This window comes from Anopheles ziemanni, chromosome 3 (genome assembly GCF_943734765.1).
Source record: "Anopheles ziemanni chromosome 3, idAnoZiCoDA_A2_x.2, whole genome shotgun sequence".
NCBI lineage: Eukaryota > Metazoa > Arthropoda > Insecta > Diptera > Culicidae > Anopheles > Anopheles ziemanni.
Window position 1 is genome coordinate 8713374 of NC_080706.1, and position 59971 is coordinate 8773344.

The 59971-nt window shown below is 46.5% G+C and overlaps 4 protein-coding genes across 4 annotated transcripts; 2 read left to right on the forward strand and 2 right to left on the reverse strand.

Annotated features, from left to right (window-relative positions):
- Positions 1-9663: 9663 nt before the first annotated feature.
- LOC131289580 (chorion peroxidase) lies at positions 9664-12237 on the reverse strand. The gene is made up of 2 exons (XM_058318868.1): positions 10583-12237; positions 9664-10510 (listed from the first exon to the last, which is right to left on the reverse strand). The coding sequence occupies exons 1-2, from the start codon at positions 12190-12192 to the stop codon at positions 9820-9822; spliced, it is 2301 nt and encodes a 766-aa protein (XP_058174851.1). The 5' UTR covers positions 12193-12237; the 3' UTR covers positions 9664-9819.
- Positions 12238-13841: 1604 nt separating this feature from the next.
- Positions 13842-16900, forward strand: LOC131286159 (chorion peroxidase-like). The gene is made up of 3 exons (XM_058315051.1): positions 13842-14290; positions 14356-15441; positions 16094-16900. Exons 1-3 carry the CDS (start codon positions 13869-13871, stop codon positions 16776-16778), a joined length of 2193 nt encoding a protein of 730 aa, XP_058171034.1. The 5' UTR covers positions 13842-13868; the 3' UTR covers positions 16779-16900.
- An 8029-nt stretch (positions 16901-24929) lies between these two features.
- LOC131289710 (follicle-stimulating hormone receptor) lies at positions 24930-30557 on the forward strand. The gene is made up of 9 exons (XM_058319011.1): positions 24930-25579; positions 26316-26390; positions 26959-27024; positions 27103-27171; positions 27252-27326; positions 27454-27571; positions 28108-28685; positions 29174-30094; positions 30224-30557. The coding sequence occupies exons 1-9, from the start codon at positions 24930-24932 to the stop codon at positions 30555-30557; spliced, it is 2886 nt and encodes a 961-aa protein (XP_058174994.1).
- A 5010-nt stretch (positions 30558-35567) lies between these two features.
- LOC131289645 (probable G-protein coupled receptor No18) lies at positions 35568-46115 on the reverse strand. The gene is made up of 5 exons (XM_058318942.1): positions 45830-46115; positions 42982-43084; positions 38566-38691; positions 38320-38500; positions 35568-36984 (listed from the first exon to the last, which is right to left on the reverse strand). The coding sequence occupies exons 1-5, from the start codon at positions 46053-46055 to the stop codon at positions 35890-35892; spliced, it is 1731 nt and encodes a 576-aa protein (XP_058174925.1). The 5' UTR covers positions 46056-46115; the 3' UTR covers positions 35568-35889.
- Between the last annotated feature and the right edge of the window lie 13856 nt (positions 46116-59971).

The window sequence follows — 59971 nt, forward strand, 5'->3', positions numbered from 1 at the left end:
TGTGTCTTGTGACCGGAATACGTTATGGTTCCACCACCAACACCGAGACCGAGAGAACAATGCGGTGAGTGCAATAAAATGCATCTTGCGATACAGAATTTATTATGCTTCCATATCGCGTCGATGAGTTTCGCGCGCGTTGGTATTCTCCGTCCGTTTGGGGGACGTATTTACAAATAAAATGAACTGGAGATTGCCAGCTCTCCCTCTCCGCGAAAACGGCCAGCAATTACTGTGTTCGAATTGTTTGTAAATAATATTTTCACCCAAACCGGTCACTTAGTAAGGAACACTGTTGAAGCAAAAAACGGCCGTTGGAAAAGTGTTGAAAAATACTCGCAACCATCACCAACCCACAGGCCCAACCCAGAGAGAAGCCATAGAACCGGCAAACTGGTGAGGAGCATCGGCCATAATGTCGCTTACGTGCATAGGCCGTGCCTTAAAAGAAATCGTTTTCAATTCTTTAAGCAAATTTAACATCTGCGTTCGGAGAGCGTTCGGGCGGCGGCAAACAAGACCATCCTAAAATACGTCGTTTTCTTTACCCCGAGACGCGTTACTTTTTTATCGTTCCAGCAACACGTGAGTATTTGTGTGGTTTTTTTTTTCAAGTCGATGTAAACCCACCACCGTGCGGAGTATCGTGAATGGAGAAGCCGCGGCAGGAAAAAAAAAGTAAATTTCAGTTTTATCAGCCAGGGACCGAAAGGGGGGAAGGAAAGGGGCAGTGGCCACACCCGCATCCGAGGCGGAACTGTGTAAACAAACATTGAGCATTGCAAGAGGAGCATGAAAATGTAAAGCGTTAAACGTGTGCTTGTCCAAATGGATGAAGACAAGAACATGGCGTCGGAAATGTTCAAACTGTTGATACGTTGTCGACGAGACGAGAGATTAAAATATTCGACCAACAAAGCGTCAACGAAAAACAAATTAAAAGACAAAATATTGATATAAGGTTCAACTTCATCCAGTGGAAAACGAAAGCTGATACGGTGGGGAATGCAACGACGGCGCAAAGTTCCACCTCCAAACACGAAAGCGAACAGGAAGTGTACCAAATTATATCTTCGAAAGGAATGCTCATTCGCAAAACAAAAACGGCTTTCGACGGCGAACTGTGAGTGTACCGCCGTTTTACGATGACATCCTTCCGGCCTTTGAATAATGTCATACGAAACAGCGGTTTTCGAGTTCGTGTAATCGATTTCCCAGCCGAAAGTGTCGGTCAGTAGAAGAAACGTTTGCGAACGGGGGGAACAGAAAAAGGGAAAGTGAAACCGAAGATGAATATTACGACACTCTCCAATTTCGTTCGGGGACCACGGATCGGTTTCATAGAAGAAAAAAATCATACCGGGCACAGGCAAAATATGATACGCCACAGCATTGATCGGCGAAAGATGCCGGGGAGACAAAAGTATTTCCTCATTTGGATGCCAGCGCCAAAAATCAATCAGCTCGTGCCTTCGGCTGAACCTTTCGGGGCACGGGAAATCAATTTCTGCCCAGCGCCGTCACATTTCCCTCGGAATGATTGCACACCGGGTAGCCTTTAAGGGAAAGAAATATGTCAACCTCAGGCGAGGAGAAATGAAAATTGAGATGGAAAATCGATATGTCAGACAAACGTGCCTGGGTTGTTTTTGCATCCATCATCTAAAATCTCATGACGAAGCGTCTTTCTAAACCACCTTTTCGAAGTATTTTTATTTTCGAACAAAAAAAAAAGGTTAACTTATCGAGAAAAAGCTCCACTCCGCGGGTGAAGACGCACGGAAAAATACACATCTCCACAATCAACAATTACCGTTCGAGACATTCCGAAACGCGCACACGAAAAAGGGTAAACCGGCTACCGGAATCGGCGGCATCGGATCGCCTTTCCTCGTCCCGTTCCCGGGAGGAGTCCAGTGGTTTTTTTTTTTTATTTTATTTTCCCACTTGAAGACGATGTTGGAACCGTTTGTAGAAAGCTGACATGGCTTTCCGGAGGCAATGGTGCGTAGAAAATTAAACGACAAAAATGGTAGCTTCCATCGAAATGTGTGACTGTGGCGTGCAAAGCCATCTGGGGTGGGCAAGCCGGCGGGGAAAGACATTTCGATATAATGTATTACTAAACGCAGACGATCCATAATTATCGTTGATGAGCCGTTAGTTTGGGAAGTGCAGGAGGAGTCCGTCCGTCCCGCTCGAACAACACAAATACGTCACACGAGAAGACTTCTTCAGTATTTCGTAATACAAGCAACAGCAACAGCAACTAGAGACCGAGGCCAACAAAGCACATGCATATCGCGTGTGGATATCGTTATTTGAACAAACATTACCAAACCTTCCAAACCTATTCTCGCAATGACCGTCTCGGAGAAATTTAAACCTAACGGACTTCCGAACTTTCACTTCCCTTCCCATGCATGGTGTAATGAAAACGGCACCTGCCCTTGCGAGCACTTGTCACAGGGAAGACAACCTCATCACTCATTACGCTCGATGGCAGGCCCTTCGCGGAAAACTTGCCTCATCCAATTCATGGCCCGTTTCATCAACCATCGAATGCATGCTCCATATTATGCTCTTTACCATTTCCCGTCAAGGTTACGCGCCAAAAAGGAAATAAAATAAACGACGATATTCAAACAAACAAAAAATACAGAAACGGTGCTTCGACATACATCTTCTCACGAGATCGGCTCACACCAGCATAAAAAAGATGACGCGAAGAAGAGGATCGTAACGTAAATGAAAGCGATCGCTGCTCGACCGTTACATAAGCGAGCCTCATCAGGTCGCAGAGATCAGAAGACGCACGCATTAATTTTTGTTGGGTTAATGTTGAAACTCGTTGGGGAGCCCGGTTTCTGACTACAGTGTCGTACACATTTTCTTGCTAACATTAACTCATGTGTTCGACTTTTCTTTGACCAAACGTTTGCGGAAGCCCTTTCAAATTTCTTTCCCCTCTTAAATCAAACATTTATTGCTGTAAACGAGACCTGCCAACTATTTCTCAACCAGTTTATGATAAAAACAAAACTTTATTTTGACAGTGACTGTGAGTGATAGCCAACGGCAAGATTCGATTGAGCAAGATGTCAGTGTCAGATACGAAATAGCGATTATCACCTCCAGCTCGAGGCGTCGAAGCGTTGCGCGTTTGTATATTTTTGGTGTCGAAGTTTGTTAATGGCTTTCCATGTTCCTCCCCCTCTTGACGCTGCATTTTTTAGTGATGCATAGTTGAGATAGCAATTTAAAGCGCTTCAAGGGGAACGAGAAGAAAAAGTTGCCTTCAGCAGCAATCAATCTTTATCGCATGACTTCGCATTATGAGGTGCATTCGAGACCGAAGTGAGGAGAAGCGTTCGTACCGGAAATTGTCACAACGGTTTTGTGTTTCTGGTGCAACGAGAAGAGGGGGGGGGGGGGGGGGAGAAAAATGGCAATACTTCGTCTTCACCGATATTTGCCGCCATCGGGACAACGCACGGGTGCACTTTCATCTGTACCTGTTTTCCCCGGCGAAGCCGAACGGAAGTCCTCTCCCCTCGATTCTCTTTACGTGGCGCCAGACCTGCTCCATGCACCATGCTTTGGGTAAGGTGCGTTTGCAACGTTCCCTCCATTGCGATTGCCCCTTTGTGACCGCCAACTGCGGGACGTTGCCGGTAACGGAAATAACTTCCGGTGAGCGACATACCGCGCGTGCAATCCGGTTTGGATTACCGGTGGTTGGTGCTGCATCAGCCCTCAGGGCCATAATTTTCAGGTAGGCGTGAAGATAAAACAGAGCTCGCTGCACATTAGTTATCTATGTAGGGTACACCGTTTTTTTTTACTTATGCGATAAGGCTCTGTTTACTCACAACGAGTAAATATTAAAAAAAAAAGGATCCATCGAGAAATATGTTTTATGCCATTTTATGGTACGCTGAGGAATAATGAACCCTAATAATTAAGCTTGATGCTAACTTAAAAGTGGTGCATCCCCTCCACATATTTCCTCGAGCAAGTCATTTAATCAATTTGAATTAAATCCACTTCAAACAAATTAAAACATAATTTTGATTGATTTTAGGAACAAAAATTAACGAAAAGAGTGCAAACAAAATTATCTCACGATATTTTGAAACTCACTCAATGAGCATGTTTTATGAGGAAGCAAATAGTTGATGGCCAATACATAAACTTTGGCATTCTTGATATTTCTTCAAAAAATGTCTTAAAACTAAATGTTTGTCTATTCCAAGCGCATGATCAAAGGCCACATATTGACTCCAAACAGCTTTCCGATGCGTTGTAACTTACGAAAACAAATATTCAAATTCAGTTCGCCTTGAGGACGAACCGGACTGTCCAATGCCATGGGCTGCCCCACGGAGCCTTGTTTTATATGCGAGACCAACCCTACCATGGCGGTTCAGATGGCTCCAAGCCGCTGGACACCTCATACGTTATCCAACCCCCATAATCCAATTAATGCATTCGCACATGCGCTCGACCAAGGTTCGTGGTGTGTGGTGTGTTGCCTGACAGCTTGTTGCTTGCCTGCTTGCTTGCTGGGGTGTCTGGTCACATTTTTCCCGTATTTGACCACGGACTGCGTGTGTCATTGGGTACTTAAATTAGCCGCCCTCCCCCCAAGCATGAATACACGGCGAACACACGGACACAAAACGCCCCTTAGGGATCGAGAACGAACTGAGAATGACTGTCAACACCGTCGTGATGAAGCAAATTGGACACTCGTCATCTTTTAACTCGATCGGAATCTGCGTGACTCATCTCCGCGTGCGTCTCGTGGCCGATGTTTCTCCTCCAATGGGGAGTATTCTGCAATGCAATGTGGATTCCAACGTGGAGCCCCATGGGGTTTGGCTGAACGGTGAACAGCAGTTCCCCACACACATGTTTCGAAATGATGCCATGGCTGCCATGTTGGGTTGGATTTGGAAGCCCTAAAAACACGGATAAAACCGGCGCGTGGTTTCGTTTGATGATGATTTATCCGGGATGAAGTACGCCGCCCAACTGTCAGTTTCGTTCATGGCCTGCTGCAAATGTAATTACCAAAACGTGTCGTCGTCGTAGTTGAGATTCGCTATCGCGATTCCACAGTTTTGCGCTTTTTTTATATGCGCTCTTTCCTTTTCTCCTCTCGACTACAATAGCCGCTACGTCACACAGCACGCGGTCATCAGCATCCGAAAACTGTTCGTGGGGACCGGTTTATGGCTCCGAGTGTATCGCGGCGCGGGGACCTTCTTTCTCACCGTGCGCTTACTCACTGCTTTTATTTCTTCTTCCCATTCGTTACACGATGCGATTCGTTTCTTTTGCACATAGTTTTCACAATGATTTTCCTTTCATCATCAGCACACACTTTATAGCGGTGTTTACGGCCTCTTCTTTTCACTCGCGCATTTCATTTCGACCATTTTCGCGAGGGCCGGGGCACACACCAAACCGATTCGCACACAAAACGGACCCCGCGGGGACCAAAAAGACCACCACTTGGTTGGGTGTGTGTGTGTGTGTTTCTTTTTTCGCCAGTTTTTGGCAAATCTCTCCGGACCGTCTCCAAGGATAATATATCCAACCCAACGCACCAGGGGCTGATCAATTTCAAGAAATAAGCACTAAAAACATCCAAGAACAAGACGGAGAAGATCACCTCACACGGAGAGCGAAAGACACACACCTTTGCAAAACGCGGATGATCTCCACACGTTCGTACGCGCGTCGGATCGCGAATACTTGGATGGCACCTTTTTCTTTGCAAGAGGCGATTTTTTTGTTGCTTCTTCCTTTTACGATCCCGATCCAGGGTCTCGACTATTTTACCACCATCTGGGAACCGCGGTGCAGCAATATATAGACGTAATAAATAAACCTTCCATTCTTTTCGGAGACCTTCCAAAAAGTTTCCTCGACCCTTCTCGATTCGGCAAGACGAACAATAACAATAAAAAAATCGGTACCGTCTTACAAGAGATGCACGGAACCTTACGCACGCAAGAAACACACACCGTTCCCCTTCTCTGCTGTACTGGCAGAAGGACCCTTCTTACAAAAGGGCCACAGGACAGGTACGCGCGAATCAAACGGTAATACCCTCTCCTCTGCTCTTCAAGCAGATCGCCCTTGTGTGTACCTCGTCCGATCCTTCGTCAGCAAGAATGGTTGCTGCTGCTGCGTCTGCTGCTGCTTCTGCTGGATGACCTCGCTTCTCGGCAGAATGCGCCGTTTATCTCACTCTTTCTCTCCGGTTCCCCCGACGGGTGTGGGTCTTTGTTCCCTTTTGGATGTGTATTTTTTCTTTTTGCAAACCTCACGCACTCCTCTCCCTTCACTCCAGCCACATGACGCCACATACGCACGACGAGGTTCACTGCCGGAAGGCGCTGAACGCGACACACAGCGGCACGCTAGACGGTCGAAAAAATACTGACACTCGCTCGCGTCTCGAACCGCGACTGCAGCAGCGGCGCAGCGCACACGCGGGCATGGACGCCACCATGGTGGTGGTGTGCGTGTGTTAGCCTCGGGAACCACGGCAACTCCGTGACAACCAAACAAGTGGCGGTCGCGTCCATCGAAGCAGCAGCAGCAGCCTGGGGAAACAGCATAGAAAACCTGCGAGAGGATCGCGTCTCGGCCTTCCACGAACACACTGTCGCGGACGGGCACACACGGAGGTTGCTTGGCGACGAACCCACACATTCCACACGGTATTAAATCCACCGCGCGGTCAGCAGAACCCCTCCCGTCACCGCATACCGTTTCCGCGAGCCAACCCCCTTCCACGGGAGGGATCGTTGCAAAAAACAAGACGGAGCGCGAGAGCAATTCCAAGAGCGACTCTCCAGGGTGGAGCCCGTTTTTAAAAAGCCATCCAACACGAACCACCCCTTGGGGAACCGCGAGCGAATTGCGCAGCGCCGTTGGCCGTCTCACCTGCGCCAACCCCTCATTCCACTTTTCACCTGAACGATCTTGATCTCGCGAACATGTGTTGGCAAAGTGGTAGAACCAAAGAGGGTGGATGGAGCAGAGAAACGAATAAAAAAACCGCAATATTTTCTTTACCCTCTTCTTGAAAAGGGACGCCACAAGCGCGACTGCGTTCCTTCCCTTCCACCGAGGGGGGAGCTTTTCCTGTTGCGGCTTTTTTTCCACCCCTGGGGTTCCGTTCCGGTCGACTGCTGCAAGTGTGCGATCATTCCGCGCGACGTCAGCGGACCAGTCAGTCGGCCGTAGTCAGTTAACGAGAAACGGCGAAAAGGTTGTTGTACTCACTACTTCTTCTGCCAACATCTTCTCCGCGAAACGCCTAACTACGCCTTCCGCGATGGGCATACAGCGAAGTTCTGCGTTGGGTTACCTGAAGTGTTTCTCGCGGATTGTGGAGGCGGAATAGATGGGGTGAATGAAAACCACAGAACCGTCCGACCGCCGCACACAGGTCGCTCGGTGCAGCAACCACTAGACCTAGACGGGCTGTGCCTTTAAGGAACCAGCAAGGTGATAATCAGACAGCTAACAAGCTTAATGCCCAGCATTAGGAGCGTTACTATAATCAATTTAGATACGAAGTAGCATCGTTCAAGGTTGCGACTCCCAGTGCCCCCGGAACGCATACATTAACGACCATTTAAATCACGAGAAACACGGCGATGAATGCTTTTTTACTCGTGGAAAAGGGGTTTCGGCGCAAACGGGAAAAAATATCATTGATAAAATCATTCACGCCGAAGCCCTTTTACCCGCCACGGAAACAAATGGCATCTCGTTTATTCCATCTGAAAAGTCTATCCTTGCCCTTGAAAGGAGCACAACAACAAAAACGTAAAAGAAACCTTTCATGCCGGAATCGTGCCGATGCGTGCGCTTTGCCAACGTTGTGCCCAAAACAAAAAACCTGTTTGTTTAAGCTACACGAAAATTAAACCTTCACCGTAGCGAAATAGCAGACGAAAACACCGAACCTACTCTTTGATTATCATTCGAATTCCTTTCGCGCGACCCAAAACAGGTCCAGGCATTGGCCCAAAAACACGAGAAGGCACGTCATCAGGGTTCTATTTAAAAAGGCTCTCGAAAACGAAGGTTAAAGTCGGTCACTTACGAGTAAAAACGGTACAGAATTCACTGATGCGTAGGACGATCGATTGATGAGTTCCGAGGAAACCATCAATTTCCTTTTGCCCCTTTAGACGGTCATCACATAAACTTAACTAAACTATAAAAAGGATTTTACAACAAATGCCATGAAATTCTTATCCTTGCTTTGGCAAAGTGAATCATTCTCTGTGATCCAATCCCGGATTGAGTCCCGGGCTCATTACGCACAACTCTAGTCGAAGACGTTACGGATTCTTACCTGTTTGATATTATAGATGCTGGTATTTGTGGCGATGATGTTTAGAGGGAATTCGTGATGGAATGCCAATAACAATGGAAGAAGCAAATCAAGGATCCTTCTGTCTGATAAAATCAGTATCCACAAACATAATCCGTCGAAATGATCAGGTTGCACCGATCTCGTAAGGCTAATCCTTGCGCAGGTGTGGATCGCATGCTGGTGTAGTTAAGTATGTTTAAAAACAGCCTCGAATCTTTTACTGCGCATCAACAAATACTTAGGATACACTTTATCATCTATTTTTTTTAACTTTTTTCACAACCGCAAATCCGCTTCTTCACTTATCTCTGTCGCAATGCAATAAAACTATGCCATGCAGGCACACACAGCCACAAACTCACACTCCTGCAAATATGCTGGGTGATGTGAAAACACAATTTCTTTCTTTTCTCGGTGCTACGCACAGGTCAGCAAATTGCATTTATTTTCAACTTGTTGTCACTTCCCCCATTGGATCTTCACACTTTCCAGTTGTTTTCTTCTTCAGCAACAGTCGAATACCCTATGCACTGCTTGTTACATTGTTATGGAACGAAAAAAACATTGCCGATCCACTCGTAAACAAAAATCTGCCTACCGTCGTGGCACACCTTTTATGCTGCACTGAATGTATGCTTTGGGAGAAACGCATAAACGGAATTTACCGCTGCACCAACACCACCGAAGTTATGCGAGACTTTCGCTCTCGCTCACTCACTTATGCTTCTGCCTTCGCATGATCGCGATCGTACCGGATCGGTTACCTCATGGAATGCCAACACTCACACATACTCGCAACGCAGTACGAAAGAAGCTACGCCGTTTTGGATGCTCTGGTTGCCACGGGTGATTCGATTTTCGCGAATGTTGTTTCCACTGTTTTTTCGATAATTTGAGCGAATTTCGATTTAGAAATGGTCACAAAGCAAGCCACAAGCATAATATTTATGTTAGAATCTATTTCACCGGAGGAAACAACCGTTTGCACTTATAAATTCTATCAAAAACACGGACCGTACACAAAACGACAACTCTCGTCGATGTCGCTTTTCTCTTTAGTGTTGGCAGTTGGTCTACGGACTCGATCCCTCTTCGGAGCAATTGGGATAGTTCCCAAATCAGGAACTGTTGAAAATTCAGACCCCATGTGAAACCAGTTTCGGATATTGAACTCGGATCGAAATTGAGTACAACGTGTTGATGATTATTTCAAGCGGACTTTCCAGCGAAATAAATAATTGAGACAGTTTCTATTTCTATTTGCTTTTATACGTTATAAAAATGTGTGAAGTTTCACACATATTTATTCAACACTACACGTAGTTTTGGCTACATTTTTACAAACATATTTAAAACAAAAACCAACAATAAATACAGCATTGTACTACATTTTAGTTGTAGTACGATGTTTAACGATCACTCCAGGCAGTTAAATCGAACGGTGGCAATGAGCTGCACGGTACCGGTGGGTTGTGTTCACTCGGCTGTTGAAATACATTTAGTGGAACCGAATATCCTTGCGGACGATCCAGATTGGCGCAGACGACGGAAGCAAAAGATAGATTGGCCAGCTCGGCTAGCTGTTCGCTCGAGAAAAATCCAGGATTGTGCTTCGGACCGTTGGTGTAATAGTAGCGATCGCCAAACTTGAGCCGAGCGAACTGCTCCCCTATGATAGAGGCGAATGTTTCTCCGAACAGGGCATCGGACGCTAGAGGTTCGAGGATTCCGCCGACCCAAAGATCCACGTCGTCCGGCGAATCGTAGACGCTGGCCAGCTTGGCTCCAAAAGGTCCAAACTGCTCGAAACTAGTTACCCGTGACAGGCCAGCCCATTCGCGGTAGTCGTTGTACGGGCGAAGGGCATGATCACGTCCTCGTTGGATGTTTAGAGCGGCTAGATCGGTTCCGAACGGAAGCCGACCGGCGAAGAGCATCCTAGTCAACTCGAACGTTATGGAATCGTCCACCTGCTGCTGTGGTTGGTCCACGATGGAGAAGAGCATATCATCGTAAAACGATGGCTCTAAAAGTCGAGACGGATCAAGGAATACATTATGCAAAGGAACTAGCTCCGAACGCCGATGACGATGTTGAATTCTGTATTGGAAATCGATAAGACAAGTGCGTTAGCTTTCTGTTTAGTCAATACGAATTTTGATAGATACTCACAAAAAGGTGCCATCCACCGTTGAATGTCCAAAGCGATACGCAGCACCCGTAAGCTCGTTGAAAACGATAGGTCTCACGTCGGGGCTATAGAAGTTGGTGTGACCCTGCAGGTCATCGAGGAGCCCATACTGGCGCGCCTTCGAGAGTCCCAGTACGGCTGGGAGGTACTCGTTGTAGAAGATCTTCTGCAGCTCCGCAACAACGATACGGCGCGTCTCCTGGTACAGCGTTTCGTCATCCCAGTGTCTATTCAGTGCTTCCAAACGGGCGGCTACGCGGTTGTGTTCCCGCAGGAACATCGTGTGTACCAAGGTCAGCGAAACAAGCTGGTTTGTGCGGTCATCGCCTGACTTGAAGCAAGCCTTTGCCCATGGCTCGCAAGCAGATCGATCTTCCAAGAACGGAAGAAGTTCCACGCCGGACGGGAAACTGTTCCTGAGTCGCCCCCCAGAAAAGGTACGGACCGAAGCGGCCGTTTCATCGTCCGAGCCGTACACTGTGGAACCGTCGATGAAGTGCGTGACACGGTTCACCTGCTTTCCATAGCCCAACTTGCACTTTCCGTCACGGGCGAGAGCCAAGCGGACAAAGTTAAGACAGCGGATGCCAAACTTAGAGAAGAACGGATCATTCGGGCTGACGTCGATCGGTAGGCAGGCAAAGTGTGCGCTCTCTCCGTGCAACGGACCGGAGTGGTCCGCATTACAGCACTGGATTTCGTCCTTGCCCATCCTTATACTCGCACTGCGGGTAAAATCGTGTGCCATGAACTGACCGAACTGCATCAGCAGTAGGTTAAACCGGTGATCCGGACGGTCGTTATCGGGCAAAACCGCCACCGAGACGGCCCTTGCACTTGCCAAAGGACGCCCGGAGACGGACGAGTGCAGTCTCGGTGCCCAAACGCCATCCTCGTACGCTGGTGGGAGCAACCTCTCAAACGGATAGCCGGCCTTACCCAAACTGCTACGCGATTCCAAGGGATTGTTGCACGAGCCATCTATCGTTCGGTACCGGGCGTGCGGATTGCACGGCTTTGGAGGGACACACCGTTTGACAAGTCGTTTCGGTGCCTCGAATCCAAACTCGACCCTTTCCGCATCCGTCAGATTAAGTGCATCGGCAAACGATCGTGCCACAAATACGTCTTCGTATGCGCCAGCCTCTTGCTCCGCAGTAACGGCCTTACCCACCGACGGGAACGAATGGAATCGGCGAAACAACGAGTCGGCACCGTCCGTACCTGCTACCATGTGCTCCCGGTTTCGGTCAATCTGCTCCAACTTACGGGAGTACACCCGGTGGCCTTCCTCGATGGCATTTTCGTACAGTTCTGTTGGAAATTCGTACGGCAACGAGCGCTTCTTTCGCTGAGACACTTGCAGGGAAGGATTACAGCAGAGACCCTCGAGCCCGTCCGCCGTGAGACACGGCACAAGATGCCGGCGGGCACGTGGTTCGGAGGTACATTGAACTCGCAGAAGGCACTGCTCTGCTGGCGAATCACAAAATGAGCTTAGCGAACTCTCTACCTTTGCCAATCCATGCACGGTTCTGCAAACATTTAATATCACTAAAACTAAACACAAAATCACACTTTTGACCTGCATTGTGCCGGGTCGGTGCGGGACGTGCGTGCGTGGAGATGATCGAGACCCCACAGACAGCTTGAAAAGAAATGATCCCCCGGAAGTAGGAACAAAGTGGTGCGTTTTTTATGGAATTGGCTGTCACTTTTGCAGGAAACGATGAAACGCAGCGTTTTTGGAAGCGCTCGAAACAGAAATAAACGTTTAACTCTTGAATGTCTAACAATTAATAGTACAACAGTATATCTGATTTGGAATAATAAGCGAATAAATCCGTGAACCAAGTACACGATGCAATCAAAATAATTCGCCAAAACCGTTCACTAAAAAGCATTTCTGTATGATCAACGTATACCAATTGATTATTTGTTGAACAATTTATTGTTCAAATGTTGAGCTCTAAGGGTTGAATAAAATTCAATCACCTTCCGTTATCCATTTCCAGGCTTCACTGTGTGGCCGTCAGTCTCTCGGCAACCTCTCATGTGGCCCTGGCAATCTGTTCCCAGATCAGTGACTTTATCGGCCGCCATCCCGTTCCCGTTGTTTCGTTGCCCATCGCCGTGAGCGTTGATGGTGAGCCCAAGGATACGTTTCCGAACGCGTGCCCTAATTGAATAATGTTTCGACTCTCGTCAAACGAGCAACGCACCGAAACACCATTTACACCAGCTTCCTATGGCCCTCCAGCCTTGTTGGTGGTTTTGAAACTGCTCAGCCTTTTGGTGCTGGTGCCAATAATCGATGGCTCGTTGCTGCCGACAGAACAATCGTCCCGTGAAGGAGCGAACGGTAAGTGGATGGCAGATGAAGATCTACAGACACGGTATTTTTGTACACGCTTGGCAGATTCACCAGCTGCTGCTGGAAATAGGGGGGTTCAGTTGGTTAAATCAATCCATAATAGTTCCAGCGTGAATATATCTGCCATATATTGAAACAGTTCTTTTCATTATCGCATGGTGTCAATCATTGGAACGGCACGTGGTTTTTAAGGCATTTGGCACAAGCTGAAGTGACACATCTGTATGAACAAGTTTTTGTGCTTGTGTTGTGTAGTAATCAAGATTTAATTCCATCTGCCGTTTTGGTACTCCAGCTACGTATTATGTATTATTTTTTACGTGGAATTTAACCCCCACACATTCTTGTCAAGTTGAGAAAATGGCTCAAAAATTTGTCACACTGGTTTTTTACATCATGCAAATGGATAGATATTTACTAATACATAAGAACGTGTTTTAGAAGCAGGTGCACTCGAAAAAAAACGCCGTGTAACGAAAATAGAAACAAAGCGTGCGAGAGACAACTTGTATGGGAGTACAAACTCCATCCGCTTGCCCGAGTCAGGGGTAAAAACGTTTTATTACTGGATACAAATGCTAAACAAATTAAATTAATGCAACTTTAAATGAATGTACATGTTGATGAAGCAAGGGAGGCGATGTTTGATCGATACGGTATACAAAATAATGCAATTTATTTTAATTGCCTTTGCAAACAAGAATAGCTTCATTAGTTGATGAAAATTAAAACAAAAAGTTTACATGTAGGAAGAGAAAAATAAACATATGCTTTACCATCGAATAGCGCTACAGGCTTAGTTCTGATGAAATGCACCATCACTGATTAAAATTAATGTAGGTAACTTATTCGCTTCCGCAGCATCCGCGGGCTGTGCAGCTGGGAGTAAGTGCATGCGTTTATTGCTGTGCCCGGAAGTGGACCGGATGGCGATCGTGAGGTATCTTTCACGCCCATCCTACCTTCGGCCGCCCCCGGAGCGTCGCTGGGAAAACTATTACTGGCGCCGATGCACGCTGGAAGAGGCAGACGGTCAGTTTGAAGGTATTTGTTGTCCACCGCGAAAACACACCGAACGAGAACCGTGGGACCCTTTTGCTGAGGCAGATGAAGAGCACTTTCAGAACGATGAAGTTTTACTGCAAGCTGAATTGTTTGGCCAATGGGAGACGGAGAAGTTTCGCGAAAAGGCAAATGGCGTCGATGATGAGGTGAGCTTTCACGGTGGATTCCACGGTCCGGGCGATGTACTTCCGGCAGAGTGGGTCTGGGCCGGGTTGAAAGATGTGCTCAAAAGGCAAGCCCTTCACAGGATGTAAGTTTAGGCACACTCGACGAATTTGAAAGGTCAATGATTAACAATAATTTGTTATATTCTAGAACAAATGGAACGGGAAAAGTTGGCTTCCGGCGACAAAAACGGTGCCTTCTCGGTAAGGCTCGCTGTGAAAAACCACATTCCCGGTATCGGCGATTCGATGGTCGCTGCAACAATATCGCTCCCGGGGGCAGCCTCTGGGGTTCGGCCGGTTATCCGATGGGGCGAGTGCTTCCACCAGCGTACGACGACGGTATTTGGTCTCCCCGGACCGTCTCTGTGACTGGCCGCTATCTTCCGACGGCCCGCAAACTCTCCTCAACGCTGTTTGCCGATCTGCATCAACCGCACGAGCACTACAATGTACTTCTGATGCAGTTCGGTCAGTTCCTGGCACACGATTTCTCGCGCAACTCCCTGATCGGTTCAAGCTCCAAGTGCTGCACGCCCGACGGGTCACGCCGGCATCCCGAAGCCTCACCCGGTTGTATGTCGATCCCGGTCTCGAGCGGGGATGACTTCTACGGGCAGCATGGGGTGCGCTGTATGCACTTTATGCGCTCGGCCGTGGCACCGATGGACGACTGCTCGGCGCCGCACGGAAGGCAACTTTCCGCAGTAAGTCACTTCATTGACGGATCGCCCATCTACGGTGTTACAAACGAGCAGGCCCACGGTTTGCGGGCACACGAGGGTGGCCGGCTAAAGTCGCTGAACCATCGCCGGTACCATAACGAGCTGCCACCGCTCGAAAAAGCCGAGGGCGCCTGTGAAAAGTGGGCCGAGCTGTGTTTCCGGACCGGAGATGGCCGCTCAAACCAACTGATTTCGCTCGTCGCCGTCCATACGCTGATGCTGCGGGAACATAACCGGGTTGCCAGGGGCTTACATCGACTCAACCCACACTGGAGCGATGGGACGCTCTTCCAGGAGGCACGCCGGATTGTCGTTGGTCAGCTGCAGCATATCGTTTACAACGAGTACCTGCCGAAGGTGGTTGGGCAAAGGTACGCCACCTTGTACGGGTTGCATCCGACGCGTGGCGAGTACAGTGACGCTTACAGTGACCGTGTGGACCCATCCGTCACGAGCGAGTTCACCGTCGCGGCGTTCCGGTTTGGCCACTCCACGGTTCCATCGAAGTTTGAGTAAGTATTGTTGATAGTGTTTTTGAGAAAATGGGATCGCAAAGCAAGTAGATTATTTAAATGCCTATTTGACTAATATTACTCGCAAATCATGTTGCTGCAATATAAGACTACTTGATATTATCCAAAAACCTACGTGATACATATGGAAAAACGTAAAAAAATTGTCGGTACTTATAAATTTTAGGAAATCGGGTGTCATATTGATACCATACGATTTATTTGTTTTTGCCAATTTTTATGCCTCTGATGCTAAGGTCCTCTTTAGGATCAAACCAATTTTGAGTTACTTAAAAGTTTTTACATCTTTTTCCAACTGTTTGATAAGTTGTTTGAGAATTTCATTCAAAAACAACGGTACTCTCACGCTCCAACAAACACTGAGCCAATTTGGTACTTTGAGCATCCTTTTTGTTTCCGTTTTGATGACCATTTTGTACTCCATTTTACTCTGACCTTCTTTGAAGTTTAGTTTTCTTTCAAAACAAATATTAAATCTGTTACTGCGCACGTCATTCTGAAGGACGTCAATCAAATTCTTGAACTTGCTCGAAATTTTCCAACATTTTCGCCTGTTTCTAAATGATGGGTTCGTTTCACTTGAACAGTAAATTAATTTCCACTCCCTCTCGTTTCGTTACATCCTTTACAGGCTAAAGGACGGTCCGGTTGACACGTGGCACACGTTCCTCGATCCGACACGTTTCCGCGAGCGAACGTTTTACGACGACCTTTTCCAAACTCTGCAGCGCCAGCCGATGCAGTCCGTCGACGAGCTGTTCTCGAGCAGCGTGACACGCTTCCTGGACGTGAAGGCGGGAAAACCATACGGCGTCGACCTGTCCGCCATCAACATCCAGCGAGGGCGCGATCATGCCATCCGGCCGTACAACGACTACCGCCGGTTGGTCGGAAAGGCGGGTGTGTCCAGTTTCGATGACTTTGGGGAGGAAGTGGGCCGCAAGTTGCGTTCCCTGTACGCACATCCGGACGATGTGGATCTGTACGTTGGCGGTGTGCTGGAGACGCCGATCGAGGGGGCCGTGGTGGGTGAAACGTTTGCCGAACTGATCAGTGAGCAGTTTTCCCGGTTCAGGAAGGGTGATCGGTACTTCTACAGCCACGGACCGGCATCCAACCCCGGCCATTTTACGCTGCCCCAGCTGAAGGCCATCCAGCAGACTACGATGGCCGCACTAATTTGTGCTAATGCGGGAGACGCCCATGAGATGTACGTCGTGCCGGATGCGTTCGCTCTACCGCACGAAGGAAACCGGCCAGTATCCTGTACGTCTCCGGACGTACCCCGGCTGGACCTCGAGTGGTGGAAAGATTAGTTTTACCGTTTTCTAGTTTATTTCGTTTTTATCCTTCACTTTCATGTGTCGTGTTCACTAGAATGCATTCGGAGTGCATTCGCTATATTGTCGAAAATATAGACAGCTTCGTTTCGTTACAAATCGCATCCAAAGGTCGTCTCGTGTAGCGGGCAGGTTATTTATAACTCAACACCCGGATGTTATTTATTAATTCGCCATCGAATCTACTAATCCTACGCCATTTTACAATATTAACAGAATCCACAAATCCAGACGCTCGACTGATCCAGTCCACGCCACCAAACAACAACATTCTTTCCTACTCGAACTTATTTGATCGGCGTATTGGATGTTCATAACCACGTGATCATTAATTTTATGCCAATCTGCTCGCGAGGTCGTAAAATTCCCATTCGTTGAATGCTACGAAGCAGAGATCGGTGGGTGGAAAATTTTATCCATTTTTCCGGCACAAGAGTCGGAATGGCGGCGGCGATGGAGGCGGTGGTGAGCGCATTTGGATGTTTGCTTGCGGTAAACCATTAGTAGCTGGTTTGTGGGAACGTGTGTGTGTGCGCTTTCGTGCGCGTTTATTTGGCCATCGTGGGTTTTGTTTGTGCCGGGAAACGCTGGTTGGAACGGTTGGGAAACGGTGGGACGGTTTTTGGCGGGACCGACCGAGCGTCGCGAAAGCAAACGCCTGGCCCGCTACTCGGGGAGGCCCGACATTCGGGAGACCCATTTTTGGCGCGCCCGCACCCGGGCACGTTTCTCTGGCGGTGCGGAAAATGATTTATTTCTCCTTGCCGCTTGATGCAGATGTTGTTTGCCTGGTGGTGGATTTTTCTTTCTTCGGTGTATTTGCACTCGCGCTGTTCGCTTGATGGGATTTAATTTGGTCGCTCAGATTTTGCCCGTTTAGAGTGGATTTGGGTAAACTTTGTCGCTAGTAGTGTGCGACAATTCCTCTTTGTACTGCTTTGACTGGAAAATTATCGTATTCCCCGAATTCCTGGTAGCAAACAAAAGATGATTGCTTTTAAAAATCCCTCCCCTCAAAAAGGAGACTGGCACCGCGTCATTCCATTGTGCCGAAAGGAGCCAGAAATAGATCCAGCTAGCCAGTACCCATTGCATCGGAGAATGGAATTGCATGCATGCGTTTTGCAACATTCTGGGAATGTCAGGGAGATGTTCCCTCTTCCCACACGGGTTTGGAAAACTTTGCAGATGGAAAATTACCGGCATGCCCAGAGCAACAAGTGGTCAGCTGCGGATGAACCCCAGACATCCGGGGGTTGTTGCGCCTCGTTGGCCATCGGTGTTCATCTTTACCATGTGCACATATCGCGGCACAGCTATGTGGTAATATGTTGTTTGTTTGTTTCGTTTGGATTTAGCTTTCCATTTGCAAATGCATCCTGCAGCTTAACTCAAATGAACTGGATCTTCCATCAACAATAGACATGTTTTCCATAAAATTTAGGCCATAGACATGTTTTCCATGAATCCTTGAATGATTGTTGGCCATTTGACGTATGTTCATTTCATTATTTTCTTACTTTTACCACCCGAAGCACGGAAGTTGATCCCGGAAATGGCGAGAAATGAGCGGAAGTAAGCTGAATTTTCATAGACAATTATTACAAAGCAAATATGGCTTCTCCTGCGCCTTTCTAAGACACAATGGAGTGCTTTAATAAAGCACCAGCATGAAACACCTGGCAAGTAAGGCATGAGTTAAGTAAGTATAAGCCTTCCACTTGGATGCCAGCTTTGCATCAAAATCTCAACTCAACTCGCATTTGCATTAGAAGACTCTATGCCTAGGGCGAAAGGAAGTTGAAGAGCAACAAAGCATGAGGCTTACTTTAGCAACTTTTTTTTTCTCTCCTCTCATTCAACATTTTGTGTGATAATTATTTGCCTCCAGATTTAGCCACGTTGCGTGTTTTTCGTACAGCCAGCCAGCTGGAATGGGTAAGTGATGAAATTCCGCTAATTGATACATCTGGAGGATTGGCAGTGTTTTCCAGTGCGAACCAGTTTCAGCCACTTTTGGAGCGTCTTTGTGGAGAAATAATATTTTTAGACTATCTAGGTGGAGAATCGGTTGTGCCTCCATTCATTTGACACCATGTGGACCGGATTTTTTTTTGTAGAGGATTTCTCGAACGTGCCCGACACAGGACTGAATAACATATTGTGAAACTGTTGTAATTCAATAAAACGGGGTTGGAGTAAACAACTTTCATTATGCTACACATTTTCCTGACCGAACGCATTGCTACATGGTTTTTGCTCCACATATCCTGTTGTATCAAGAAAGGTGAGACCATGGCTACAAATAAAAAGGTGTCTCGAGAGCAAACAACATCGTTAACTTTTGGAAAACTGTGGGAAAACCATTTCATGGTAAAAATATTTTTATTTTTCCAATGCTTGCGCACACCTCAACGATAGTTGCTAATAAGTTCTGCGAAACGGCTGCGACAGTGGGCAGTTTCCATGTGTTGGGAAGCGTTTCACCATTTTTCTCCCATCTCAAAGCTCCTCCTCCTATTTTTTGCACCTCATTTGAGCCTCCTTCTTGTAAACAGGATTGTGTGTACGGTACTTGCGGTCCCAAGGGCGGGAGCTGGCTGGACGCAAAAAGATCAAAGATCTGTTCTTTCAGTATGAACAGGTTTGGTGTTTGTGTAATAATTTTCCCGATAACATGGTAAGTCGCTGCTATTGAACATTTGTCCATTTGCGCCATTCAATTTTGTGGCCAGCTAATCGGATTTCGGACCTCGGTAGAACAATTTTGTAAGGAACAAAAAACACATTAAAATATGACTTACGGTTGTTTCTGTGGAAAGCCATGAATGGAACGGAATACATAAATTAATAAAGTGTACATCGCCATCCGGCTGCAAACCGGAAACAGCAGGCAAGAAGCCCTCGGGTTTGTCGGATGAACGTCCGAAGTGTGAACCACCCAAAGCGTTCGGTTCGCGCATCACCATGGCGTCGGCGGATGAACGCTCCGCCGATGAACACGAATGTCCGATCCGACGTGTTATCTTCCGGCCAAACATCGCATCCAGCAACGGCCGGAGCCAGTCAGTCAGTCAGTCAGTTGCGGACGGGCGTCGGGTTCGGAAGGTCGTTGTTCCGGTCGAACTTTTTTGGGGGTTCCATCCGTTTCGTGTGGTCGAGTGGTTTCCCTCGGTGTCGCCGGTTACTGCTGACCCGCATCGCGTCGGGTCGTGTTCGCGCGTTACTACCATGGTGCTAATTGCCACACTTGGAGCCATTGTCAATGGGTGCTGGTTGACTTAATTGATAGTGGTCGGCCCTCGCAAGGGTGCAAGACCCTTGGTGCCGGGAGGCTGTGCAGGCTTCAGCATCGCTTTCGCTTATTGAATTAGAACGAACGCATCCCTCAGCGGGGAGTCAGTGGCTCACTGGACTGGGCTGGGCTTTCGTTTGGTGGTTTAGTGGTTGTAGAAGGTTACCCGGTTAACCCAGTGTATTCCAGTAACTCCGTCAGTCCCTTGGAGCTTCCCCCAAAAGGTGCGCACGGGTCAGTCGGGCGACACGGTTGGTAACTGGCTGGCAGGGTGGTGGACCGTGTGCAAGAGTGCTTGAAATTACCATCGTGGTGTTAATTTACAGCGTCAATAACTTTTTTTTATGGAAAACATCCACCCATCGTCGTCGCTTCCGTCGACTGCTGGAGCTCCAGTTTTCACAAACCAGCACAGATTCTGTGTACATCTGCGGACGAGTGTATAGAGGTGTGTGAGGTGTGTATATGTGTGTATATCTGTAAGGCCGCTATGTTCCAGTGCGGCAAAACCTCGCCGCGATATGTCCGCGCCAGTGCTGTTCGGGTAGTTGTGGCCACGGTTCGAACTGCTGACCCCCGAACGGGCCGGCGGTGGGGTGTCGCGGGCGGTTGTGGAGGCGGCCAAGGGCAAGCATAGACTTTGTGTCCTCCCAAACGGCGAAAGTAAACACAACTCAGACGTTTGTCCGGTATTTGTTTGGTCCGGTACCGTGTGCGATCATGATCTAATTTAAGGCTACGGCTTTTTTTCCTTCGTTTGCGTCGGACGCGAAACGGTTCGCGAAAAAAAAACGCAAGGCAAACGAAACGGAAAATCTTGCTACGGAAATCCGGAACCGGGTGGAAGCGCCCGTCGAGACGCAGTTTGGATGTGAAGAGTAGCTACAAGTACGTACCGGTGGGGATAAATAAAGGATAAGATCAATTCGAACGAAATGAAGGATATTTTTGATTTAATCTGCTGAATTAATAATTTCACCATAAATCTCAAATGTGGAATGATAAATCATGACTGTACCAGGCTCTTGGCACAAAAAAACATGCTATGAAATGAGAGGAAATATTAAACTGTGCTGGAAGCAGAATAACAAATAAAATGCAAGCAAAGCCTCACCTTGATTATTTACAATATTTTCCAAGATACAACCCAAAACGAAAACGCAAAAGCTTATTTTTAAATTACTGCAATATACGCATTCTGTTATTTACAGACATGCTATGCATTATCAGTATACGTAACAGGGTTATTGGGATTTTATCGAATTTATAAATAAACCCATTTTGGAAGAGGAAATTAACTCTCCCTTATCATAGTGTACGAATATTAACGCTGGTAAACTAACAAATGAATGGCATCCATGATTGACAATGACCACTCATAAATGCAATCACATAGTAGCAAATTATGATTCTATACATATTTGATCTGGAATTCTGCCTGTAATCAAAGGAACCCTTGTGTTTGGTACGGATGCGGCAAGCAAATGTTGGATTTAGGATCCTTTAACATGTGATTGTATAGGACGTGCATCGTATCATGCTATAAGCTGCTAATGAATAGGCTCCACGTTGGAACGGTGGCTATTTATGTGTTTTGATAATATGCTTCTCGCAGCAGAGATCGTCTGTTGATCCCAGCTTTGGATTAGTTTCATGTTTCTCACCATCCATATAGCATACTCAACACGCTTTTACACGACATGCGTTTGCTATTCTTCAAATAAGGTAGAAAAATACATGATTTTACCATTCGTTTTACCAACCCGACACCTTTACCAGAGCAAGTGCATGGAAATGTGTCTCCAAAATCTCCTGCCAACCTGTATCGGTATCATTGATGTTTTGCAAATCATATTAGATATGTTGTTTCGAAAATAAAATCTGATGTAATGAAATGTCTAGTTAGGTTTCATTTTTTATTATGTTTTTATTCCCTTTTCAAGCATTTTTTTGATTGAAGTTTCATAAAACTTGATAGAAAATCTAATAACATTTATAGGTCGGCCGTTTAGCTCGGGAAAACTAACCTATTCATGAATATTCCTCGTTACAACGAAATCTAGCAACACCTGTCGAATCACATACAACCCATTAGCACGCTGATAGATTCGATACCCTATCAAACACCATTTCGTTCCACGAAAATCCCTTTTATCGGCCCCGGTGGCAAATACTGAATCCTGGTGTAGCTATTAGCGAGGCAGTTTAAACCGAAACAATAAAGGTTACAGTAATGACTTACATTCAAAACAGTATCCATTTTTTTCCAAGGTCAAGCATCTGTTTCGATGACTACGAATTCAGTGAGCTGTTGGTGACATTTCTCGTCAAATTTACCGTTAATAATGTCGGGATCAAAGAGAGTTCCAAACACAGTCGTTCCCAAAGTTTACTCATTCTTAGGCTCAACCTTAACACGCAATGTAATCGGTTACACTTTATACGGGTTTTACCTTGATGCTGCTGTTGTATGCTTTCTTGCAGCATGCAGCTCTCGCACGCGTCCTTTTGAAGGTAGGAAGTGGAATTTTCAATTACAAATTCACTCCCTGGTGGGCGAACAGTCAACCTAGGAAAACTTATTTGCGTCAAGTCAGTGAGCTGGAAACACGAGAAGTCAGCCGCATGCTTTTTGCTGGATGAATTCAAATGCTATCAGCTTTTGTGGCGTTTTTGGGCAGTGTTGAGGAAATTGCAATTTCCACCAAAAACAGAGTAAATGGAAAAAGGTCCGAGGCACGACGCAGATACGACGAATTGCTTTTCACTATTGTCTGACGTCTTAAATTTGGGGTCGGTCAAGGTATTTTCGCACATAAAAAAAAAACTCCAAACCGGACTCAGCAGACATTATAAATACCTTGTTTTAGACTGTAATAACAATTACGTGAAGACAGAATTGGAATTTAACCGCCAGACATTTCTTATTGCTATCGATAAGAAGTCTTCGCGGAAGAAAAAAATAAACAAACCGTTTCACTCCGATGACGCAGTGAAGGTGTTCGAAACGCTAGTACTTGCCGTCGTGTATCGATATTGGGTCAATAAAGTTTACGACCCATCACCCAGACAGAGACGTGCGCCAAACACGTGCCACGATAAAGCAGACTAAGCTTTGGTCCGAAAAGACATAATACAAGTCCAAAACAACAGGGGATGAGCAGAAAGGAGTTTTCGCCAACCAGCTTCACAAGGAGCTACTCTATTTTAAGCACACAATAGCGGCCCAACACATTTCTTATCGCTTTTCGGAAAGTGCGTGATGAAAACGGAAATAGAAAATGATCAATGGATCGTGGCACGGGATTGGTCTCGAAAAAAAAAGCAACACATCGGCGGATGGAACTTTTCCCCAAGTGCGTTTACTTCCTTTGTCTTTGTGCTCACTGTTGCCCGGTAGAAGGTACGGAGAAACGCGCCAACTGAAAGATTAATTTTTTTTCCATCCACCATTTGATCGTTTCTGTTCCGCCCGCTTCGGAGCTCAGCGAAAGTTAATGAGATTTATCTTTCATCCTGGCGCTTTGGCGCTGCAACTTGACACCAGTTAGCAGCATCCATAAAGTTGTTTTTTCCCCTTATGTTCCACTGGACTTTTCCTTCTATTCCATGAAACAAACGGCAAAGGTGGATAAAGTGGCGTAAATTATTCAACCAACTTTTCTCGACGTGTACGCCATTGCCGTGTAGGTGGTGTTAATGAAGATTTTGGCCAAAACATACTCGGACACTCTCGGCGGGGGATCTGAAAACGGTATTCGTGGAATAGTGGGCTGGAATTCAGGCGTCGGATTACGTCTGGAAATCTCTACATTCTTCTGGTAATTAATTGGGTTATGGTAAGAAAACATTTTGAGCAGGATTGTGAAGGAAACACAATGCCTTCTAAAAAAAAATGTTGCAATACAAAGGATCCACTTTTGTAGAGGAGTTATTTGAAGATACTAAATTACATGTTTGCTTTAAGCCGAAACATCAGGAAGCTCGCTTAGATCAAAAGAACAAGAACGGAACAATGAATAGATGACCAAGAGAATCCCCCATGATGAGAATTAACTATTCCGAGAAACTCCAAACATGTCAGATTGAATAAGGATTCGTTGAAAAAAAAAACAGATAGTCAGGAAATGTTACCCTTGTTACATTCCCTAAAGCGAATCGAGATTGACAAATCTTACGACAAACTCAACAAACGAAAGAAGGGTTTGTTATTTACCGACAACAGTAAAAAAATCTACTAAAATTCTTTCATATCATTCGCTGTCCAGTAAATTCCTGGCAAAGGGGCGTTCTGCACGAGGATTATAATGGAAAAGGAACAAACAAAGAGGTGGAAAACAAATTATCACTGTCGGGATTCAGCAAACAAAAATGAAATAGATTTCGAAAAAAAGGGTTGTGACTTTTTACTCTTTTAATTCACAGGTTTGTTTTTCTTCATTTTCTATTTACCCAGAACAACGTGGCCGTACCGGGTCCTGTTCCTTCCGGGTCACGCGACAGACGCTCCGAAATATGACAATCAAATCTACCCGCTTCTGGTCGCACGGCACGAACGCGTACAACTTCCGGCGAACCGGCGGACAAATCGGTGTCTTTGAAAACGAAATCACGTGAAAAGTATTCCTGTCGTTGCGTGTATCGTGCGATTGTGTATTCGCCTGTGTGCTTGTGTCTGGTGGTGTCGTAGGCCCAATTACTACAACTACTGCGCAGTGCTATCGAATTGTGTGAACCAACAAACGGTAACAAATTGGCCAACTACTGGTCTTGCTATACCTCCGAGTCTGCCATTTTATCGCCAGTCCGAAACATTTCCTTGCGCTCGAATAATGACAGTGAGCCCGCGCCGAACAGGAAGTCGGCCGTTCCGTTCAGCGTGGTGTTTGCGGCCATTGCTCGGTGGTGTCCTGCTGCTAGTGGCCTTCGGTGGCGAAAGCGGCTGGAGTTCGAGGGCAGCCCTGCCGACGGAATCAGCCCCGAGCTCCACCGAACGGATGGAGACGGTTCCGGATGGCGTCGTGCTGGAGGGCAACAACGGGTCGGTGGTGGATCAGCGGGCAAAGGATCAGGAGCACCGAAGCGAAAACTTCATTTCGGACAGCCCGGAAGGATCGCTGCCAGTGGTCGAGCTGAAACGGGGTCAGTGTCGCTGCTGGAACTCGTCCGAGGAGGCCGTCGGCGAGGTACAGTGCCGCTGTTTGGGCCAATCGATCGTTCGAGTTCCGCAAAAGCTGATTCCGATGCAGCGCCTAACGCTGGAGAAGGTCGGCGTCAAGCGACTGCGCACCAACGCACTGACGGTGTACGCGGACACACTGGAGGATCTGTTTCTGATCTACCTGAAGGAGTTCCACCGGATTGAACCGTCCGCATTCTCCAAACTACGGCACCTACGGACGCTTTACATCGCACACGCACCGAAGCTCGAGTTTCTGCCAGCGGATGTATTCGAGGGCATCTCGTTGAAGCTGAAAACTCTGTAAGTGCAGTTCTTTTTCGATTCACGCTTGCTCAAAAATACATAATTTAGTTGAATATTTGTTAAGTCCTTTTCCACTGCGAGTTGATCAGGCTTTTCGCCTTTTTGCTGTTGCCGGAGTTGCCTTTCACTCTAGAATATTTTCAAAATATAAAAATAGAATATCTTAATTAAATACGGCCCTTCCCAGTACGAGAGGATTGACTATCCACGTACACGAAGGTAAAAAGTCTAGTAAGCTTTTCATTGGGCAGACATGACCGGCAGATAAGATTCCAAAGTAGAAATTTATTCATTGTTACTGAAAATAAATTCACAATTTGCCTGAATAACCCTTCAGCGATTACTGCCAATGTTAAGTAATTCCTCTTTAAATCTGTACGAGAGAACTGACTATCAACGTACACAAAGGAAACAGTCTTGAAAGTCTTTAAAAGGCAGGCATTACCGAAGATGGTTGTTACGTCAAGAAGAAGAAGATATAGATTTTTGTACTACAACTAAAGCTTCATAGTTCTCAAACCTCAAACTTAAAATGTTAAATAATCGTGAAAATAATGATTTTAAATTTCTTCTAAAAAGAAAATTAACTGTACGTCTTCTAAAGGAATAACTTCCACTACATGGATTTTTTCGTTTTACCCTTTCATTACTCTGGTTTCACTCTTTCTCTTCCATTTTTGATTTATGCAAACCAAATACCTACGTCACCTTGGGCGGGACTCACGACTGACAGGAGAATCATCCACAGTGGGCTGCTCGCGGTGCCCGATCTGCGCGTTCTGTCCGACCACATAATAATGCACATGGTGTGAGTAGTAAAAACGGCAACGCCATCATATATCGTTACAATACACTGCTTCGACTGCTTTTTCTGATCCCCCTCCCATCGCCCGACCATCTCGCGGGGTGGTTCCAAGTACGCGGAATGCGCCAAGAGGACCCACGTTAGCACTTAATTAGCGACGCCCATTTCGTACGGCTTTTGCGAGCACCGAGGTCGGGTGTCTGTTGATCAGGTTACCCGATATATAATAGGGCTGCCAGGTTGTTTGCCCAATATCATCAACATACACCATCTTCATCATCATCATCATCATCATCATCACCTTCACCACCATAAGCAACACGGTAGCGTCCATCTTATCAAAACCATCCCCGTCTGCATGATCATTAAATCGGCCAATTGTGCGTAAACTATGAGCATTTCCGAGAGCACGCTTTTTCATGCCTTGTTGTTCGCACCATTTGATGCCACCATGCCGCTGCTCCACCCTGTCGAGTGCCAGTCAGTCAGTCGCTTACTGCTAACTCCAATATTGATCACATTATATTTTGACTCGAAACGGTTTGTTATTTATTTGCGTGGGATTTCATAGCGATTTGGATGGCAATCAAATTCGCCAAATCTACGAGCGCTCGATTCAACTGAAGACTGACGAGTTGTAAGTATTGGGTTCGTGGAGGGCGTGACGAAAAACTACAACCGGGGGTAATCCGCTTTGATGGTTTCCTTTCGCCAGAATTCTCGACAACAATGCCCTGACGGAAATTCACGACTCGGCGTTTCACGGTTCCGAAATTGCCACACTGTAAGTGCAGTCTTTGGGGCAGAGGTTTGCCGTTTTAAAGAGATTTTGTTATCCACGGTTCCCCTTTTTCCGTCCATCAGGAGCATCAAACTGAACTACAAGCTGAAAGACATCCACGACAATGCCTTCGTTGGAATAAGCAACATCAGGGAGCTGTAAGTGATTCACACCCGGTGGCGTCAGATTAAGGCATCTCAATCGAGATTAAGGCGGGGCAGGTTATCTGCAAGTCCAACTATTAACGACGACCGGTCGGTCCTTTCCGGTTTCTTGTTTCCTCAGGGATCTCTCTGGGACTGCTATCGAGGAGCTGCCAACCAAAGGACTGTCGGAGCTGGAGGTGCTACGCATACAGAATACCCATTCGCTGAAAACCATTCCTTCCGTTTACAATTTCAAGGTAATAGAGGCTATTTGCGCTGGTTTATAGTTTACGGGAACTATTTGTGAGGTGGGCAGGTTGAAAGGGAAATAGTAAATAGTGTTGAAACCCTAGGCGCAGCTGTTGAATGATTTTAATCATGTTGATTATAATTGATGTCAAGCATAACTTTGTAACGATTATTCTTTATATATCATTGCTTTAGCTTTGATGAAAAAGTTATGAACACGGGTAAAACCATTTTTGACATGCTTTTAGCATAGCTGAACTTGTATTTGCTACAGGAAAACTGAAGCCTTGTACAGACAATGGTGAAAGCACACTTCAAAGCACAAAGTTTTTTTTTTGCTGCTGAAGAGAACATTGTTTCTGCGAGTTTGTACACTGTACCGTAAACATCTACAAATGTCTTGGGAGCTTATTTTGAAAACCCTTAACGATGCAGCAAACGCCTTTTGCGTGGCACTGACTTCGCGAGCGTTTTCCAAGTATTGGTATGGACTGAAAAGTTCACTAATGAAGATGCTTGTTTTGTGTTTCTGTTCCCGTCGTAGAACCTGCGGACCGCCTACCTGACACACTCGTTCCACTGTTGCGCCTTCAAGTTTCCTGCCCGCCATGACCCGGACGCCCACGAGCGAAACCTTAAGAAGTTCTACGAGGCGCAGGACAGCTGCATTCGGAAGGGATACTCTACGCCGCAGGTCAAGTTGGAGGTGGCCTCAAGTGCCGAGACGCTGCCGGCAGCGTCAACCGGAGCGGATGTCGCCGAACAACAGCACGTAGGATCGTCTCGTCGTAAGCGGCGTCGTGCTTCGGTTGACTTTCGCAGTTGGTTTCGAATGGCGACGGGAAGCGATGGAGAGAAACCACCGGTGGATAGTGAACCTTTGCGGAAGGGCATCGACCTGTCGGACAAGCGGATGGGAGAGATCGTGGACGATAGCTTCCTGCAGCCCATCACCGGACTTCCGTTGCCAGAGGATGGAGGAGGTGGAGGAGGAGGAGGACGGACTGCGGTGGAGAGTGGTGGGGGAATGTATACCGAAAACCCGTTGGAATTTGGCGTGTTTCACGAGACGGTAGCCCACATTCCGTCGATGGAGGCGCTGTGCGGGAACTTGACACCAATGTGAGTAATAGTGATATCCCTCTGAATTCTGGAATTGAACCCACGATCGACGAGAGAGATCCATTACTATTGTTGTGCCTTATGAATCTTTAGGTGAGATTCATTCATATGAATCTTTCATCAAATTATTATTTCAGATTGATTCATGAATCTATTGGGATTGTAATCTTCACCGTTGATGAATCTTTCGAAACCTTAATGAATCTTCATGAATCTTACATGGATCTTTCACGAATCTTCATGATTCTGTTATTAGCGTGGATCATGCGACCAAAAAAGGGGGTCAATCTACCCATTTTATGGTCTTTCGTTTTCTGTTCCTTTAACATTAATGTCTAAACAACATCTCTAAAGCAATGCAAAGAATCATTCAGACTCATGAATCTGAATCGGAATTACATAACTCTAATCATTACTCTACCTTCAAGCTATGTAAGTCGATAGAAGAAGACGAAACTATACCTGGTTTTCTTTGTCCTTTTCTACAGGATATTTGACGTCAAGTGCTACCCGATGCCGGACGCGTTGAATCCGTGTGAGGACGTGATGGGTTCGCACTGGTTGCGTGGTTCTGTGTGGCTGGTGGTACTGTTGGCCGTCTTCGGTAACGTGGCTGTCGTTGTGGTACTGTTCTCTAATCGCAGCGACCTGACCGTGCCCAAGTTCCTGATCTGCAACCTGGCGTTTGCGGACCTCTGCATGGGCCTGTACCTGCTGCTGATCGCATCGATCGATGCGCACTCGATGGGCGAGTACTTCAACTACGCGTTTGACTGGCAGTATGGCGTCGGGTGCAAGGTGGCCGGCTTTCTGACCGTCTTCGCCAGCCACCTGTCGGTGTTCACGCTCACGATCGTCACGCTGGAGCGCTGGTTCGCGATCACGCATGCGATCTATCTGAACAGGCGCATCAAACTGTCAGCGGCCACGTACATCATGGTGATCGGATGGTTGTACGCCTTCGTGATGGCTTCCATGCCGCTGTTCGGCATCAGTAACTATTCGTCCACCTCCATCTGCTTGCCGATGGAGACGCGCGACAGCTGGGACGTGGCCTACCTGCTGACGGTGCTGGTCGTCAACGGGTGCGGCTTCGTCGTGATCGTCATCTGCTACGCCCAGATTTACCTTTCACTCGGCAAGGAGACACGTCAGGCGGCACGGACGGCACACAGTGGTGAGATGACGGTTGCAAAGAAGATGGCGCTGCTGGTGTTCACTAATTTCGCTTGTTGGGCGCCGATCGCATTCTTCGGGCTGACGGCCATCGCCGGCTACCCATTGATCGGCGTGAGCAAGTCGAAGATCCTGCTGGTGTTCTTCTACCCACTCAACTCCTGCGCCAACCCTTACCTATATGCGATCCTCACCATGCAGTACCGGAAGGATTTTTTCTCTCTGCTGGCGAAGTAAGTATCACACGCTAACAGCACGCTAACGCAGGCAAACCGCACGCTAATTCCCCGCTCTCACTGTCACTCGATTCACTGTTCTGCTTACACCTGTTCCCCTCCCGTCACCGCTGCGCCCAACCACAGCTACGGTCTCTGCACGCAGCGCGCCCAGCAGTACAAAATGACCTACTCGATGCCAACCAACACTTTCCAGGTTGCGCCGGCCCGCGGTTCCGTGAACTACAACAGCAGCGCCAACGGGACGATCACGTCAGCCGCTGGAATGGCCGCCCTGGCGAACAACAACAACAATACGGACACCATCACCACCACCGTCACGTGCGGAAGCAGCTCGGTGCTGGGCGGCAGCAATGGCACCGTCTCCCAGCAACCGGCGGCAGCGCTCTGCAGCTTCAGTGCCCCCAACGGGACGACCGGCCAGCCGGCGAACGAACTTGAGAACGAAACATTCCTCTAGATGGCGCCACGCCACGCTGGCTCTCTTTACATTACTCGGTGGTGAATGTACAAACCTATGTGTATGTGCGTGTTTGTGTGGATGGCCCTGACAATGCATTATTGATGACCGGAGGGAATTTTGGCAAAAAATGGAATCGGGAATGGATCCACCAATCCCCGGTTGTTCCCCTAATGGAAACACAGTATTTCTGATAAATGTGCGTGTGTTCATGGTGTATGATGTATGCGTGGAACCAGATATTATTCGCAAAAGTAAGCCCGCTAGGACATTAAAGGTCATTGATAAAAAAATGAATATAAAATCAAAACCAGCCCAAAACAAAACCAACATGGTTGGTCACCCCATATCGAGTCACCGTTTTGTGGACTAAAAACGCGCAGGATTTTTCAATGTAATGGATTTAAAGGAAATGCGGTATCGAAGGTAATGGAAAAAAACATATGGACTATATCAATAACAGATGAAAAAAAGCTGGACCCCTAGTGAATGTGATGTGGAAAACTGAAACTATACCCAATGTTTAAAAAGCACCCCAGGAGTGGGTTCAAAACATAACAGAGTGTATTTTTGTCATGGAAAAAAAATGTACTGAGCACATGCAAGAACAGAAGTATTAATTGAGATTTACAGTTATTTAGAGCAGCAGTTCGGAACAGAACTGGTATCAAACATTTACGTTTGGAAGTAACAGTATTACAAATCAGCAAAAGATGTTTTCTTCTGTATAGTTTGGAACATTTCATAGTTAATTTAAAATCATATTATTAAGTTTTGTAATCGCCAAATAATGCAAACCCTTTCCTCAGTTGTACATATTTTATTATAAAAATAAACTGAATCAGTGTAAAATGCTTCGTAACGTCATAAAGTGTTTTGTTTTATGGTACGGTGTTATCCTCTACAGTCCGCTGAATATCTGACCAAAAGCAGTTATAGTCTTTCAGCAACAAGCTTGAAATTATTGCTAAAAGCTCACATTTTGTGCTTCCGGAGTAGAAAATGTACGGTGGAGGCGCCTGGTGTTTGACGTTTGTTTTCTTCGGTAGCGAGCACTAAGATGAGCTTCCCTAACAACATGGTTAGAGCTTTTCATTCGTAACGTAAGTAACGCTTGACTTATGATGAGCTTTATGCTGGTTTGTTACCTACGATAATTGATCTGGTCTAATTCTAGTTGTTTTGAAATAACTGTTAGTATGTTTCGTAACGGCTGCAGCGTAATTTGGTTTTCTTTTTCAAATAGTGGAAAGTTATTTTTTCGATAATTTGATGTGGTGTATCGTTTCTTAGACTTTTCTTAGTTCTAAGCTTCTTCTTGATATGGTATGCCTTACCTGGAATTATTGCCATTTACAATGTGAAAAAAAGTTTATTAAAGAAGATGAATGTTAGTGTATCAGTTCATAGGGCATGACATTGAAGCACCTCACTTAACGGAATATATTTTCCCAAAAAATCAATGCAGACCACTGGTAATGGGGTCGTTCTGTGGCGTCTGTAACAATCAAATCTACGAAGGCGGTAACAGTTGTCAAATTAACGACCCCTTAACCACCACTTTCCCAATCGACCCTAATACATGCCAGCTGCCATTCTTGTCATCGTCCTGTTGCTGCTTTCCGATTGTGCTTCCCGCCTTTCCTTCCAACCCGGCCCGTCGTTTGACGTGAGTAGTTGTTGACATTGGTCTCGCTAGACATCTACGCTGTCGAACCATACTCACCCTCGGCAATCTACTTCTTTCATCTTTCGGATTAGAATCGTGGAGCTTTTCCCTCGAGCGAAGGGGGGAAAAAGGATGAAATTGAATATAAAGAGATTTCCGGTTCGATAAAAAACCGAAAGAGATCGACAGTGAAACGACGTGCCGTATAAGCACGCTTAGCCTTGTGTCGAGGGTCTTTACGCTGCCTCAGGCGAACGTTTCCTTTTCCCTCGTTTTGGACAGTGTTTCTATGCTTGAGAAAAGTCGAACGAGATGAGCGTTGTTCTTGGGAATTTGTTTTCTTTTTTAATGTTTATTTCATCATGCTCATCTCAAATCTAACCCTTCGGTGCTAATGGCGGATTTCGGATTTAATGTCGTGGCCTTTCCCCTGCCAAACCAGTCTTATTAGGTGTGTACGGGCTGCAAACACTTCAGACTTCAGCCCCGAAGCGTTCCGATTAAGCTGTCGCAACGTTTCCGTCTATTTAGTAATCCTCTTTATTCATTCAATTCAACTGCGCCTAGATAGCTTCTATAGCTCGAACAAAAACAAAAGCTGTTTACTTTCGGAAAACGATTTTTCCTCGTAATCTGCCAGCGTACCGTTTTTTCTTCCCCCCATTCCTCCCGTCTCAGTGGGATCGTTTCGACGAAGCTGCATGATCGCTGCAGGGTTTCCACTCAGCACGCGGTCCTATTGTTATTAGTAGTGAGTAGTTGTCAATACTCGGCTATGTTTTTCTTGTTTTTCGTTTCATTTAATTTTTCGCTCCATTGCGGTCGGCTTTTGCTTCCACTGGAGTGGGTGGTGCGCTGATGCTGCTGCTGGCGCTGTCGCTTAGTACTAACAATGTGCGTGTACTTTCCACTGTGTGTTGCCACTCGTTCGTGAGCAGCGGAATGCGGCAAATTTTCCCTTAAGAGCCGGCTCGCCACAAAGACTCCCCACCGATGCCGCCTGTCGTCAATCATGCCGTCATTGGCAGCGCTTAAGGATGAACTTTGACGTGCGCAAGGATGCTAGTGGTAAAGTATGTATTTCTGTGTGTACGATGTGTCTATTTCAAGCCAATTTGTGACTGCTTCACGTCACACTAGACTATCTCACACATCGTCGTTCCGCTCGGTCTTCGCCTTACGCCAATTGGAAATCGATGATGATGTGCTTTTCCCCACATTGTTTCCCATGGTAATACTAAGAAAAATCAAACGATACTCTACGAAAAACTAAACATTTTTTTGTGGTAAAGGAAACACATTGCTTGACGTAAAATGCATCTAATAAAAAAGACACGTTTTACGTGTGAATGAGAAAAAGAAGCATATAATTGTACCGGAAGTAAAATAAATTAATTTAATTATTTCAATGGAAGGATGAAAATTTGTAGAGTAAAAAGTGACACAGTAAATTTTAGTATACGCTGGTCCTTAAAGTTTGTGATTTCCAAAGAACAGTTAATCTACCCTGTGACTTGTGTTCGTTTCCTGATTGTAAATTTTCCAAGTATTCGCCACTGTTCCAATTCTCTTCCGCTATCAGCATTGTTGGTTGGGGAAAAAGGCAGATAAATAAAAAATAAATGGTGGGTATTATAGTATCAACTGAATCGTTATTGTCCTTTGGGGACATTCGATACCTTAAATGGTGGCATTATGCTTGTTCGTTACTTTTCATCCTTTGTTTATATTTGGCTCTCAATTCCAGCAATTGACTCTCATATCTATCCCTTTTTCTTTTGTAAGAGGCATACGTTTCGTGAAAAAGTGCCTTGCTATGCCTTTAAATGGTGGGATTGTAGGACTTTTGTAAATGGCTGGATATAATTTATTTTGTAATAGACTTTATTTCATTATTTAAAACTTACGTCTCTCACTAACAACATTCATCTAAAAAAGAGTGTAAAGTAAAGTATTTTACGTATTTTAATTCTGTGTGAAAAAAAGAATACGATCACCGGAACGTGTTGTTATTGAGAAGAAATGTAAAAAAAAAATAGTTCAGTTCATATTGCTTCTCCACACTTTCGCTCTTTTGTGACCTGTCGAACAATGCGGGACAATAACAAAAGGACACAAAGGGAGCCTTCCTGTAAATGGTGGCAAATGTGAATGATGACACTTCGTTTTCGTCCGAGCGAGATGCTCGGTTACACCTCGCTATTATGCTTTGCTGCCTTCTCCACTTATTTTTTTTTTCCACTCAGCTTCTCTGTGGCTGAAACGTGTAATTTTCTAACCCAATGGGATAGGAAAGGATTTAAGGAAAGAAGCAAAAAACCAACCTTACGCTGTGCTAAAGAAAACCGGCATGCAAAGTGCAAACCTCTATCGTGTTGAAAGCATATGTTGAAGGAGGCTCACTGAAGGAAAAACCTTCTCGCAACCCAACACGTTGAAGCAACGGACAACTGAGGACATGTGAAGTGTCATGGATGCCCCGTGTTTTCCGAGTTACGAACGACAATGTAAACCGCCAGGTTCTATGCCTTTTCTTTGCGCCTTCCATAACATTGCCCGGATGTTGCGTTTATGCGAAGTTCGACGAATGGCGTAAGCTCGGTGACACACAAAAATATTCTGAAATGCCACACCTAAATAGTATGCGCAATTTTCGTAAAAACAAATTTCGTAGCCTTGCATATTTGCCAAAGCTTGTAAGCGTTTTTCCTTGCAAAAGGGTTTATCATATTTCCAAAAATAAAAGATAGCATGGATGATGTAGCGTCTGGCTTGGGACTTTGTTTGATTGAGGCTCCCACTTCAGGAGAGAAAATTTCTACGAAACTGAAACACACGGAGCGATTGGGTATATTACAGAAAAGCACGTGTCATTTATAGGGTTTTGATGAAAAGTAAAAATTTAATAGAAAACGAACAAATAAAAAACAGACAATCTTTAAAAGGAACCGTTTTGGTGCATGACTTGAAAATCAGCACAACAGAAAGATATCGACGAATGGAAGTAATAACATGAATTAACTCTTTAATACAAGTAACATGCCGAAATGTTTGTAAAACTAATTAAAAAAAAAACAGATATATTTCATTATGCAGCGCCAAATGGGGTTTAATGAAGGATTTAAAGAAAGTGATAAATGAGAAGTGAAATTTAAAAATTAACCTTAACAACAAAATCTAACAAAAACGACAAATACCTAAATCGAATGATAAAACCTCTCCTATTCATTTAACAATCTTAAATTTTCAGCGATAAAAAGAAATAAAACAATAACAAAATAACACCGAGAAATAGATAAAATCGACCAAATTGAAAGTTTTCCCACCAGAACGCGTCTCCTTGAACCGTTTTGGTCATTGCCCATTTGACCAACGCAGCCAGAGTAGGAGAGCGTTGGGTGGAATAGGTGTATCTGCGTTCTAGATTCTAGAACGTCTTTCGTGCTAAAACGGCCACACCTTATGCACGATATAAGTCGCCTGCTCCGCACCCAAACGAGCCGAATTTCATTTCGGGAAAATTCGAATTCATTCGAGCGTAGGTTCGGCAAGGTAAGCACATCATCGTCGATTTCGATGTCGGAGCGCAACGAAGCATTGGCCCTTAAAAGGTGGTGACTCTTAAGCTAGTACGCCCCGGTGGCCGAGTTCCTCACCCATGGCTCATCGGCGCATCGAGAGGTTGTGAATGTTGGCGAACGGGGCCTTCTCGCTGTTGCGGAAGAAGCGGCGCAGCGTGAGCCGCCAGAAGGCCGCCCGGAAGTCGACACTGTAGAACGCGTAGATGAACGGGTTGATGGCTGAGTTGATCCAGCCGAGCCAGGTGAAGAACTCGCCCAGCTCCGGCACGGACCAGCCCTTCGGCAGGAACGGTGTGATGATGTAGTTGATGAAAAACGGCAGCCAGCAGGCGATGAACCCGCCGACGACGATGCTGAGCGTTTGGGTCGTCTTGTTCTCGCGCTTCATCGACGAGATGCGGGACGACAGGGACTTTTGGTGCACGCGGATGTTGTTACCGCCGCCCGCGTTCACCCGCCCCCCGACCAGCTGCACCGAGCTGCCCGTAGACGTGTTGATGGTGTTGTTCCGTCGAAGGCCACCACCACCACCGGTTGTCGCAGCCACGGCCGCCACCGGCACTCCCGTCGTGCCCCCGCCCGGGTGATGGTGGTGATGGTGATGGTGATGGTGATGGTGGTGATGGTGGAAGTGCTGCTGTCCCTGTTGGGAAACGTTCCCGCCGGTGCCGGCGCTGGTTGCGCTGGAACCACCGGAATGGGATTGTGGTTTGTGGGTTTGTTGATTGAAAATGCTATTGCCTGACGGCCAGCGGTCGTCCGCTGAGGGCAGCTTGCTGTAGCACGCCTCGGGACCACTTCCAGCACCTGGCTGACCGGGATCGGCACATACCGGTGGCTCGACAGCCTCACCCTCGTCCGCACCCACCTCGTAGGCGGCGCCCTCGAGTGCTCCTGAAAGGATTGTGGTTTTTCCACCGCCGACTACGATGCCACCACCGACCGTTGAATTCATGTCCACCAGCTCGTAGTGACCGTTCTTATGGTTCCGCTTGGCCGCCCCCACCGCCTTCGGGCCGCTATCGTCCAGCATCGAACCGGGCCCAACCTGGGCCACGTAGGTGGTCGTACCCGTCGACAGCTGCGACGAGGAACGCTTTCGCTTCGGGCTCAGTGGAATCGGATCTTGCTCGGACTGGTACCCATCCTCCTCGGGCTCCCGAATGCGGTGACTTTTCTGCTCCGATGAAGAGAGACAAAACAAAACAAACAAAGTAAAAGGAAAGGATAAGCAAACACAGAAGGTTAGCCGGGTGTGTTTAGCGAGCGGATGAAAGGATTGCGAGCGCCACGTTCACGCTTAATTAGCATGAATTGGCAAAAACAAATGGACGAAATTAATGTACTCGGCAGCAGTTTGCCGCATAATTAGCCACGATGACACCACGAGTCCCGAGTCCGAGCGTGCCGGATGACTGAGGCGAACCGGCCGAGGATTTGGGCTAAAGTATCCGACCCGGACCCGTATCAGTGCCGGTAGCATCTATTTGATGCTTGGTCAAGCTCATTAGTTAAGTAATTATTGTCTCTGCTGCGCATCCGAAAGAAAGGCCTTTCCTTCGTTATGATATTTATTCAACTGGTGGTAGAAGGATGGTTGAAAGGGAAAATTGGGTAGACTATGTCGAAATAAAAACCACAAATCATTCAATATAGATTTCCATGGTCTTATCTCGGTTCGTGTTTGCGCATCGCAATTATGACTGGCAAATCAAATAAAGTCGCGACAAAACAGTTCGTGCTTTGTGTGCTATACCATCTACTTCTTTGCCTAAAATATCAATTGGATATCTTTGTAAAAGCCTGTTGCTTTATGATATCCTTTTCAGCAACCCATATGTCGGACATAACCAAGAAGCATTGAGGCCATCACGCAGCATAGACATTCCTAATTCGATGGAAGTCATTTATAGCAATTCTACTTAAAAATGTTTTTTAAGAACTGCACGTAAAACTACAATAGAGGAAGATTAGTTGCTAATTATATAAAAAATCTAACTAGTAAAAAATCCCTAAGTACGGCACTGCATCAAAAAATCTGTGTTGATTATGTCATAAAAAAAAGAGTCTACTTCAAACGTACATAAAAAACTAAATCGCAATATTGAGTTTCGATTAAGCTAAAAAAAATCCTCACACTCGACCTCACGTTACGAAATTGCGTTGAACGTTGTTGGGGACAAAACATCCTTCATTTTCACAAAACATCCCCCGGTTTCGTTGCTTCCATAAATCACAATTTCTTTTCAGCACGTATAACCGAGCAGAATAAATTTAAATGCACGTTCGTAGATCATCCATCGCGAGCGACAAACGCTCGGGCGCATCTGTTTGTCAAACGAGGAACGTTTTTGGTGCCGGAGTTAGGCCACGACACAGGAAACGTGCCCCTCGAGGGAGTAAAGGCTCAGTTTGTCGTTCACAAACAGTGTTTCCATTAGTATTCAGCAGCGGTACGACCGGTTAGCGGTAGAGGCTTTAGCCTCCACTCTAAACCTCGGCCGCTACATACCTTGTGGACTTCGATCTCCGTCATCTTGTCGTGCCGAGAGGCGACGACGCACGATATCCGTAGGTAAACGTACACCATCACCGTCATCGGGATGAAGAAGGACCCCATGGCGGAGAAGACGACGTAGCCCTCGTTCTGGTTGTATCGGCACTGGTCCAGCTCACGCCGACCCGGTTCGTACCTGTCCGGAAGGGTAGAGAAAATAGCGCTTAGTGGCGGGCGGGAACCGATAAGAGCGGGGCTTACCATCCGAGAATCGGGGGACACGTGATGGCTAGGGCCAGGACCCACACGACCAAGATCATCAGCAGGGCCAACCGCTTCGAGCGCCGTCGACGGGAATAGTTCAATGGTTGCGTTACGGCTAGATATCTGCAGCGATAAGGTGGCAAAACGGAACCGTCGGTTCCACGGGCGTTGTGAGACGGTGGGCAATTAGGATAATTGACAGGATCATGGTAGCAGGGTGGGTCGTTGCATGAAAGTAAGCATTACAAATAGGACAAACGGTAAGGAATTGAGTGAGGACAAAGATGACGAGGGAGTGCTGTTGTTGGTAAAACACAATGTTTATTAAATCATTCTATATCCACGTTGCTTGCTTCTTAATTGTTGGCTGTTAATGGGTAGCACGCGACGATGGTAAGGATTTTCCTAGCGTTTGTCACCTAGGAGAAGCATAATTAAAATTCAATCCAATAAAATACATGCACCTTTCTTTGACCTTGACTTCTATATTTGCCTGACAAAGTTCAATTCTCTGAAGTTAAGAAACAAAATCTGATGAAAAATTGCGGCTTCACCTCTTTGACCGAAATTGACTTCCAAATTTCACTGAAAAACCTTTTCCCTCCATAAGCACGAAAGTACGCGTGTTTTAAGTTCGCTGACGCTATGGTTCACTCGTCGCCAGAAATGAACGCAATCGCTTTGAAGTTTTCGTCTCGGTAATATTCGAAGCCAAACTGGAGATATCATCGGCAAATAGAAAGGATTAAAACGGAAGGGGATCTCATTAGCGCCGTAGGACATTTTCAAGCCGGTTGATTATTTCCTGTCTCTGATCTCATCGTTACATCCCGAAGCGGCAGAACCATTGAGTTCTGTCTAGTTGTTTGTCATCTGCAATTATTTCTAATTAGAAATTCACCGCATCTATGATAAGGCGAGTTTCTTTTTATTACGCGTCATTGACAAATCTGTTCACAATATGTATAAAATGTTCCTGTCGTCTGCCGATTAAAACGCGTCGTGCCGTATTGTGTCTGCCTTCTCGAAAACACGATTAACGCGAAATGCGCGTGGTATATTCCCACGCGACTTTTTCCGTCCATAATGAGCTCGCTGTGTGTCGGTGGAAAAGTTTGATGAATTACATGCATTTCCATCGTCAGCAAGCAACACGTACTTACATACAAAAGCCGCGGGCATTTTGAATGTCGACGTTCACACGCTCGGTATTTTCGCGTTGTGTTTAAAATAAGTTAATCAATTCGTCTGCCTTCAAGTACATTTCGGCACAGTGGCACGTGGCTCGGTACTCCCACGTTGCCGGTTTTTATTTATCTTCCAAACGCATACCGCGTTGTTGGTGCAAAATCTCTTTCTTGGAAAGCTCATTTTAAAAGCGCCACTGTAGAACCGGCTCCAGCGATGTGCACAAACTTCCTCGGTTGCATTTCGAGGAGCAGAATGAATTAGTGCAGCTTAACGCGACCAGAGAATTGCAGATGACAGTTATGCTTCAAGGAAACAACCCCCTTCCCTCTTCCACCCCGCCCGAGAGGTGAATGGAGCCGGGAACGATGGAAAAGTTTTCGCTAAATCAATTCATAGTTCCATCATCGTGCTCATCATCGTGCCGGGCCATTCCTTCCCAGAGCGTACTTTTAATCAAGTTAGTCGTTCGATTGGCCTCGGGCTTGAGATCTAATGTAATTTGGATAGCGTCTTCGCCCTGAGGGAAAACTTTCTTACCCCACTTTCGTACTGCCGAAAGTGCAATCCACTTCACGGGCGGAATGTTTGGGGCCGATGGCTGCGGTGGGTTGTCTTCTTTTCTACCACCTTTTTTTATCACTTTTTTCCTCGTCGTCAACTACCTAAAGAAGGGCGTTGATGTGATGAGAATGTAAACGACGTAACAGCGCGCAATGTAAATCAATTTGCGGCATCTTATCGCATCTCGCAAGACGCACATTATCCATGCGCCCGTTATTATTATCACGAGGAAGGCCTTGCAGGGACGGTGGCAGCGAGCTCATCGTCGCTCGCGGAACCGAGCTTTCCTTGGGGCGATACTCGCGCTCGGGAAAGTTTCAGCTCGTTTGGAAGCTGATGTAATTTGAGGCGCGAGGTAGCATTAAATTATACCAAAGGATTCAACCGTGTGGCCTGCACGTACTTTTGGAACCATCGCCAAGCTGTGGGTAGTCAGCCCTCGCCTCCATTGACAGTGGAGCAACCGCGGCAGCCATCAGTGATTGGTATCAGTTCAGCCAAATGTATGTATGCTGTCGGAAATTATTCATGGCTTACACATATCGCTCCTTGCCTATCGTGAGGCCCATTGTCGGTGCGTTATGCCGGTTGTAATATCCGTGTAATTTATTCCATACTTAGAGTCGGTAGCACCAGGACATGCGTGGGGTTCCTGGTTGTTTTTTCACGGATCGATGTGGTGCCAGATTGGTGAATAGAATGCACAAGAGGCCGGACACACACGTTACGAACGCTTCTGACAATGCACGGACGAACCAATTTTGGGCTTGCGAAAAACGCCAATGGAATTATTTGCAATAATTAACATTATATCAATGAATGGGGAATGACCCGTATCGGTGCAGGGAAGCGATAAATAATGGTAAGGAAATTCCGTTCGCTTTGTGCCTAAATAGAGCTAACCCCAAGCCGAAATTGAAACCGCTTCGGTTGAAACGGCATAGCAAATTGTTTCATGGCACGATGCACCACCGAGCACGGTTTGCCTTTGAGTTCACTCTATAGATAACTTGTGAAGTCAAAAAAATTAGATAAATTAATTTAGAGCCCACGAGAAAATGAGGGTTTCAGCTTCTGAAAAACAATTTCTATCTGGAAAAATTATTTTCATTGCATGCACAATATGCTTCCTTTGCAAAAGGCTTGTGAAAAAAATGTTCTTATGTGATCCTTTTCATAGAAAAAAACGGGTAGAAATAATATCCTCATTGAAAGTCATTGAAAATGAATCGAAATAAATAAAACATTTCAAACAAACATTGAAACAGCTCAGGCCGTCGCCGAATACGACGACACACCAACCAAACGCCTAAACCAGAAAGTATTGATCAGTTCCGGTGTTTCGCTTCCGTTCTGCGATATGTTGCGAGCGATGACAAATTATCTTATCTCGGTGACAATCGACGGAACTCAGCCACCCAATTTTCGTATTCCTGTTGCGTACTCTGTCGAATGAAGCAATTTGATCCGACAAAGGAACTCCACATGGCCCACTGGCTGGCGACCGGTCGCCTGCGGAAGTCGACCGAACGACATCATAATGGTCTCACCAATTTGCCAATCGGACTTTATCACTAAACTGCAGCCCGGCTGTTGTTTGTTTGTGAAGCCGGTGGGGAAATACAGTGGGGAATAGCTGTTGCGAAGGGGATTGCTTTTTCCTACCCTCGCCAACAGTTCCCTCCATGCCGAGATACCTGATGATATGAAGCCGTCTGCCGTTGCGACGACCGACGATCCATTTTTATTCGTACACCTTCAACGGCGGTCTTCTGTATCTCCCATTAGTGCTGATAACGAGAGGGAAACCGATTGTCGCAAGGCTGGCGGTGGATAGTTTGTTGAAGCAAGTTTCCAATTCGCAATGCGATTACCTCACGTGCAACTGGCCGGGGGCACTGTAGCCGACGCTTTCCGCGACAAACGAATAAACTGCCCACGCGGGTTTCAGCACGGTTCTGGAACTGGTGCTCCGGACGGCGCATTCGTAATTTATAGCTCCCCCTTGGCAACACACCGAGCTCGGGAACAGGTCGCCAGACGCCGAGGGTGCGTTTTGCCGTTTGTTGGCGGTTGTTTGCATATCAAACATGATGTCAAAACCGGGCGCTCCTCTGTGCGATGGCTTGACGGAAATGGGAAACAATTTTCCACCGTACGTCATCTGTGTGTCAAACGACACCCGCGTGGGGTGGAAAAGGTTGAGGAATTTCGGGAAAAAACGGCGCTCAGGAGCGCGGCAATGTCGGGGCGAAAGTGCCGGCGCGCGATGGACGATTTGTTCCGTTTTTGAAAAGCGTTTCATCAGCATGCTGGAAATAAAGGGCACACATGGCCGTATAGCGAACGTGCGACGGCTTCATTTACTGTTAACAAGCACACCTCAATCGGCTGTTTTTTTTTGCAGATTCCTGGAAGGCTTTAAGGATGTGAAGAAGGATGCGAAAACGAGGCTGTTAAAAAGAAGAGGGCACATAAAATGTTAGGTGTCCCGTAAGGCCGTTTCCCAGGAAAAAGGAAGCGTGCGATTTAGATTTATGATTTGTACGAAGCAAAAAACGCATTGACATAACGGCGGAAAATAGACGCGATAAACACATTCCTCCCTGGTGAGTGGGGGGAGGGGGATGAAAAATGATGGGAACAAGTGGAACCACCTACCTATCTATACTAATGGCACAAAGGCTAAGAATTGATGCTGTACAGAGTAGTACGTCTAATGAGATCCATATATCACACAGAATCCAACCGAGCTGCCAGGAGCCTGTGAAAATAGAGAGAATGTATGAGAATGGTGGTGAAAATGGGAAGAAAAATGGGGCGTCGCGGGAAGGAGGAGGAAAAACAAAACACTAGCTGGCTTAAATGGAGCCCTTCAGGGTTGCTCAGTGTTAAGGCAACAAACTTGTACGGTTTCGGTGAAGGTCTCTCTATCGACTTCGGTTCGTGGCGCATAACCCTTTGCACGGTTTGCTGCATCCGGGTGACAAAGCGGTGGCACCGGTTTGGCACCGACGACACGATGCATTGGAAGAAATGTTTGTCTAGGAAAGTAATATAACCTATCATGCCGTAATGACCCGAAGGGCGCGACTGAACATCGTTCGCAGAGGAAGGATTGATTGAAATCTTGTCGCAAGCGTTGTGTGAGCTCCGGGGGAAATGGATTTAGATTTCCGTTCGTTTTTTTTCGCAATGAAGATTGATGTGTATCGAGAAAAAAGATCAATATAATGCGAGGCGTTCAATGGCGAAATTCAAGCGCACCTCGTGGACAAAAACAGCGAAAGAAAGGCCAACTACTGGCATTCAAAAGTGGCACAAAAAAAGGGAATGCTTGGAAAATGGTCTAAATTAAACTGAGCGAGCAAAACGTGACTGCATCGTACCGGAGGCAGATTAAAAACAAGATACACTGGCAGCGCCCCCCGGGCAATGCCGCTGCAGTTGGTCGGTGTTTTTCCTTCATTCACTTTTTCGCTTCTCCGGGAACTACATGGAAAAGCTACGGTCGTCCCGTCGGCGTTTCCCCCTTTGGCTGGGTGGTTTCAAAAGATTAAAAGCCCTTTTCTGCGCCGGAACCGGTGACCGTAACTAAATGATGCTGTTTGGTCAATGAATGCAATTTCGAGCACCGACCGATGTGTAGTGGGTACCGTCAGGGCACAGTGGTTTCGTAATTAGCAGCAAAACAGCCGGCGATGAGAGTAATTTAAACGAATTTGTTCATTAAGCTTTCATGCGCTTAAAAGTTGTCTCCAACTGTATGACATTAATTCCGATAAATGCATACATAAGCATTGCAAAACAAACTTGTTTAATTTAGTTCTCGGCACGGCATAGGTTCACGTGACACATCCTTCGTTTCATTCCGTACAATTTCTAGCTTAGCTTCATAAGCCGTTAGGCTAAGAGGCCCTTAGACATGTCTTACATATTTATGCTGCCGCAAATGGTGGTTAACGTTTATTGTCCACTAAAAGGGACGATTCTACCGCGTACGTGTAACAAAGCACAGAGAAAATCACGTCAAGATGCGTATAAAATGTTTACGACATTACTCGCAACGTCTGCAGACACGGCTGTTTGATCAGAGCGCGGATGGGAGATATCACAAGAGGCATGTCTCAAGCAGCGTCGCCTCAATAAAATTTCGTTTATTTTAGTTGCCTTAAATTTGAATTTTTATTAGGTACGACAATCTCAAACAGGCGTGTCAATGTTTTTCTGCAAATTGAATGGTTTCTAAAGTTGATAAAACAATTTAAAAATTGCTAAACTTTTCGGTCGCCCAAACTTTATCGTGTTTGGCATTGTGTCAGATCTAGTTGTCCTTTTCTTCAGCTACTGTTCTTCAAAAGATTTCCTCTATTACATTTTTCGAGTTACCCTGTAAAAAAAAGTGCAACTTCCCATGTGAAAAAGAAAGCTTTGATTGATTCATTGCTCTGCGCGGGCTAGGACAAGGAGCCGAATTGCAAGTCAAGCATCAGGGAGCCAAACATCGTAAGTTGTCAGGCAAGGACTTTTAGAGTTTTCCCGTTTCGTACCGCTGCGTGGTTCGCACATGACCGAATGACCCGTCGTATGCCAAAGGAAATAAAACTTTGACATCAACCGTTGGCAGAACCAAGGGCAACAGTAAACGGCAAAGTGGAGTACCAATTTTGTTTCGGAAGCGATCAAAAACTTCCTGCGCTCGAGTTGAATGCTACAGAAGCAGAAAAATGTGTCGTTAAACTTGCACTAAACAAGTACACCAGGAACCGACCGGGCTGGCCGGACGGTACGACTTTCGCAAAGACAATCGCAAGGCCTCGGTGCCCAAGAGTCGGTGCTCCCGGATACGTTTCACGCGGAAAACTCCTCCCTCTTCTTCCCCAAGCTGGCACACGATGCACTCCGCTCCGGCATCTGGTCGAAGGGCAAAAGTTGTGCCCGACTTTTAAATGAACCTGACAACTTGGGCCAAGTGTGCCGTCGGCCCTCGTCGGCAGCTTTGGGTCGTTACCGACGGAGATGAGGATTTTGATTGCATCGAATGATCTCAGGGATCCAGGGGTAGACCGGTGCATGTGATGCCAGTGTAGTGTGTATGTGTGTGTATGTGTGTGTGTCGGAGTGTTTGCGTGTGCGACGATACTTGGCAGATCGTTGCCTGTTTATTTACACGTGGCAAATCAAATGTTTACGAAAACTTCATTTGCCAAGCAATCGGGCCCCGGAGGTGAACATACGGAAAATCATTATTTTTGCGTTTACGAGTCACGTCAAGGAAGGAAGGTGTATGGAAGATGGACGGAGGAGGTGTTGTTGCCTACGGTTGCTTTCTACGGACGGCTGAAGAATTGGCCCCTTATGCGTTACACTCTGGCAGGGCGTTATAAATTACTTGGAAAGCAAACAAACACTTTGCCATGATCGATATGACGAGGATAATAAGCGTTGCTGGTGCAACAGCCGCCGGCATTCTGATCGGAACGGTGGTGACCCATCCAATTATACGTACCCATCAGATGTACGGCTACGGCCGGTGGCATCACGAAGATACCGACGAGCCAGTCGGCCACGGCCAGGCTCATTACGAAGCAGTTGGTGACGGTACGCAGACGGCGCGTCGTGATGACCGACAGGATGACGAGCGTGTTACCGATCACGGTCACCACGATCAGCAGGCAGAACAGTATCACAACGACGCAGTCCTGCCAGTTGGCGACGAGAAAGTGTTCCTCCATCGCGCGCGAGAGACTTTCTAGCTGGCGTGCGGTCGGATCCGGTGGCGTTCCGGTGCTCGAGAAGAGGTTATCCACAGGCCACACTAAATCCTCGATGCCCTGATCGAACCCGACCGCTGAAGAGACGGTGCTGATTAGGGATCGGTTAGCTACACCAATCGCACTCTCCAGTGGGTCGCGATCGAGCAGCGAAAACCGATCATTGTCCACCGTGGGCACGTCAGTCGCACCGGTCACAACCTCCACACTGACGTTACTGCTGTCAACGAAAGCTGCCGGCGACTCGAATCCTGCCAGAATCGCTGCGTTTGACGATGGTTCGATGTTGGTGATGCTGGCAACCCGGTCGGGGCTCACCGCACGGGACAGATGATGATGGCCACCGTTGCTCCCTTCATCGACGTCTGTCAACACTCCGGTATCGAAAAGGGTCGATGACGTTGTCGCTAACGTGTGATTCAGTGCTGTCAAAACAGCTCCACCTGTCTCGCTGGCTACGGTTGACGGTAGTGCTAGAACAACGGCCGTCGCTGCCGTGGCGTAGTATAGAGGTAGTGGTGCCGTTAGTAGTACCATCCTTTGTTTCCAACGATCGTTCCCGGATCGCAAGCGTTTCATTGTCCGACTTCTGTACGAGCGATGTGCGTCATTTCGCTTATCAAATTAATCTTCTTGCCAAATCAAAGTAGGTCCTGAAATCGAGTTGCAAAGAAAAAAGAAGAACTTTGTTAGAAAATGTTTAATAAAGTGTAATTTATCGCCTGACCATAATCGTCTAAAAGAAAGCAGATAATGTCCAGGAACACGAAGCGTGGATTTACTAACCGAAGCCCGCGAATGACCGGAAAAATTTGGATGTAGAAAGCAATAAAACGGATGCCCGCGATTACCCGGCTTTGTGTCCGATGAGTTTAAAGCGTATATAAAAGTTTTTCCATCTTTTCGTCCTGGCGAACGGCATAAAGATGCAATGGAGAGGGCGTTGGGTGGCCAACACTGAGAACAGCAAGAATTGAAACACGGATTAAAAGTTACCCGCGCCAGCAAAGTTTTGCTTGATCGTTACAATGAATGCTGCGGTAAACTGTCGAAAGTTGAGGTAGGTAAAAGAAAAGATAATTTTTTTTCCTCACTACTCACTTTATTCTTCAGGTCGGAACTCTTCGCGTGTAAAAAGGTCAGAACTTTTCTTTTTCGAAGGTGAGGGTAGATCAACAACAAATATCAGTTCATCTGTCCGGATGGTTTCTTTTCTTCTCATTTCCGGCGCATGGTATAGTACCGTGAAACGACACTTCACTCGCTTAAAGTAAATGAATTTTCCATTCTCAATATACTTTTCTATTTTTCAACGCCCAAGCCATTCGCTGGAGCTTTCCAAGGAACAACATCACTAAAGCTTACTGTCAAGGTGATGTTTCGAAGTGTGGCGAAACCGTTAGAAAGCCCAATACCGAAAGGTTCCGACCGGCCCTAGAGACGGGTCCCTTGTGGGGCAGAATTTCAATCTCAGTTACTAACGTGGCTTTCGCTCTAAAGCCGCTTGCGTAAATAAAATTTTCCGGACAATAACTCTCCTCGAGCAAAGGTTCACTTCCGGTGGTTTTGAATAGGGAAGTAAGTCAATCAATTGATGGTTTGGTTTGGGGTTTTTTTTCTTCTGGGCCCGTATCATCGATGGGATCAGGGTATCCCATCAGATATAGGATGATAGGTTCGGGTTCAGGCCTTCGCTTGGAGTAAGTATTGTCCCTGCTTTACAACGGATTTTAAAGGATCCATGGTATTAAGATGTTGAAATGTACACACGTGCTGCAATAGTTTCAAATCCCAATGCCAGTTTTTTTATTGGATTGGATAACAATTTACATATCTTTACACTCCAACATGAAAAGTGAGTTTTTATGGACAGTTTGTTTGCAGCTCGAATGTTAATAAGCTTCAGATAAGCTGAGCTGTGCCGGCTGAAGCTACCGTAAAAATGTATCAGTGTATACCGGCTCTGATTCAAACAGAACCGTCACATGTCTTCCTACGGACTGCTCTAAGTGAAGCGAAGAAAAGCGTGGTTGTTTGGATCCGCTAAATCACTTCGTATGACGGATTAGAGACTAGTATAACCAAGACTGTAACTAACATTACGCGGTCCTGGGACACAGCAGAACGCATTTCCCGCTGGTCGTAATGCCCTCCACCATCTCGTTCAATCGTAGACATCCACAGCAGCCCACGCTGGGTGCACCATGGATCCATCGTGAAACTTATTGCTCCCAGCTGCAACGTTCGGCACAACGAGCGGAAGATTATATCTCCGATACTCGTTGGGGATTACGTGGTCGGCCCGTTCTCCGTTCGATGCTTCCCTAACATTCATCCGTTTGCGTTGGTGGTGGTAAGCACGGATGGCCGAGAGGAATTTTTTTCTTCTTCCTACTTGCGGATTGTAGCGTGGAGTACTTATCGAATGTAAAATAGTCGAACATATTTCTACCGGAAACCGGACTGAAAAGGTTGTCCGGAAGACCGCAGGCTCAATCGCATGGGCGCATTCGTACGGTGCCGCATATTGCAAAACTCAATCACGAACCAATTCCACACTGAGCCACGTGGATGGCTTATAAAAGTTTTCGTTTCTTCATTTTTTGCGTTCACATCTTTTTTCACTCAAAGAAAATCTCTTGGATTGAGTTTTGTACCAAGGGGATAGGTTCCCGAGCAGGGGTAAAGAAATCGTTATTAATGTTTCACCACCGTGACCAGGTTCTGCGGTTGGTGTTCAATGTTCTTGAGTTACGCAGGATCAGCATGCAAAGGAGAAAATATTCGTACAAGCTATTAGTCACGTATCGTAATGTTAAATTATATCGACCAAGAAGTTCTCTTCAGATCTGACATGCATCTTGAATTGGGGGAAGGCAAAATGATGTTAATGTTATCAGCAAAATGTTGCGAGGAAATTTCATGATTCCTTTTATTGAAATAAGGTGCAAATGTATGTTTCATAAAAAGTGGGCTTCTTTCGGTTTCTGCACAAGTTTTGTAACGCAATTTGCTTGCGATGAAATTATTTTCGAAGTTCTTTAGCAAATCAAGCTGAACTATCTGATAACAGATCTTATTAATACTGAATGACTTGTAAAAGCTTCCTAACAGCATTCTACTACATACCCGAGAAGTTAAAGCGCAAACAACCGCATCGCGTTATGACTATGAAGGTAAACCTGTAATGACTATACAGTCTGTGGAATATCCTTTTGCGGGGATGTTTTATTGAAATTTTATTCAATGGAACCGAAAAGGTATTTGCGAATTTTTTTTCTCAGCAACCAGTTCCGTTGGAAAGTCCTTCCGAGAAACTCGTCTACCGACGGGGAAGGATAGCCGAACGTATGCTTTATTTAAGCCAACCGACCACCCGGGGCAGCATCGTTCGGAGAATCGGTATGGATGACCGGAACATACATAAACATGGACGAGACTTAACGACAATTCTGATCATCCGTGCCCAACAACTCTAACCCTTTTGCATTTGATCCAGCCCTGAGAGGCAGAGAATGTGGTCTGTTTGCCCTTTGGCAACGAAAGTTAGGAGAACATCCATTTACCATCCAGACGAACCGGGGGGAAATTCGCTTTTGCGCTTTAGCCGAGGGTCGACTGCAAGCCTAGCGGTTGGATTTTTGGATGCAGTGCGTACCCGTTGATCCAGATCCGCACGCTTCAGCATCTCCATGGATGTAATGCATTGTGGCGATTATTGAATTTAATTTCCATTGTAACGGTTTTGCATGGAGCCAATTTAAACAGCCGGTGGTGCTTTTGTTGTATGTACCTGGACGATTTAACGCTCCGCGAAGCTCTTCCATGCGGAAAACGGAATTACCTTCCGGGCGTGGAATTGTATTTTGCTATTGGCTCCCGCGATCGACGCTCGTTTTCCCGAGAGTTAGGGGAACGCTGGGATCATAGGGACGGAGCTTTTGTAAAGTGACAGCTTTAGCGTTTATTATTTTCCATTCAATGGAGGCACAGTGCTTGCTTTCACCAATACATATTGGATTACTCTCTGAATTGACATTTTTATTGGATTTAAACCCTCGATTAGGCTCTTCTTACGCTCAAAATGGTGATCCTGTTTTAATGAAAATTAGTTTCTGTTGTCTATACTTGGTTTTTTTTCAAAAATATCCGTATAACAATGGAGTTTACTAAACTAGAAACTGTTCGAACATTATTGCCATTACCGGGAAAATTTGGTATGTGCCTGGATCGGTAGACATTTTTGCAGGGCACAGTGCTTCATTTAGAGAATGCACCAAACGGCGCTATCGCGAAGCCGCTCGTATTTTGACACCGGGGAAGGATTACAAAGTTTGGCTGGCATACCAGAGAACCAAAGTGTTTAGTGCCCGAAACGACACTCCGTTCATGCCGTCCGCCCCGGAGCACTGCCGTCCGTTAATTAGACAATGTAAACACCCTGCTCGAGATAATGAAAACGATGGCCAAGTTTTGGGAATCTCATCAACCGGCTTCTCCCATCATCCGCGTGCCCACTTAGCTGTAGTGCACTTGCGGTGCGTGGTTTCGAGGTTTGGACCGAAAGTTTTCCACCCGAACCGGCACCGGCAGGCGAGCGGTATGTGTGCAGAATGTAACATCCCCGGGAAACCGGATGCCGGGGCGAGCGGTGTGTGACGGTGTCCGGAGATGTTTAATTGTAGACATCATTAAAATTTAGCATCCTGCACCTGCGGAGGAAACATGTTTGTTAAGTGCATCGCTCATGCACCGCCCGACGGGATGCGTTTTCTGTTCTGCAACCCCCGAAGGGCTAAACTACACACAATGCGTCCATTGTCGCCAGACGGGCGGTGATTTACTGTTGCCACACACGAAAGAACCCACATCGGGCAACCACCAAGAGACCATGCGTGGGATACTGTGATACATGGTTTCTTATGTGCTCCGGGCTGGAACGGTGGGTTGCAGCGACGTCTTAGAGGGCATCGAGATTTATCCGCTTTCGCCGTCGGGGTGACACCGGGTGGATTGTGCATTGCTTGCAACGATGAAACGTTGCACGAATGTTTTCCGAAACTTACCTCCACAAACACCGGAACAACTCGAAGAATGTCACCGAAAAGTGAACGAAGAATGTTGACGTACTTTGCAAGCTCCCGTTACCCGTTCCAGCTGACTTATGATGGCTTGGTGTTGAAATTATGTTTGTCGTTGCAAACACGAATAATGTTGAAAAGTCGGTAGCCTTGTAAAAGTCAGCATTATATAAGACGAAGAAAATGTCAGCTTTCTCATTCGTTTAGGATATTTATGTCTGAGGCTTTTAGAAAGCTCTCGCTCTATGTTTAATGATTTGTGACTGAACTGAAAGTCCGATTGTTACCCTGCTAATGGATGTTGATCGGTATTTTTTGGTACCGATTTCAACTGTTTGTCATTTGTATGCATGTGTATGTGTGTATGTGTGTAAGTGGCTAGGGTGCTAAATGAAAATAATGGGAAACAAATGAGTCTCTTGCAGAAGGTTACTTTGCACTTTAGAAGAGCTGGGTTCTTTGCTAAAGTTTTATTTGAAAAAAACCTTCCGACCTACGATATAAATTATCCTGATGAATGGTATTGCTAGTGTCTTGCCTTTCCCTCTCTTTCTCTGTCTCTCTCTCTCTCTCTCTCTTTCTGTGAAGGTGAATAGGTGACAATGGTAGGTGTCAACCGTTAATGACAATTTATTATCGAACCATTACGGATGTGGCCCTAGGGGGAGTATTAGGAGTGCCAATAACCTCCTGATGGGGGTTCCCTGAAATGCGTCTATTTTCGACGGTTCGTGATATTCATTGAGGTTTTTTCGCACTTTGACCCTTTCACTTTTCCCTCAGTTTTAGCATCAAAGTTTACCCGCCAAGATTCTCTCAGTGGATCAACCGAACCCACCCCATTTCGTCCCAATTAGTTGTCCTCCGTCGTTACTCCGATCCGATCCGCAAACCGGCGGGACCATTAACCTTATGCCCTTCTCCAAAACCGACCAATAAATTAGAATTATCAAATTACACGCGCTAGCAACGCGCAAAAGCCCACGGGCCATATGAGCCGTGGCCGACGGAGTGACTTACTGTCGATTGGGGAGTTTTTCCCTATTTCGTTTCCGAGCAATAACTCATTTCCAGCCCGATTTAGGTGGACACGTGCCAGCGCTTTGGCTGAAGTGGGTGTCCTTTTTCCGGGAACAATAGAGCCGCTCGCGAATCGCGACCTTTCTATAAACAATCAGTTGTATTTGTTAGTGAAAACTCCGAGAAAAGTAAATTAATGTTAAACACCACGTATAGATAGATTGTAAAATAGTGTTGAAGAAGGTTTGTCATCCATAGCTTACGAAATATTATATACAAGCGCGTTTAACTTGTTCGTTAAGAGAAGCTTGTAATGACAATCAAAAATGTTTTATTAAACTCTTCTTGAATAGCATAATATTACCTATTTAATGTAATTAACCCAAAAAGACAATCGATGGCTGATTTATACCCTTTCATTCATCAACCACAGCCGGGGAAAGTCTCTTATGCGGCCACAAAGACCGATGATCATGTGGAGACTCCAACGTAATTCTATAAGCCACCCCTGGACGTCCTCCAACGTCGGGGAGCGACCTACTAGCAGCGGTAATCAATTAGGACGGCTGTTGTTCGCCTGCCATATAACAGTCGACCGATGTGATGAACTTTACCGAGCGTGGAAAAGGACAACCTGACGGTCGGACGGTTAGGAGGCCTAATCGTTTCCTCGCTTGGATTGCCTCCCCCGAAGATATTTCGGGTAAGATAAGGGGCGACACCGGGTTCGGTGTGATGACGATGTGGAAAATTGCACCCAATTCGTTGAACTGTTTGAACGGTTTGTTTTCGGTGAGATCCGGTGAGTTGACGGTGCGACGGTTGGCAGTTCGATCACACTATCGACACTATTATGGTATGAAACACCATTCCAGCTGGGGAAACGTGAGGTAAAAATTCCTGCTTGAGGACGGCCACGCTGACGCACTTTGTCGCTTGGAATGACTGGTGTTAAGCAACTTGATATTATTGCACAAGGAGGTGTATATAAGGCATCGTTTGTTGCTGCCCGCCAGCTTGATTGACGCGGACGATGGATGATGATGAGTTCCCCTGCGAGCCAGCGGATCCGTGGTCCAACCTACCACGGTGCTTGGCGTCATGTTCCCGGTGATGATGTCAGCCGACCCAGCCGCGATCTGGTTTGAGCACGCCGGTGACGAGATCTCATTTTTAAACGATAAATTTGAGCGGTCATTTAATCATCCTATGCCGCGGCATTCCGCGAAACAATGGCACCGGGGAACCTGGAACGCCTGGGTCCCACTCCAGTGTCCTAAAACTGCTGCCTGGGCGCAAAATGGTACACCAAAAACAATTTAAAAAATACCTCCTCTCCTCGATAGCTCCTCCTTGCAACGGAATACCCAGGGACACCAACCCTGGGTTCGCGGTTCGCCTCGCTCAAGCTGACGCGATGGCGTAAGGATGGGCGGACTTTGGAGATGCATAAAATTGGAAAGCTGATTTGATTAACCGAAGCAATTAGCGACGTGTCGTCGCCATGTCCTGCCCACTTCGGATGGTTTGGGAACCCGCGCGCTTGGAATTTTAGCCGCACGCTTTATGGCGCAATGGCTTCGCGGTTTCGGGAGGCACTTTTTCACTGCGTCCCATTAGTTAGATTGTCGTGGCAACGGGTGGGCTGATGACAGAGTACTGAAGGATGTCGCTGTTTTACCGATTTGGCTTTTGTTGCCTACTTTGCGAAGGCTCGTGAGTTTTCGGTGGATCCTCACGTGCTTTCCTCCAATCAGAACAGGCTCGTTGTAGGCGGAAAACCGATGGAATGAGGAAGATGACTTCATGGTACTAAGCGCCTTTATGAACCGGTTGATTATACACCATTTTTTCACCCATGCTTTTCCACCCTTGTAAACCATCGACAAAGGAAAAAACACACTATCATCAAAGTCAATGATGAGGACATGACATGCTATGATTGGGTTTTATGCGACGGTCTGGGACGAACCGATAGAACGGTAGGTAATGGGAAGCCCTTCCGTAGGTTGTGGTTACGGATGGGAAAGCATTCCTCGGGGCTAGGCACAGGCACCTGTACGCCTTTGTTCCCTCATCCTCCCCGCCTGTCCTTTTCTTCCCTCGAGTGGGTTCAACTTGGAATCTGTTGCTATGTTTATAATTTAAAAGCACTTTTGCCACCGTCGGTAAACACTAGCGCAGCTCCGGATACTCTTCCGCTTCAGGAAATGGAGCTCGGGGTAGGTGAGTTGAAGGACATGGCCAACATACTCACTGACACGAAGGATCTACCCCTTAGGAAAGTGCGTTGAGCTTTTCACCGCATAACCACGATACACTACAATGTTGGCGGTTGCTCGTTTTCCGTTGATGATACTATTTCCCCAAAGTTGTGTCCCACGTCGCGGCGCTATTGTCAACCGCTTTGTTCTCGCTTGTGACGCCGGAAGAGGGGGCTTGGAAATGGGGATGATAGACAAGGGTCTCTAACTTCCCGGGGTCGGTGTTTTCCACTCGATGACAAGCCACATTGTTGATGGCGGTCCACCGCGGAGCCTCCAGTCCGACACCTTCCCCGTGCCAGAGCTCATTACCCAATTCCCGTATTCTTCCTCCAGGTTCCCTCAGCGCTGGATGTCGGATGTGACACAGACAAAGACAAGATGAGGGCGCACTTGATTAGATTACGGTACGCCGAGGGTATGATGGCTGTGTACCGTGTTCCGGCTTGTGTTTATGAGTGCATCATTTCAGGGCTCCATTGGGAACACTAAGCGACATTCTCAAACGTTTTACATTCTCCCTGAAATCCATCAGGCGCGTCTCCGGTGTTGTTGGTTCCAGTAAAACTTAATTAAATCGCCCCTGACTGACTGCATCGTTCGGTTTTTATGGCCTACATCAGCTACGATTGGCCCAAACTGAGTGGATACAAAAGGAATCTTGCGCTTCAGCTTGTGGCGTGCTTCGGTTCCACATTGGATCGTGATCTGTTTTCCAACCTCGATCCATCACTTTTTTTCTCTAACACCACGAACAGATTGAGGCACGATTAGTGGAGATTGAGCCTAAGATAAGATGCCATAAGAGAGAAAAAAGGTAATCTTACAAGGCCAGACAGCTGTCACAATCGCAGGACATCCTTTATCAGTTCGTTTAACCGAATGAGGGAAAGCATGTTACAAAAGTCCACCCAAACGGAAAGCCCTCCAACAAGAGTGATGATGTTACAAAATCAAACAAGCCCGGTTGACTCTGGCTACACTCTTGGATGCTACAAACATGTGAAAAATAAATCAAACCTCCTTCGGAAAAGAAAAGGTCATCCAAAACAACCGGACAAAGAACGGAAAAAAACAACGAGGACTATTTCTGATTGAGATTTGGTTTCAATCGAGTAAACTTCCTTGGGACATTTCCCCCGACGTATAATCATGCCCTAGAACAGATGGCGTGCGGTATGGTCAGTTGTTGTATACATTTCCATTTCAAATGATGCTTCGCCAAGGCATCTCAAGTATGTGAAAAGGAAAAAACTTTACGTTATATTCGGGTTACGTTTCACCCCCTTCTGGCTGGAATATTTTTAAAGATGTAATTCATTAAATGAAATAAATTCCCCAAACAAGTATTGGGATGAGTATTCAAGACCTTAAGTCATTCAAACACTGGTTTGCGGAGTGGCAAATTTAACAACTTATTCTTCGTTTAAATTTGATTCTCCAAAAGTCTCCTCATTATGATGGGTTTTAATTAGGCTCAAAATTTTCAATCATCGCTCATCGCTTTCGAGGGCCTCCTTCCAGTGAGGCAGGTCTCATCTCGAACGGCACGCTTAATTTATGTAGATGATCAAATCTAAGCCAATGCCTTTGATCCAGCGCTATAATTAGCGCCTAACCAAGGGTGTGGGTCGATGTGTACACTTTCCGTTCGCGTCTTTTTCGGTGCTATCGCTTGCGGGCCACAATTTTAATATTACCCGACAATGAGCGAAGACAATCTCAGCTTGGGTTTGTTTATTTGAAGCACGGATAAGTACCCAACGGCTCCGAAAGATGCTGAATGTAGAAAGGTATTTACGGAAAAAGCCAAATCAATTTGTCATAATCATAAACTTCAAGCAAGCTGGGAGGTTTTTCAACTCTCTATCCCTGTTGCCTCCGTTGACGACGGTTGAAGGTTGACGCTGATTTGATAAAAGCTTTTGTCCACCAGCAGCCTCGCGCTAGGTTGGAGGCATTGAATTCTGCATTCATAGTATGCTGCACTGTTGATACGTAAGAGAAGGAAGGCGAAGGAAGTGCGCGCATTCGCGAAGAAAATGCTACTGGAAATCAGATTATTCTCTTTGTGGTAGGAGACAATCTTCAATCCTTTTTGATGAAAGATTGTGAAAGGAAAATAAAGAAAAAGACGAAGAAAATGCCATTAGGTACATTATTATCTTCGCTCAGGCTCACACTGACTCCCAGAGGGCAAAAGAAAACATCAATTTGCTCTGAGATGCTTCAGTCTGAGTCGAATCTTTTCGGTGCCAATGCGGCAAGAACTATTTGTCATGCGTTACTTTGTCACGCATTTAGATAAAACTATCTGTCATTTCAAGTTCCATCCGGAGCGGAGCACAAAAACAAGAGTAAGAATAAATCAAAAATTAACTAGGTCCATGGTCAACCAAGAGCGAAAGCGAACGAGTTTAGTAAAGTAATTGAAAAGCGACATCCCATTACCATTCCCAAGAAAACCTCCTTTAACTTTCTCCTGCCCCTGTCAAAACTTACCAAATCCAATTTCATTCACCAAGACCAGCTGGCATAAGATTTACATGCCTACATCGGCCATATTTTAGAAACTTTCTGCCGCAAGCTCGATGCCACCACTCAGCACTAACACTTATTTTCACTTAAACCCTCCATTCGGTTGCGAACCCTTGTGTCGGTTGTACGCCGGCTAGCAAAACTTTGCCAAACTACTGTTCTTAGAATATTCTGCCGCACTTGGCGCGCCGTCCGAGTAAACCCCGTCCCCGCACAATGTTGCCTTGGGGTATGAAGTTCACTTGCTTTTTTCGTTCACTTGTGTCACCTGCTCGGTTGTCGTGTTGCGAGCGCACTTGTTTAGCATTCAGTCGGGTCCGCGTGGGAAAGCCCGCCAATATGGCGTTGTTACGTCGAATGCAGCTGCGTCGACGGATCGGAAGAGGGCGTTCGAGCTATTGATTATAGAAATTAGAAAAAAGGGTCCACCCGGTGACACTCTCGGGGCGCCTCGAGGCGGGAGTTAATCACAACGGCACACAGACACACAGACGGGGCGAGACGGTCCGACAATCGACGCACGTTCTTATCCCAACTTGGACCGGAGATGGAGTCATTCGCGCAACTCGCGAAATGATTGCCGATGACGAACACCCGGTAACGGCTGGTTTGCGTTATTAGGTTCGTTTATTTGTTTATTGAGATCTTAAACCCATTCCATTCCAGGCGGCGTTCGTCTCCGTGCTGTGTGTCCATTGTGCGGCCGGCTGTAGGCAAACTCGGTGAGCGCACACGTGTGTGTGTGTGTGTGTGTGTCCCTTCGCGACCCTATCCCACCGGCACTACTTGCCACTCTTAATCGCTTTGTCCACTTGCGTGGTCTGCTCGATGTGGGATCGGTCGGAGCGGATTCGCACCTTTTGTTTGTTTGATTTATGAGCAAATCGTCGCCATTCGGCACGCAGCTTCACGAGAACCGTTCCGGATGGGCCGTTCACGTGGCCCCGCAGCATCGACACGGCATTCGACGATTTAGCGAGCGGCCGCTGATCGTACACACTGACACTCACCAGCTCCCAGCAGCATCCGATCCGATTACCGAGTCGGCCGGATCCGATGGAGCGCGACGATGCACGGTCGATCGGGAACCAACGTAACAACAATTAAACAAACAAAAGCAAACACAAAGCGGAAACCACCCCAACGAGTTGAAACGACTGGCCACGCCTGGAGCTCGGAAGGCCGCACTCCGCACAAAACACCCGGAACGAGCGAACGGGCTGAGTGTTCGGATAGAACTGACGGCTGGCCGTAACGATCCTGGCCGGTCGGGCCGTCGTGTCGTCGTGTCGATAGCACGCTTACACCGACCCGCCGGCCATCCAAGGCCCCCTCCTCGCCTGTGGCTGGTGTGAGAACGAAAGCGGAAGCGTGCGCGCGCGAGAGAAAACAGCCAGCTCGAAGCGCGCATTCGACGAGTGCGCTCCGGAGAGACCTGGCAACATCAGCATCTCGGGGTGCGGCGCGAGCAACAGTTTCGTGCCCGCAGCAACCACGTCCGGTCCGCCAGGATCAACATGAACACATGTGCAACCGTTACTGTAACGTTCGACAGTGGCCCGAACGACCCGCTCTGGTGCATCACCGTGGAATGGGCATCACCGTCTTTCCCGAGCGGCTCCGGGAAATTGGATTTAAAATCTTGAATTTGGCACATCAGCGACAGACTGTGTTACGCACCGTTTACCCTAACAGGATGGCGCCAAATATTTTAAAGCACAGCCGATTCTTATCGCGATCCGTGAAATCGGACGATTCGATAGCGACAAAACGAAGGCAACTTATGCTCAATGGCCATCATTTTAGTTCTATATTCTGAATAAGGGTATAACCCAACATATTTTTAATTTAATAGTCAACGTTTATTATTCAAACAGCGCCTTATCAAATTTCATGGAGAACATGTTGGTTTCTGTTTTACGATTTGTTAATTGTTTTGATAAATGCGTGATTCTGTTCTAATGTTTCTCCATGTTTTAAATATTAATATCAGTTTATTTTACATTATATTACAAACTAAAAAATTATATGATAAAACTCATTAGACCATCGTGGATAATTAGTCTAAGTTAAGATAAATCATCGAGCAATACCGCCGTTCTTCCTGACATAAAAAATAAAATAAAATAAATCTATGATACATGATATTGAATTTTGAAACTACCCTTCATTATTTTTTCTATACAGAGGTTCACAAGAAAAATATTTTTGAACTCGAATCAAACTGTTAAAACAAAAGGCAAAAATGTTGTAGCAATTATCTCGAGAAAAACTCATGGGAAAAATAACGGCTCTAATCTTGCGCCACAAAATGGCACCAAGATGTTCAAGAGACACTCAGCCAACGGTTTGCTAGATTGTACTAATGCCCCTCTTGACTTTCGGAAGCATGTTTTCCTAAACACCCGATCAACAAGCGCACACAACAGACTCTCGCACCACCAGAATGACCCTGACCGTCACCTGTTTGTCGTTCCGTGGACAAAGTCTACAAAATGCACAACAAGAAACAGTTTCCGAATGTCCAAGGCACGGAAAACATGGTTCGTGCCGGCCATCTCCTTCAGGCCTCGGCACAATCCAGCAGATGTTCGCAAATGGCGATAGTTTTTACCCCGTGGCGACCTTCAGCAAAACCGATTCGGCCGCTCATCACCACTCGCCAGTACACGGATGCACACACGCACATTGGCTAGGAAAATGGTGGAGGAAGAATCTTTGGAATTTTAAACACCCCCACTTAAGCCCTACACTTTTATTTGCGCTCGCGGTTGTATGCGGTCGGGAGGACGGAAAGTAAAAACAAAAAACCCAAACACACGCGGAATCATTGGCGATGGAAAAAGAATGTAAAGTAGGTTAAATGTGTCCCGCTTGGTCGGGAGTATCCGCTAACGTTTGGGTCGGACTCGATTCCGCTGGCCAGCTGTGGTTTCTCTGGTCGCTGATTATCTTCTGTCACGCGCTCGGTGGA

Excerpts from the sequence above, each read along its gene's own strand:
- LOC131289580 (XM_058318868.1), bottom strand. The coding sequence starts at position 12,192 with ATGCAGGTCAAAAGTGTGATTTTGTGTTTAGTTTTAGTGATATTAAAT. Across the intron at positions 10,511-10,582 it reads ACGGTGGATGGCACCTTTTT|AATTCAACATCGTCATCGGC; the intron begins GTGAGTATCTAT and ends TTTCCAATACAG.
- LOC131286159 (XM_058315051.1), top strand. The coding sequence starts at position 13,869 with ATGCGTTTATTGCTGTGCCCGGAAGTGGACCGGATGGCGATCGTGAGG. Across the intron at positions 14,291-14,355 it reads AGGCAAGCCCTTCACAGGAT|AACAAATGGAACGGGAAAAG; the intron begins GTAAGTTTAGGC and ends GTTATATTCTAG. Across the intron at positions 15,442-16,093 it reads ACGGTTCCATCGAAGTTTGA|GCTAAAGGACGGTCCGGTTG; the intron begins GTAAGTATTGTT and ends CATCCTTTACAG.
- LOC131289710 (XM_058319011.1), top strand. The coding sequence starts at position 24,930 with ATGACAGTGAGCCCGCGCCGAACAGGAAGTCGGCCGTTCCGTTCAGCG. Across the intron at positions 25,580-26,315 it reads TCGTTGAAGCTGAAAACTCT|GAGAATCATCCACAGTGGGC; the intron begins GTAAGTGCAGTT and ends CACGACTGACAG. Across the intron at positions 30,095-30,223 it reads TTTTTCTCTCTGCTGGCGAA|CTACGGTCTCTGCACGCAGC; the intron begins GTAAGTATCACA and ends GCCCAACCACAG.
- LOC131289645 (XM_058318942.1), bottom strand. The coding sequence starts at position 46,055 with ATGGAGGAACACTTTCTCGTCGCCAACTGGCAGGACTGCGTCGTTGTG. Across the intron at positions 43,085-45,829 it reads CGTAGCCGTACATCTGATGG|GCTCCTGGCAGCTCGGTTGG; the intron begins GTACGTATAATT and ends CTATTTTCACAG. Across the intron at positions 38,501-38,565 it reads TGTCCCCCGATTCTCGGATG|GTACGAACCGGGTCGGCGTG; the intron begins GTAAGCCCCGCT and ends CCTTCCGGACAG.